Genomic DNA, 72,089 nt, shown 5'->3' on the forward strand with positions numbered 1-72,089 from the left:
ATATTAGGGATTAAAAAATAGGTTCACAAGAGTGATTAGCAAGAGGGGACATGAGATGAACTCAAAACTAGGCATACGTAATCATTATGAAAATGGTTCTTTTATAGGAGAGACCCCCCTTAACAAGGTGCATATATATATGCTCCCACCACACATGCCACATGTCAAGGCATGATGCCAAGTGTCCCTAAGAGGTGCCACCTTTACACATAATTTCTTACATAAGATCCTTCTTAGGGGTTGTTTCCAAACATTAATGAACCTACACACTAGTGGCCGTTCACACACACTAGATCTGCTTTATTTAAACCTAAGTTTACACACACTAAAGTGCTAGTTTACACAACCACCTATCGCTGGTTTGTTTCCACACTAATCATTATTAATATTTAACATTTCCCCCCATTGAAAAAATGTAACTAGAAAGCCCAATCATCATTGACTAGGTTTGTTTTTTCTTTAGCTGCTATTGCTGCTTTTTATCACATCGGAGGTGGAAGTGGTAGAGTTTGTAGAATCTTCATGAGCTTTCTACTTTACAAGTCTCTTCCGATACTCTTCAATGTAGTGCCCTTGCTTGAGGTAGTAATGACACTTTCCTTTCTTCTTCTTGGTGTCACCCTTTGTGAGTCTATTTGGATCAAGGTCTTGCCTATGTGTGTTTGTGTTTGTGTGAACATCCTCTTACAAAGGAATAAACACCCACTAACTACTTATAAAGGTGCATGTACTTCATTGAAAAAAACAATCAACTATTATATATATATATATATATATATATTTTCGTGAAGGTCTTTCTTTACATTTGTGCCCCTTGTCTTTATCTCTCTTCTCTCTCTCTCTCTCTCTCCCCTCCCTTCCTTTGCTTCAAATCCATAGACCTATGTACCTGTTTAGGCTCCCATAGCTCTCCCTCTTATCTCCCCCTTTTACCATTGATTGTTATCAGAGCCAAGAATTTGTTGCTATTGATGTGCTGTGTGGACTGCCGCCTATCAACTACAACTACCTAAACTACTTTACTTCCGGCATTGCTACACCTAAACTACTTAACTGCTACCCGCATTTCTACCTAAACTACTTTATTGCTGCCTGCATTGCTATGCCTATGCATTGTGTTGCTGCTCTCAACTACTGATGTTGCTGGCTGTGTCAATGCCATCTCATTGCTAAGCTTAGGTGAGCTAAGGCGTACCTAGCCTAAGCAACACATAGTGCATAGGCATAGCAATGCGGGCAACAGTAAAGTAGTTTAGGTAGAAATGCTCCACTAAGAAGCAGTGTGCCACATGAGCCACTAACAAGTCATAAACACATCAACACACAGAGAGTAGCGCAATAGAAGTGGAGTGTTCTTTCTCTCCATCTCTCTTGCAAGTCTAATCTAGCATGTGTGGTGTGCTTAGGGTTTGGGTTTGGGAGTGATTAGTGCTAGTCACTTGCTACCTCTCTCTCTCTTTTTGAGTGATTAGGCTAACCAATGAGATCCTCTTCCACGAAGATTCCACACACGATCTTCGTGAGAGAGCTTGCATCACTCGTAGGATTAGAGCAATCGCCTCGGTGTGACAACGAGTGCGGGAGGACGACGGTGACAAGCAGCTACATTGGAGCTCTTAAGCCATGCTCGAGCTCAACAAATAGGAAACTTCCCACAACACGTTAGGGTAGGGTTTCCTTAACATCTTTGGCGCCGTTGCCGAGGAGTGTCATCCACTACTTGTCTATGCTATCTTTGATTCGAATCCAACGGAGCTCTTTGGCATGCAGTTTTTTGATTTTTTGATGTATTTTGATGTTTGCATGGTTTTTGTTGAGATTCATGTATAGCTTTGTGTTTAGATAGGATTACTATTTGTGAAAAAACTTGAGATTGGGGTGATTAGAGAGCCTAATCAAGATGGTTTTGCTTAAACCTAGATTATTTTTCTTAATTTTTAGCTTAATCCTTTTTCTTTTACGTAATCCCTTTGCATAAGTAGATTAGCATTACTAGATAGAACACTAATCAAACAAAAAACCTTTAAAAATCATAAACTATCTATTAATTATCACTAATCTATCGGTTAGTATGATTAGTTGACTTAAAGAGAAAAAAACCAAGAAATTGAACCGAATTTCTTGTAATTAGACTAATTGGAGTGGCATTAGTGTTCTAAACACTTGCCTTGACCCAAATCTATGTTTAGTCCATTTCCATTAGGCCTTAATTAGCACTAATTTGGTCTCTTTTATCTAATTTTTTCTTTTTTTGAGTGGGTTAGTTAGAGACCTAATTAGGGAGATTAATTTGAGATAATTACATCTTTAGATTAGCCTAAACATTGCTAATCCACTATCAAATCTCCATGCTTAAAATCCTCACCAATTATAAGTAATTAGAGAGAAAAGAAGAGGGTTAAGGAGTGATTAATAGTGGAATTAAGGAGATTAATCTTTAGTTAAGTTAGAGTGCCTCTAAATTAGTAGAAATCCACTAATTTAGAGGTAGCCTCTAACTTTAGCCCTTTCCCACCTACTTGCATTCAAATTTCAAAAGTTACCATTCCAAAGTGCCGTGGCTGTTCCATTCTAAAGTTGCCACACGGCCGTTCCATTCAAACTGTCATAGCCGTTCCATTCCAAGTGCCATTCCAGTGGTCGTTCCATTCCCAAGTGCCTTGGCCGTTCCATTCCCAAAGTGTCGTGGCCATTCCATTCCAAAGTTGCCTCGTCCGTTCCATTCCAAAGTTGCCTCGTCCGTTCCATTCCAAGTGATGTGGTCGTTCCATTCCCAATGCCATGGTCGTTCCATTCCCAAGTGTCGTGGCCGTTCCATTCTAAGTTGCATGGCCGTTCCATTCCAAAGTGCCACGGACATACTATACCTAAGCCCCAGCCGTACTGTACTAGCCTAAGTGTACGGACCTACCATTCTCAAAAAAAAATCAAAATTTTTAAATTTTCCAAATCTTTAGAGGTGCTTTTGGTCTACCTCCCCGACTCACTAGGGTCATTTTTACACGCATAAAACGCCTCAAAAGACCACTTTAACCCTTATGGATGCGGTCACGCGTGCAAGGCAAAAGTGAGCTAAAACTCTTATTTCGGGCCCGCGCGCGCATCGTTGAAGCTTTTCTAAGCTTCCCCACACCCCATGGACACCTTTTGGGCATGGTTGCATGTGAAAAGCCGGCCACCATGGCAATCAATGGCCAAAAGGCCACAGTCCTCTTATGTCCCCAAGAGGAGATCATCCACACACCCTCACCCTCGACTACCCTTTCCCCTTAAATCCCATCCTCACTCACTGGCAGTCTCCCCTGTTCCCACACCCCTCCACCAACGATAATCAAGCTTCGTCCGTCGTGGTTGGACAATCCCCCTAAACTCTACATCCTCCACCACCCCCACAACAAGCATCCAGACCTCTTATCTTCATCTTACAATCAATGGTGGTGGGTGCCCAAGAACCTTCTTGCAGCTCGGGGATTCTACAATGGCTACACAGAACTCTAGATCCCCAAATGGCCATCTCTTAAACCCAAGTGCAAAAAACCAACTAAGCCAACAAAAACCAACAGTAAGCCAAAGATTCAACGTTGGCTTGTCCCCGCCTGTTGGAGCACAAGGCTACTATTGACGGCAACACTCACCTCTGACTACCCAAGCATGCCGCCTGTGCTCCTTCCCCACCACAACTCCCCAAGAATCCGCAACAAAAAGCCCCACGGCAATCAGCCAACCCTAAGCACAACGAAGCCAACAACGTTGGGTGCCTACCAACGTGCTTACCGCTCAAGGCTTCCATGAAGGCAACACACACTTGTAGCTCCCCAAGCCACCATCAAAAGCCTATCCTGAGCGTTGAAAACCACATCATAGCTCAAAGCCTCGTCGACAAAAATGCCAGAAGCCTCGCCAACCACGGACCTTTATCACTCAATAGCATTGGGTGCCCAAATGTCTCTTAGAAGCCCAAGGCTTCCATGATGGCAATTCCATCATTTGGCTCCCAAGGCATACCCCTCAGCAGCTCACCCAAACCACACCCACCACATCAGTACTTCTCCAATCAACAAAGATGCTTTGGTGACCAACGGGTAGGCAATTCCCCTCCTCCTCGACAAAATTCTTCGGACTTGCCCTCACTCAACCCATGGGCACTCCAAAGCTCAATTCTCCCAACCCTTTCAACCCACGAAGCCTCATCCACGATGAAGCTCCACCCCGCCCCTCAACTTCGTAAACCAAGGGCACCAAACCAAGGGGCAATGCTACACATGGCTGAGCTTATCCAACCACTAAAGATAAACTCAAAGGTAAGCTCACAGGTAAGCTCACAACTCTAGCCACATGGGCCACTCAATACAAAACCCTCTTTAGGGGTGCTGACCAATAAACACACGTCAAAACAAACAAAAAAATAAAAAAAAGAGTCTAGGTGATTAGGACCACAGGCACCCTTTTGCCCTCCTCTCCCATGCACAACACCTACAAATCTCATTGGGCTCTGTCTTATGCACACACACCGCATAAAGCTTTATCATCGACAGCCATCCAGGTACATCTCTGGATTAGGGGACCATGGTGGGTGCAAGCCTGGTCCATGGTATAACCCATCACTTGGATCTTCTTAATCACCCCCACTTCACCCGAATAATTGTGCTTCATGCCTATTCAATCCTACCCTTAGCTTCTTCTTCGGCTCAACACCTATGGATCCTCACCATCAACTACTACCACTCTTATCAAAACAGGATCCCATCTCCATGAGCTACCATGACAGAAGAAGGCAAAGTACCAAACGACAAAGACAAAACACCGCAACCCGATAACTCAACAACCACAGGACCCAAGATTGTTGGAATTAGGGTTGCAGGAATGCACACACAACTTCAAGAAGATGAGGAAGCTTGAGCACAACACAGTAGTGTATTATGAGTGCCAAAAAATGAAAGATAACAAGCCCTAGAAGATAATGGGCGTATATACAATGCACGGGGGAAAAAACCTCCTAGTGAGGGAAAAAGTGCCCCGGCGGTCCTAAGTGTGTTCACACACATCACTACTATAATATGGTAACAAATCCCCCCTGGAGTCATGCGGTGAACAAGAGCTAGCACTCATGTATAGGGAAGTGTCTAGCTATGTCGACGAATCCACAAAAGGGAGTAAGCCCAAAGCTTTGCGAAAAGCTTCGAACTTCTCACGAGGCAGAGCCTTTGTGAAAAGGTCTGCAAGGTTATCCTGTGTTGGCACATAAGCCAAACTGATCTCTCCTGCAGAGAGTCTCTCCCTGACATAATGGTAGTGCACCTCAATGTGCTTCGTACGAGCATGGAACACTGGGTTCCGCGCAACTGCCAATGCGCTCTGACTGTCAGTGAAGATGGTGGTGGCAGATGGCTGCCCAACACCCAAATCAGCCATAAGGCGTCTGAGCCACACACACTCAACCGTAGCTGTGAAAGCTGCCCTGTACTCAGCTTCACAACTAGAAGTGGCCACAGTAGGCTGCTTCTTGCTCAACCATGATATGCATGAGCTTCCAAGCATGAAGCAAAAACCACTCGTGGACACGCGTGTGTCATAACAACCAGCCCAGTCAGAATCTGAAAAAACATGTAAATCTGGCGGCAATGATCCCCCCTTGGGATAAAACAACCCAAGATGCCGAGTACCACTCAAATAGCGAAAGATACGCTTCACTGCCTGCCAATGCTTAATGCCTGGGCTATGCATAAATCTGCTCACCTGTGAGACTGCAAACTGAATGTCTGGCCTCGTAATGCATACATAAATGAGGCAACCAACAGCTGTCTGATAGAGTGTGACATCAAAGTGATCTCCAGCATCATGAAGACTCAACTTCAAACCTGTCTCCATTGGAGTAGCAATAGGCTTGCAGTCTTCAAGGCCAAATCTCCGCAGCAATGTTTCAATATACTTTGTCTGACACAAAGCAATACCTCCATCACACTGCTTAAATTGTATCCCCAAATAATGATGCAAATGCCCCAAATCTGACATCTCAAAAGAGGCATTCAAATCAGCCTTAAAATCAGCAATATGACTCTCATTTGGTCCTGTGAGCAGCATGTCATTGACATAGAGAGCAATGATTAGATGTACACCATCCACACGTTTAACATACAAAGTGCTTTCTGTTGGACTATTCTGAAACCCATGTGCAGTCAAATATGCATGTATTTTTTCATACCAAGCTCGTGGAGCTTGCTTTAAACCATATAAAGCCTTTTTTAACCTGCACACTTTGTTTTCCTGCCCTCTTTGAACAAAACCACGAGGCTGCGATACATACACCTCCTCATGCAAATCTCCATTTAAGAACGCAGTCTTTATGTCCAGCTGATGTACATTCCAACCATTATGAGCTGCTAATGCACAGATGCTACGAACAGTGGTCATACGACATGTGGGAGCAAAAGTCTCATCAAAATCAATGCCCTTCTCTTGAGCATAACCTTTTGCAACAAGCCTAGCCTTATGGCGATCCACTGTGCCATCAGGCTTACGCTTCAATTTGTATACCCACTTAGTGCCAATGGCCTTCTTGCCAGGGGGCAAGTCACATAAAGACCATGTACTATTCTTCATAATAGCATCGTATTCTGCTTGCATAGCAGCCATCCAATTTTTTGAACTTTGTGCCTCATCAAATGAAACAGGCTCACTTTCATCGCACATACTAGAAACAGCCAATGCATAACAATCTGACGCATAAGAGGCACCATGAGAGCCAGAACGAGTGCGACTAGACAAAGGGGCATCCAACTTGCTGTCACGCAAAGTCTGCACCAGCCATCTAGGCATGTTCCTAGAGCCCTCAATCTCTTGTCTCTCATCCTCAAGTGCATCATGCACATCTGCATCAGATATAGGCTGATCTGTGCCATCATTTAAAACCTGCATAGGCTGAAAAACTGCCTCATGAGGTATTGCACTTGACTGTGCACCACTGAAAAGAGGCAACAATGTATCATAGACATCACGTGAGCTGATATCTGTCTCCTTAGTACATGAAACCAAGGGCTGAACTGCATCTTCCACAAATACAACATCACGGCTAATCAAAATGCGCTTTGTCTATGGATGATACAAACGATAGCCTTTGCTCTCAGCACTATATCCAACAAAAATACATTTGACAGCTTTGTCATCCAATTTTCTGCGATGTTGCACAGGCACTAATGCATATGCCAGGCAACCAAAAACACGTAAATGGCCAACAGATGGCTTGCGGCTATGCCAAGCCTCATATGGAGTGACAACCTGTAATGCTTTGGTGGGACACCTGTTTAGTACATAAGTGGCACACATGACAGCCTCAAGCCAAAAACCATGTGGTAGACTTTGACTCTTAACCATACATCTTGCCATTTCCATGAGAGACCTGTTTTTTCTCTCAGCCACACCATTTTGCTGTGGTGTATACGGCACTGTACATTGGTGTTTTATCCCACGCTCAGCCAGAAATGCATTAAATTCTGAAGACATATACTCCCCCCCTCGATCTGAACGGAGGGTGCCCATCTTACTTTCTGACACATTTTCAGCCATAACCAAAAACTGTTTGAAGCACAAAAACACTTCGGACTTTGCCTTCAAAGGATATACCCATGCATGCCTGGTAAAATCATCAATGAAAGTCACGAAGTAAAGGTAGTTTCCAAATGATGGAGTTTGCATGGGACCACAAACATCACTGTGAACAAGCTGCAATCTGCGTTCAGCTCTCACTGATCCATCTTTGGGAAAGGAAGCACGCTGCATTTTACCCAATATGCAGCCCTCACAAACATGCTTGACAGGTGCCTCAAGCTTAGGCAAAGAAGACACCATTTCAGATTTCTGCAGAGCAGGCGCAGCAAACTTGCAAAATTCAGATGACCAAAACGTGCATGCCACAGTTTTGCATTTGAAATAGCCTGCGTATCCATAATAGCACATGCTGAATCCTCTACACATTTGCCATCCATATTGAGCTTATACAGCCCTCGACATAGTGAACCAGATGCTACAATGATGTCACCACAAGAGAGATCATGAACAGTACATCTGTCATCCACAAATTTTACAACCAAACCTGTTTTGGCAAATGCGGAGACTGACAGCAGATTCTTTTTGATCCCTGGCACATACAATGCATCAAAAAGTGTAAAGGTGTTGCAATTTGCAACATTCAGCACAATCTGTCCAACTCCTTTAACGGGATAAGAGGAGTTATTGGCACAAGTGACAGTATTCCCTGTGGGAGCAGACTCAAGGAAAGTGAATAAACTGCGCTGCGAGGTGATATGCTTAGTGGCACCACTGTCAAAGTACCATACATCTGAATCTACTGCAGACATACATGTGTCATGCAAAGATGGGTCATAACTGCACTGCGCATTGAATGCCCATTCTGTATCTTGAACAACATTAGCAGATTCATTGTTAGAAGGAGAGGCATCTGCAACAGCCATACCAGCCTCTTTCTTCTTAGCCTCTTTCGCAGCCAGCTTAGGACACGCTTTGATGACATGATCATTTCCCTTACAGTACTTGCAAAATGTCTTCTGTTTGTCACCCTTCTTCTCATCTTTGTCTTCCTTCTTTAGTTGCGCAGCATTTGCAGATTTCTGCTTACTAGAAGAAAAGCCAGCTTTACCTTTCCCGCTTCTCTGACTAGCAACGAAAGCTTGATCTGCGACACGCATAATATTCCTGTTTTGCCTTGACTGGTCTTCTTGCAGCAAAACAGAAACTAACTCCTCAAATGATAAGGCATTGGGATTGCCTTTCATCATCAAGCGAAGAGTGGAAGCAAAACCCTGATAAGAATCTGGTAGACCATTCAAAACAGTCTGCACAAGTGAACTGTCTGACAGGATTTCATCTGCAGAAATGAGCTGCTCTTTGAAATCCTTGATCTTTGTCAAAAAGCTATCCATAGAATCACCTTCGTTCATATGCTCACTCTCCAACTGTTTTCGGAGGTAAGCAACACGAGCCTCATTTCTTGCCTGATACAATGTGGCAAGTACATCCCAAGCATCCTTAGAAGTCCTGCAGGAGCGAATATGTGGGATAATGGTACGTTTGACAGACAGCGCAATCAAGGCATGAGCCTGCGCATCTCTACCATCCCAACGAATCTGCTCTGCTGAAAGTGGTGGTTCTCGAACAGCTGCTACAGCACTTGTGCCTGCACCATCATCAACTGTACCTGTTTCTGATGTGTTTGCAGCATTCCCAGCCACAATAGGACGTGCATCAATACCCTGCACAATGTTCCATAACCCCTTTGCTACCAATACATGTCGCATCATATATGCCCACAATGGATAGTTGGTGCCATCCAACTTATCCTCAGCAGCCAACATGCGGAATACATCATTGTTGTCAGCCATGGCCAATGACTGTACTACTAGATGTAAATGATGTCTGTAAGAGGTAAACCTGTATAAAATCGACCTGTGCTATATAGCACAGCCCAAAACAGACGAATGGGCACCTGTCCTGCAGATTTTAATCTTGACAGAAAATCTGCACAGTAGGACGATTTTGCCTGCGCAGTACTTGGAATGCAAAAACGGAGGGCGAAATGACTCCCACGGCATATACTAACCTGCAGACGCTCGTGAAACCTCGTCGCAATCGGAGGAGATGAAGCGGCAGGTGCCGGTGATGCTGCCCGGGAGGAGGAAGCCTGCTCTGATACCAATTGTTGGAATTAGGGTTGCAGGAATGCACACACAACTTCAAGAAGATGAGGAAGCTTGAGCACAACACAGTAGTGTATTATGAGTGCCAAAAAATGAAAGATAACAAGCCCTAGAAGATAATGGGCGTATATACTATGCACGGGGGAAAAAACCTCCTAGTGAGGGAAAAAGTGCCCCGGCGGTCCTAAGTGTGTTCACACACATCACTACTATAATATGGTAACAAAGATACCCATCACGGTGTCTCAACAAAGATGCTAGAGCTTCATGAACATCGCCATCTTCGACATATAGCATCTTGGAGCGCAAGCAGTCTCCATGTGTGTTGCCTCCTTTTCCCTCTGGAATTCCCCCCTTGTCACTTGCTTACTAACACCATTGTTTTCCTAAGCCCTCCTTAATAATACCACCTCCCACTTGGATACTGGTCATTCAGTATTCCATGCTAGTCTACTCATTCAAGTACTCAGACTTCTCTAATGAGGATATCCTGCCGCCAAGGAGACAAAAAAAAACACCAAAAACCAAATAAAGAGTACTACTGGGCACATACAAAAAAGCAAATTCATAAGAGCCCATCAAACTAGTAGGATACTTAATCGTTCAGTAGTCCAATAACTTCTTTCCATCATACTAACTCCCCCACCCCCCTCTCATTTTCGGAGAGACAAGAGAACCAACCAAGTGCAACACTTCCCCGCGTGTCTCGACAACTCGTCACCAATCACGAGGACGCGCTCGACTTTAGGAAGTATGTTAACCACATATTGGTTAACACATTCTTTACGACAACTATGGCTGCACACTTATGTAATGGGCCCTGGCACTATATATTGTAAATCCCATCATTTGATGAGGAAAACACCTTAAAGACGCTCCCAAGTATTGAGCTTTGAAGGAAAGACAAGAAGATCTTAATCAATTGGCCAAACCATAGAGAAAAGCCTTGTAACTATGTTTTGGGTGCCCTGAGTCACTTACTCTCAGACGGCCTATTGAAAAAAGGCTTGGAACTGTAAAAGCCAATTTCTCATGTTTGTAACGGATTCTCCCATTTGTGCAATAGAAGTGGAGTGTTCTCTCTCTCCCTCTCTCTTGCAACTCTAATCTAGCATGTGTGGTGTGCTTAGGGTTAGGGTTTGGGAGTGATTATTGCTAATCACTTGCTTCCCTCTTGCTTCTTCTCTCTCTCTCTTTCTTGAGTGATTAGGCTAACCAACGCGATCCTTTTCCATGGAGATCTTCGTGAGAGAGCTTGCATCACCCATAGAGGATTAGACAACCGCCTCGGTGTGACAACAAGTGCAGGAGGACGGTGGTGATGAGCGGCTACGGTGGAGCTCTTGAACTATACTCAAGCTCAGCGGATAGACAACTTCCCACGACACGTTAGGGTAGGGTTTCCTTAACACAAGGAGGCTTGGCCAACTCTAACATGCTGCATCGTAATTGCCTATTTTGATGTGTCGTGTTACATTCCATCACAAGCATAACCTCCTAAGTTCTTTAATGGGCATTTTTTAGTGGTAGTGGATTATTTCTAGTTGTTTGTGGTTGTGTTGTCTACGCACATTCACTTGATCTTCACAAGATGACTGCAAGTTTGGCAAATTTGATCGAACATCTATCAAATGGCATCTCTAGGCTCATCCAATTTGGACATCTATTTTTCTTGACCCTCTAAGGAGGTCTTCGCATTTCCACATGTGTTGTTGGTGGTATTAAACTCCCTCTCTATTTCTATTGCTAATCTAAGCACATATGCCACCCTGTAAGGGTAGAGATATCCAGCTAGTATTGTATTATAGTACAGGGGTACTCATGACAAGAACATAATGAGAATAGTGACCTCTCCCATGGATGAATCCCACTCCGGAGCTCCCTTGTCTAGCCCTACTCTCGAGTGGAATTCTAATGAAATTCCCACTCCAAATATTAATGGTACCATGAACCGAAACAATACTAGACCAATGTAAGTTGGGTTCTGCACAATTTCGAGAGTTTTCTGTCTCTATTGGCCCTGTGAATGTGCCTTTGTAGGGGATGAAAACGTGCATTCGCACGTGCAAACATGCGTGGGTGTGGGCATAGGAACGTGTGTATGTATGGAGCATGTGAATATAGGAACCTGTGTATGTATGGAGCATGTGAATATGAGTGGATGTATATGGGAACGTGCGTTCGCATACATCATCATAGATGTGAACGTGCATTTCCAGACATCATGATAGATGTGAACGTGGATGGGTATGTTGTGAACATGGGAGGCATGCACGTGCATTTGCAGGCCCAATTGAGTCCGTTCACAGAGAGCTTTTACAAGTTTTGCCCAAAAATCTAATAATTACTCCCACATGATGAGTATTTTTATAGGTTTTTCATTAAAAAAACTAATAATACACTCCCAAGCAACTATCCCTAATTTCTTTTTAGGTTTTGCCCAAAAATTGCCCCCTAATTACTCCCAAATCTAATAATTACTTCCTAATTTTAAAAGTTTTGCCCAAAAATCTAATAATTACTCCTAAATGGTGAATGTGATTTGATATTGTAGTTAATCTAATCCTAACCTATCTAACGGTATAAAGAATGTAATCTAATAATGTTTGTGCAACGACCAATGGTAAGAAACTATGTTTTTTGATGCCTAAAGCTTGAAAAAACATACCAAGAAGAAGTCATGTTGAAATCAATGAATCACTTAGTCTCTAGGTTGATGCTTGCCTTGGAATCCCAATATGAAGAAGAAGAAAGACAAGGTTTGTTTTTTGTCTTTGCATTGAAATATTTTAGGCATTACTTGCTTGGTCATTCTTTCGCAATGCTACTGAAAAATGGTGCCCTCCCTAAAAAGAAGAATAATGGGAGGAAGTCCTCAGGGAAGAAGCTTTGTGAGGTGGAATCAATTGTTTATGGAAATTAACTTTGATATCAAATTAGTAAAAGGTGGATCTTCCACTTTAAAGAATGCACTTTTTCATTTTGAGGAAGACTATTGTGATGCTTTGACTGGTCTAGGTATGGATGTAGAGGATGCCTTGTACACCTAGGTCAAAGAGTATCTCACCAAATTCTCTTATTTCTTGAGCATAAAAGCAAACAAAAAGACATAAATGGATTCTAGTTAGTTCCCGTTGATAGGGGAAGTGATGTATAGAGCATGCAAATAAGAGAGGGTCATCAAAAAAGCAATCATAGAAGCAAGGCAGAATAATTACACAAAAATTCTATGATGAAATTTGTGGAGGTCACTTTACTACGAATTGTTAGATATTATTGGGCAACTATGCATCATGGCATTCGATATTTCACGACTTATGAAGCATGCAAATTATTTGGCACAAAAGACCTAAAGGGAAATCTCTCCAGCCTACCTTCCCACTAATGGCTTTTCCAAGATGGAGTGTTGATTCTATAGGTCCGGTGGCAACCAATAACTTCACCAAATGGACGAAGGTGAATGGTAGTAGCTTTAGAATGCAATACAATTAGGGTTGTTGATCATCATTGGCAACATATGAGCAAGGTTTCAATAATAGTATCAAATCAAGGCACACATTTATAAGAGATATGGTAGAAGAGCTATTAAAGAAACTTCAAGTGAACTTTTAATAAAGGAGAATCGAAGAAGCAATCCATATTGACCTCAAGCTAATTTATAGATTAGAAAGACAATGGTATATTAACCTCAAGATAATGGACAACTTAGAAAGATAATGGTATATTATATAACATCATTATGTCCATTGGAAACAATAAAAATCAGAAGTGACTATGGACTTACAACACTAGGGTAACAACCAAGTAAATTTCATTTTAACTTGCATTTTGATGCAACCTAACATATAAGATTTAGAGAAGATGGGAATTAAGAATCCTTCAACTAGATAAGCTAGAGAAAATAAGGAGGTTTGCAAGGCAAAACACGGAAGCAACACAACTCAAGAGGAAGGTGGCTTTTGACACTGCCTAGAAGAAGGCCCAACTGAATGAAATCTAAAAGAACGCCCATACAATATTATAATAACGAAGATTTAGTCCTAGTGTTTGATTCTTGGCTAGATAAGGCTTTTAATAAAAAGTATCTACCTCATTTGAAGGGACCTTTCGAAGTGGTGGAAATGTTGGACCAAGGTATTGCGGTTCTTGGCTAGATAAGGCTTTGGACAAAAAGTATCTACCTCATTAGAAGGGAGCTTACAAAGTGGTTGCAATGTTGGACCAAGGTATTATGGTTCTCAAAAAGCTGCATGGTTGCTAATTGACAAAAGTGTTTAACTCATGCATTGAAGCCTTTTTTTTAAACCAACTCTACTTCAAGCTTTAGGGAAGTCAAACTCTTACAGACTAAAGGGCTGTGGTGTTCAACTTCAAGGAAGATGAACTCTTACACACTAAACGCCTAGGGTGTTCAACTTCAAGTTAATTACATTCACTTGAATTTGACATGGATTTTAAAATATATAGATATACATTAATAGGGGAGTTTCGTGTTTTATGTGTTAGTCCATGTGATATAGCCTTAAGGAAAAGATGATGTGATCTTCTTTATTAGGTGCTTTGAATTTGATGCACGTTCTAAAAAGAATGGGTCTCCACGCAACCCAAAAATGCAAGGGGTTGAAGCATTTAGTGTGGTGTGTGTGTGTACATATATTTATATATATGTATATACATATATTTATATATGTATATATATTTATATGTGCACGTATGTGTGTGTGCATGTGTGTGTGTGTGTGTGTGTGTGTGTGTGAGAGAGAGAGAGAGAGAGAGAGAGAGAGAGAGAGAATGGGCATTATTATAAATATAACTTATGTATATGTGAGAATAAACATACGTTTATACATTCGTAGATAAATTAATGATTTAGCTAATATATTGATGAAATGATCAATTAGGTAATAATCAATAAAACAATAAATTTGGCAATAATGATAAAATGACATGTTGATGAACGTATGCATTTTGTAAAGTACATGAAAAAAGGTAAACGAATGAATTACTATAGATAATTACATATAGATTTATACTTAGACAAATAGTGTAAATGAATTAAGTCAATGAATTTGAGTCTGCGCGCGTGCGGAGAGACCCGCCAAGGTTCGTTGAAGGTGATTGAGAAACAGTTGGGGAGAGAGAGAGAGAGAGAGAGAGAAAGAGAGAGAGGGGGGGGGTGGGGGGCTCTGATGCAAGAGATGACAAAAATAAAGAGCAACTTTCATATAATTTGAATGCATTGAAGCTGGAAATAAACATTTTTTATATTACGAGTTCTTTAAAAAGTAAAAAATAAAAATTAGGTGAAAGCATTCAAACATGGAGGAAATATTTCCTTTGACAAAAAAAGGAAAGCTCCAAGTTTTGAATACATTGCCAGGGCCTCCTTGGGATAGCAAGAAACCTAGCATAATGATAAATAACTTCATTATTGAAGGAAAAAAAGAAAAGCAATGAATTTCTCTCTCCACTTGTTAGAACAGATGTATAGTAGTATTCATTGCATACATACCACAATGGTATATACAACTCCACGTCGATAACATCATTGCGGAAAAAATGGCACTTAAAGGGGGATATAGTCCAATTTCTAATATTCAAGAGTCAACAACTTTTCTTGCACGGATACTTTCTGCTATGTCTGTGCAACCCAAGAGCAAGACCTTACTTCTCTCAAACTTGGACTTGATTTAACGCCTTTAGAGGATCATCTCAACCATTTTACCTCCTCTCCCCTCTCATAAGGAAGCTTGAGACCTGCCACCTTTTTATGGAAAGCAATATTCAAAAATATAGCAATATTGTAAATAATTGGTCCTATTTGTATGCAAGACGATTCGCTTCTCTGCTTTTCCATAAAAACATCCGCAAACTAGAGTCAAAACCATGCCAGGAATTTTTATGTCTATTACAAACTACACGATGCAGCCAAGGTATTTTTACTGTGCATAAAATACAAAGCATGTATGTAAGCAGCACCCCACGCCCTTCACCCTGCCTGTGGCAATGGATCTCACCCTGCATACCCTTGCCAAAGGCACTTTCATTACAAATGGTGTACTCTTTACATGAGCATTCTTTTACCAAGACCTGTATACGCAAACCCTGCATCTGGCACCTGCCAATGCAAATTACATATTTGGATTGGCATTGAACATAGAAGCAGGCTCGCATCCTAACCTCATAAACTCCTGTGTCAGATGCAAAACCAGTGTGATGTCTAGCCTCTTTTTTCCCATTCTCTAACCAAAATACCCAGGCTTTCAAAAACTAGACGTAAGCTCCCTCACAAGCATTTTACATTGTTCATCAAATCATATACCCATTACCTGTACATACAAATTACTGCAATACTTGTAAGCAGGTTTAGGCTGTTGTACATAATGTAAGGGATACAAAATTGGAGCACCAAGCTCAGAGTATTGTCTTCTCAATCTCTAAACGAAGGCATTCCCTTCAGGAGGAAGGTTGAAAAGTATATTATAAATCAGAAGCCTACACATACCGCAGAAAGCTTGCAGTGACCTTTTTACAGATGTCACTTGGTAGATGTGTTGCCCCTACACAATACCCTCCGATAAAATGGTGAGGCATAAAGATGCTGGCCCAGTTGACGAATTGTCTTTGTTGAAAAACCAAAGAGAAGATGAATCTCACCTTGCAGCAATACGTGATCACACAAGCACAAGCAGCCAAATGAAAGGGGAAGCATCAAAAAAAATCAGGAAAGCTACCTTGAGAGGTTTTCCAAAACCAAGACAAAGATAAGAGACAACTCTTGCAGAGCTATTCTCAAACAGCCCAGAAAGGCTTGCCATTAGCATATGGCTTTGCATCCTTCCCATCATGACCTGCACTAATTCCATCCTCTGCATCATCTTCATCTTCATCTTCATCTTCATCTTCACCATACTCTACGAGTTTGATACCTGTATTATAAGAGAACTCATTAACAGATCACTTGGCAAAGATCAAGCTTCACTGAACATAAAAAATAAGATCAAGCTTCACTGAACTCATTAACAGATCACTTGGCAAAGATCAAGCTTCATTGCACATCTTTGTTAACAATAAAAAAAAGTTTGGTATGATGACACAAACTCCTAATCTAACCCATATGCAGGGTCTTGAATGCATAACTAACCTGATGCCTCAACTTGAGGCATCTTCACATGCACAGGTGATGCTGGTGCTGGCATGCTCTTTGGTGCAATACTAGAAGTTACACTCGCTGCAGCTCCTATTGTTGAAGAGAATGCTGCCTTCGGCGGCGGAGGTCCCATTATAGCCTTGTTCCTTGGAGGCGGAGGCAGCATGTTGCCAAGAGGCAGTGGCGGCATTGCTCTAGGTGGTGGCATGAGTTGTTGCTTTGAAGCTGCTTCAAATAAACCATTCGGTTCTTTCTGTTTTGTCAAGGTTGCCTGAAACATTGCAATCTGTGTTTACTGGATACTTCAAGAATAGTAATGACCAAGTATAACAAGGTTAAATGCAAACATTAAAGCAATGGAATTTCGCTTTACTGAAATGAGTCTGTCGGGTTCACTGTTAGTATTAAATAACCATCAAAAGCACTATGAACGACGGAACATATGGTGTGCAACTAGCAAGACAAAAGCATCCTCCTAGCTCATCCTCCTGTCCATGATTGTATCCCTGTTAAAAATGGTGAGTACTGTCCAGAATGGATGCGGAAGGAGTTAGCTTGGAGGAGTCAAAGTAATTACCTGAAAAACATACAGAAGCATTAGTCTGGTTCTAGACATGGATTTGAACTTGTTTAGTTGTCGAATTTATCAAATCACCTCCCTTCACACCTCTAAACCAGCGTGTAACCAGGTGTACCTGATCGACCAAAGTCTCCTTTTTCAGAGCCGGTGCCTCTTGAAACTTCCGCCGCTGCCTTTCTTGCTTCTCCACTTGTCCCTGGCTCACACTATTCAAAGGTTTTGTATATGTTTCTGATTCTGCAGGCAAAGAGGAAGGTTGTCCAGAAACTTGACTTGGTGGTCGTTGCAGAGCAAGAGCAACCTGCTGCAGTGGAGAGGCGTGAGGATACAGTCCACTGTATGCACTGTAGCCTGAGTAGGGCTCACTTCCTTGTGAGGCTTGAGGATACATCCCATAGCTTTGCTGTGAGAAAAGTTGGTGGCCAGGTGCTGTTGTGTATGGCATCGACGATGTTGGATAACCTGGATATGCAGCAAGGGAACTCGAAGCAGGCAAAGGTGCACTTGCTAGAGCTGTTGTAGACAAAAAGGATGTTGCCTCAGAAGTACTGCCTGGCTTTGCTTCAGTTGAAAGCACGGCTTCCGATCTAACAATGCTTTTTCCTGACCCTGCATCAACCGTTAAGAGCTGCTTCGGTGGTGGCACAGCACTGTAGTTTTTCAGAGATCCTAACCTGTTCAAAAGAGCACATTGCAAATCAGATCTGCTTTCACGTCTAGATGGTTTTAGATGCCCTTCTAAAGATGGAATTTTTCAAACGAGTTCACCACCTATTGACATCGAAGTCCACAGCTGGCAGGCTTGTCAAGTTAGCGATAGCTGATTGCACAAGAGCGCCTGGTATCATAACAGATGATTGCTGTGGTAGGGAAACAGGATGCACACTCCCTGGCTCCATACTATGTGCAACTTGAAAAGGTGGTTGCTGCAAATTGTAAGACACAGGAGGGGGAAAGTAAGGAGGCCTGGAAAAAAGAAACAAGGCAAACAACCTTAGACCAGCCTCATAAACGGTATTTGACAAGCAAGTCGTAGAAAAAAAACACGCCTTCACATGTACACAAGCTAAGAAATACAACAAGTTTTCTCGCATGCAAAACCTGATACAAAACACTACACTCTAGCAGTATCTCACTCTGGCAAACCAGTCTTGCCCCCGTCATGAACTGTGACCCTAGGCCAGCATTCAATTTATGATGCAAAGACAAATGACAGCTTCATCAAATTCAGCAATCCCAATTTTAAATACCTGGAGCCAGTAAACTCAAAGCGGATGGTCTCCAGAAGATGCTCTGCGAGGCTCCTGGCATCATCCAGGCTTTTGGCATGGTCGGCCGATATGAGAAGGTGCAATGGCTGAGGAATCTCTGTATTAAAAGAACCCATTATGCCATCTCAACAAACCTCCTCTTTTTACTAAGGATGCAAATAAAACCAAGCTTTAGATATAAGATGTCCAGTGCCTGAAAGCATCAAGCAAGTCGACCTACCTTCACTGCAAGAACCTTCACAAGCACCTCCTTTCAAAAGCACAGTTGCTCCTGTTTCATTCATGATGTGATTTATATACTGGTCCTGCAGGTATTCAGAACCCATCCACCAACCCCAGGCCAACAACACACACAAAACAATTTCTCCCAAAACATGTGGAGATGTCAGGGAAGGTCATGAAGATCTTTCAAACAAAGAAAAACGTGATCACACAGCACCATGCTAGCACATGCTTCATCACAATAAACCACGATATAAGCACCATCATGCACTAAAATAAGAAAGAAGATGACTAGAGCATTACATGCAGAATCAGCTCATATGAGCTAAAAATAATTCATTCGAATAACTTATACAGAATCCTTAGGGCACTGCTATTTGCATGGCAACTTTAAAAAATACTCGGGGCTTACATTTGGCCCACGTATCCGATTGATGAGATCAAAAGGTGAATCAGCCTCAAAATCCACAAAGACAACCGTGCTTATGGGAGAAGAGGTCTGCTGCAAAAAACAAAGAAATTAGAAGCAAGAGCAAAAACATTTAAAACAGTTCTCAAGTCTCAGATATGATCACCCCCAGATGTCCCATAGAAGAGGAGCCCGACACTTGGGAACCCTGCTTTAACATCTCATCCACTAAAGTGGCCGCCTGATCAACTGCCCTGATCCGTTCGGCTGTATCTGTAAGCTGCAATTAAAAATAATTCCATTACTGACTGACAGCATGCATTGAACATGTCTTATAAAAAGCTTCCAAATTGACAAAATGTTACATGTGCGCCTGCTGAAATATGCAAGTACAAGGGCTTCTCGTGATCAGCAGGTCCATTAGGTGGCTTGTACTTCCCTCTGCAAAATCCCAGAAACCATAAGTGTGCCAACAAGACGAGAAATAACACAATGTTGGCAAAAACAACCTTTAGACCTGACTGAATCCAAAATATGGTAGATTACAGAGCCTTGCACACCCGTGGGAAGGGCGATTAGATCCTAGGTCCCTCCTGACAGGTGGGGACAAAGTTCTGTAACCAACATGAGCTCACCTTGTTATCACCACTGCACCAGTTTTTGACTGAATCTGTTAGCACAACAAACAACACTATCATCTAGCTGGCTAGACTGCCAACATCAGCACAAAGCATAATATATGGGCCAACAATGCATGTTTAGAGCCAAAGAAAATGCCCTACCTCTTCTTGTGTTTGGCGTTTAGTAAGTTTGTACCGCACATTAGATTCTGCATCGTTGATGACAATTTCCCTTGCAATGAGCTCATCCTGTATCTTAGTTTGGGGAATCAGACCTTTAGTTGCCAGATCCTAAAATAACAGAAAAGAAACGAAAATTCAGTTCTGTCAAACAGTCAAACAAAGGTATGTTGATAGCTCAAAGCTGACATCATTCCACAGATATCCCTTTTTTTTACATAACACAATCACACCATCGTCTTCTGGAAAAAACAAAACTAGCCTTCATGAGACCTGATTGATCTTTTGAACAATAGCTACAGCACTTTGTGGTACAGTTGCGAGGGTCGGAGAAATTTGCAGAGACGCTGTTGCAGTAGGGATTGTGGGGTATACACCCACTAATGAAGGAAAAATGCCTGGAAGCGCACTCCCTGCGAGAGCAACTGGGCCGCTCAAAGGCAATAGCCCTGATATTGATGCCGCTGCAGAAATAACCGATTCAGCAGGCTGATCCCACTTGCGCTTCTTCCTAAAATTTGTCATCATTATCAAATCAAAAACCAATTTTTGCGAAAATGATCTCCATCTAATCAAAATTGCAATTTGTCATCAAAACCGAATCAACAACCAATTTTTACTCATGTTAATCTTTGACTCTACCACAACATAATGGAACTAATTTCACACCCTACCAATTTTTACTCATATTAATCTTTGACTCTACCACAACATAATGGAACTAATTTCACACCCTTGCAGATCTGGAAAATGTACATCTGCATTTATTTATTTCTTCAATATTGGCTTTTCCTCTTGAATATTGATATCATAAAATCAGTCAACATACGAGTCCATATTGTGCAGAAGGATCAAGCCATGGATGAGAGCTACAAGTTATGGTGGATCCACACCATGGATTAGAACAATGTTGGTGAAGACTGACTTCTATATGTTCTGAAATTGGACACCTATAGCCATAACTCAAGCATATCGAGTTCTCGTACAAACACAAAAGGATCAACACCTTGGAGTGTGGCTACATCTGCAGAACAACAGCAATCGTCACACTCAGCAGCCCAGCTAACACTTGGCATTTCACACCACACTTACGTCTCACACAGGTCATTTCTGTTGGCTGTTTGGCCTCCGGGAAGTCCTGGTGTGAACACATCTACCCACGGGCACTTTTTACTCTGGCTGGACAGAGGTTTTTTTCCCCCGTGGGAACACACCCTTGTGTGTTGGGCCTTGAGCCTTAGAGTACTTAGTACTTCGTACTTTCATTCCACATAATTATCAAGTACATTTTCCAGCACGACTCACATTTTTCTCTCGACTGTGTGTGTATCTATGCGTGTTCTCTTGCAAAGCTCCCCCACCATAGCCAACATTGGTATCAAATCATAATTTATCTGGTTGCCTTTCAGCCCTGCTGCCCACTGATCGCACCTGTGATCTGGTTGCCATTCACTACAGCCGCCATTCAGATCTGCAGCAGCCTGCCCATCATTCAGAGCTGCCCGCCTGCCCTTTAGACGCCACTGCACAGATCTGCAGCAGCCGCCTGCAGCCACCACGAAGAACACCAGCGCCGTTTGCTCCTAAGCGCCACCTGCTCCAAGGGCTTCGCCCGCTTCCGCCAGCTGAGCTGCCTGTTCCACCCGCCGCCACCACCGTTGCATAGTCAAATTTCAAGACCAAAAAATCAAATTTTTTTGTACATCTGTATTCCTCGTCCTTTGCCAAGTCTGCCCATTTAGGCCATCAAAACCTCTGCAAATTTTCAGCTTCTCCAAAAAAAGAGCTGAATCGAGCCCTGAGTTGAATCCGGCATTCCTCATGCTCTCTCTCAGTGCACTCGGCATCGAAATACAACTTAGTGACACCCATCTTTGGGGTCTGTTAGCAATCATCTCCTGTCTGTACACGCTCAGGGCCTCTGTTGTGGGTGTGCCCGCCGTTTTAGTGTTTTCCCATTTTTTCTCTCTCTCCATGTATTTTCCCTATTTTCCGGAGGTGTGGTTGGGCTGTCGGCTGCCCCCAGAGGCTGGCCGACTGTGATTTGCTGCCCGACTCTTGTTCTGCAGTCCTGGCTGACTGCATGCACCTGGCTGACCAAGTTTCTGCTGGTCGTGAGCAGCCCAGGTGCTGGTCGTGAGCATGGGCTGCTGTCGGCCTGCTTTAGGCTGGCCGACCAGCAGCCTGGGGCCATATAAAATGGCCCCCTTGCCCCCACACTTCCCATTGTAGTCTCCGGGATTTTCTTTGGTGTATATAGCAGAGTTACACAGCTTCTCTTCTCTCTGTCTTTCATATGTGTCTTGCTCTCTACAGCAGTTGTCTTCATTTCCACTGTGCATTCTGACATCGTATCAGAGCCCCATGTGGCTTGAAGCTTGGAGACACTAGGACATCGAGGGTTGAGGTGCTGATTGGAGACTGTTTGGGCTGTACGGGACTTGGAGATCGGGTAGAAGGCGGCCATCACCGTTGGACAGCCACCTTGCATATTATTTGCAGCCTCTTCTTCTTTTTTCCCACCCACCCTCCCTTCACAAGACCTTGTGAACCCTTGAGATGGCAGACTTGCTTGAGATGGCTAAGAAGCACGTGAAGATCCCAACACTCCCCACGTTCCCGGTGGACCGACACTTGGACAAGAACAACTACGGCATACAGAAGGTAATGATGGAGTCCGTTTTGGAGTCTTATGACCTGGCTAATTTCATTGTTGTTGGGGTTCCACGGCCGGAGTTGGAAGACGGGGAGTTACCCTCTATACGGAAGGAATGGGAGGCACAGGCACAGTTATGGGATCGTGTTAATGCCCACGTCCGTTCTTTCATCTTCCTAAATTGCACACCACAGGTGATCAATCACATAAAGCATGTGATGCTGGCCAAAGGGATTTGGCAGCCTTTGGCTTCTCTGTACAACAGGGTATCACCCATGAAGAGGATCTCCTTGGAAGTTCAGATGCGAGTGATGAATCCTGCAAAGTCGTCGACGCTGCGAGAGCACATCAACAAGTTGCAGGCTCTTTAGCAAGAGGTTCTCCAGGCAGGGAAAGAAATATCGTCAGGATATGGCCATCACGTTGTTGTCCCATTTACCCGCTCAGTACTCAGCATTTCACTCCTCTTTGATCACCAGTGGCAGGCTCAACACCATCACGTGGGAGGAGTTTGTGCCAATGGTCTTGGACCAGGAAGAGCGATCCACGAACCCTCCATAGGGCGGAGGTTCTGAGGCCTTGACTAGCCAGCGGTCAAAAGGCCATAACAACAACAACAAGGGCAAAGGGAGGTCTTCATCGGAGAAGTCTTCTGAGAAGAAGCCCGATTCAGACCATAAGAAACTGAAGGCCGACCGGACCTGTAACGATTGTGGCAAGAAAGGCCACTATTGGACGAAGTGTCCCAAGAGGAATAACGGAAAGAGTGATGATTCTTTAGCAAAGACTCCAGCCTTTGTGCACTTGGAGATTTTGGACACAAGTGCTTCATCTTCTTCGAGCGAGGAGGCAGTTGGCTTCACCACCAGGGATACTCAGGAATGGATTCTTGATAGTGGTGCTTCCAGGCACATGGCTCCTTCCTGTGATTTTTTACAGGATCTTAAACGGCAATCAGCCCGCATTTTCATTGGCGACAATTGTTGGGGTAAAGGCATTATGCCCACCCTTATAGTGTGTACAAGCCCATAAGTTATAGTACATAGTACACTTAGTACTTTTAATGTACTAAGTGCACTATGTGTACTAGTGCAATATACATGTGTGATAGGGGAGTCACACACTCAACTTGATGAGTTGACTTATCCCCACAACTCTCTCTCTCTCTCCCTTGTTTTCTCTGTGTAAGTCTCCCACATGAAACCCTAATTAACTCTCCCATTCAATTGGTATCAGAGCCAGAACTTCCAACAATGGTGGTGTCGAATTTGCTGTAGAGGAGAAGAAGGTGCAGGCGCTGATTTTTCTCCCCTGGCTTAGGTAGCAAAGCAAGGCGTGTGCTGTCTGTGTGAGCGTTGAACGTTGGGCTGTCTATGTGAGCGTAAGGCTGTGTGAACGTGGGGAAGCGTGTAGAAGCGCTGGCCACTTAGGCGAAGGGCAGGCGTGTCAGCGCTGAGCAGCCAGGCGTCCAATGAAGGCGGACATGCAAGACAGCAACACGTCGACTGTAGAAGGTCGCAGGCAGGTGGAGGCGGCGAAGGCGAGCTCGAGCGACTGGTGGCGTTGAGGCGTTTGGTCGCTAGTCGGCTGGCTACTAGGCGAAGGCAGGCGGGCATCCATCGAATACGCCTACGAGCAAACCCGTAGTGCGAAAGGGAGGCAGGCGAGCGTGGAGCTTTTCGTGCATCCATTCGTGCTTCCCCGTGGCACGCCTCACCAACTGGCGTCCTTGCGTAGAGATCGAAGTGCGGGCGCCTCTGCAGTCGGAAGCTCTGCCCGTTGTTTTTTCGTGCGCCTGCATCTTAGGCACCTACAGCAGCAGCCACGCTGCCCAACCAGGCAGCGCAGAGGGCTGCCCAGCCATCCGTACATCTGCAGCTACAACAGCATCATCACGACCTCCTTCTTTCCTGCAATCAGAAATCGCCTGAGGAATCCTTCACCAGAACAGCTGCAACAAAAAGAAAAATCAAAAATTACAAGGTATTTGCCTCAATTTTTTGGGATTTGCAATTGAGCAGGTACAATCATTAATTGAGCAGGTACAGGTGCCAAATTGCTCAATTTTTGAGCAAAATTGGCACAAGTGGGTGACATTGGTCACAATCAGGATCAATTTGCAGGAAATTGGATGTCAAAATTTGGGGCTTTTGATGTAATTGTGCAATTAAGCATTCATACATGCTGTATGATGTGAGAAATCGCACATTCGGGCAAAATTGCAGCAAATTGCAGTGCAAATCAAGGGGCTTTTGTGCCGATTGGATTGATTTGCATGCAGGCACTCGTATTGGATGCTTTGGGCAATGTGTTGATGCCTGTCAAGCACTCAATGTGCCTGTAAATCAAGGGGCTTTCATGTATTGGATGTATATGTGGCCAGGGGGAAGCACTGTGAAGACTCTGGATGCCTTCATGTGCGTCAATGTAACATGTATGATCAGCAATTGATCTTAGATCAAGGGGCTTTTCAAGATTTTATGCTTGTTAAGCTTGGCAAAGCAGCAGGCAAGACATTTATGCCTTGAATCCTCAGAAATCAGCTTGCAATCAAGGGGCTTTTGCCCAATTTCTGTTCGGGACTGTTGTATGCAGTGTTCGGGACTGTAAAAGTCTGATTTTCACTCATTTGGACAGCCAGGAGGGCATTTATTGCTACTGTACCTGTTGGTACAGATTTGGTACAGCTTTGTACAAGTTTTGGCATGGCTGCACATTGATTTGAGTGAGGAAAAGGTTCATTTTCAGCTGCTGTACTTGCCGGTACAGATTTGGTACATCATTGGTGAGCACTTAGTACTGCTGTACAGTACTTTGGAAGGGCAACAGAGCACATTTAAGGTGCTGTCCTAAATCTGCAGCAACCAGATTTTGGTGATTTCATCACATAAAGTGGGAGTAGAGTTGCATTTGTGCTTCTGCAGTGGGAGATATACTTTGGGAGAACAACTGTGAGCACTTTGTGTGCTTTTGGTGCAGTGTTTGCACATTTTGCAGGGAGTCAGGCATTGACAAATTGCATATTGCTATGGCAACCACAGGTGAGAGCTCTTCATTGCTTCACATCAAGAAGCTTGAAGGCTCACATAACTATGATATTTGGCAAACCCAATGCTATAATGTGTTGCTCCAGAAGAAGCAGCACAAGCCCATCAAAGAAAGGGGTGTAAAGCCCGCTTCTCTTACTGCTGAAGAGTGGGAAGATATGGATGAGCTGGCAAGATCCACCATCATGTTGTCTGTGTCAGACACTTTACTTTTCAGCATTCGTGAAGAGAAGACAGCTTGGGGAATGTCGCAAAGATTGCAGGACTTGTATGCCCAGCAAAGTGCCTCAAGCAAAGTGTATTGGTTGAAGAAACTCATAGGTCTTCAAATGAAGGAAGGGGCGTCTATGGCAGCCCATCTAAATGAGTTTAATGGTATTGTCAGCCAAGTTATAAATCAAAAGTTGGCAATGGACGATGAGTTCAAAGCCACCTTTCTCTTATGCACTTTGCCAGAGAGTTGGGACACACTCAGGACAGCCACTAGCAATTCAAATGCTATGCTGTCATATGCAGATGTTGAGGGTGCTCTTCTTCAAGAGGAGATGAACAGGAAAAACAACTCTGTTGGAAAGTCCAATGCAATGAATGCACGTGGGAGATCCCAGCAAAGGGGTAAAAGCCAAGAACGGGGAAGGAGCAAGTCTCGCTCCAAAAAGGACTTGGAATGCCATTATTGTGGCAAGAAGGGACACATCAAAAAGCAATGCTACAAATGGAAAAATGATCAAAAGGAAAAGGGAAAAGGCAAAGACAAAGACAAAGATGAAGCCAAAGGGCAAAAGTGGAGTCAAGATTGAAGAAATCAATGTGTCACATGCAGGTGACAGTGAGGATGAGGTCCTATTCACGTCTTCACTTGATGCCCATTCACTTCTTACAGGAGATGGTCATGGTATGCACTCATGGATCATTGATTCAGGTGCCTCCTTTCATGTCACAGGTTGCAGAGACTTGTTTGTCAGGTATACTGCTGGCAATGGAGGAGTAGTTTATTTGGGTGATAACCATGCATGCAAGATTCTTGGCAGAGGTGATGTGAGGCTTGTGTTTTCAGATGGCTCACAGCTTATGCTCCATGATGTCAGGCATGTGCCTGAGATCAAGAAAAACCTGCTTTCTACTGGACAGCTTGATGATGCTGATTATGTTACCACATTTGGTCGTGGAAAGTGGAAGATTAGTAAGGGCTCACTGGTTGTTGCCAGAGGCTCTAAGGTGGACACTCTTTATTTCATGCATGTAGGTGTTTGTCACCATGCTAATGTAAATGCAACTGAGCTGCCGGAAATCTCTATGTGGCATAGCCGGTTGGGACACATGAGTGTCAAGGGAATGGAGGAATTGTCTCGTTTGGGTTACTTGCCTTCTCTAAAGTTTTCAAGTTTTCAGTTTTGTGAGCATTGTATATATGGCAGGCAACTCCAGTGCCCCCACAAGAAAGCTCTTGGACAGAAAGATGCTCAGTTAGAGCTTGTACATACAGATGTATGTGAGATGCCTCAGCTTTCTTTGGGCCAGAGGAAGTATGGACAGGGAAGCCTCCGTCATACAAGCACTTGAGAGTGTTTGGTTGCGTTGCATACGTGCACATACGCAGGGAAATGCGCACCAAACTTGATCCTAAGTCTCACAAATGCATATTCCTAGGATATGGTGACAGAGGTGAAATGGGGTATAGACTTTGGGATCCCGTGAATAGAAAGATTATACGTAGCAATGATGTCATTTTTGATGAAACATGCATGTATAAGGAGCCTGCAAGGCAACAGGAGCCTGGCAGAGTCATCTTTGATGATGATGGACATCATGGACAACAACAAAGGGCTGTAAATCAGCCATTACAGCAGCAAAACCAGCCCTTAAATGGTGCTGAAAATGGTCCAAATGGACAGCCAGAGATGGCAGAAGATATCCCTATGGATATACCACAGTTAGAGGAGATACCGGGCATGATATTTCAACCTTATGGCATGGAACAGGAGCCACCAATAGGTGATATGCAGGCTGGACAGCAACCTGCAAATGATGGTCATTGGATACGGAGGTCCACAAGACCCTCCAGAGCCCCTGACAGGTTTGTTCCAGGGGTTGACTACTTGATGCTTACTGACTGTGGGGAGCCCTCATGTTATAAGGAGGCTTTACAGAGGGCAGACAAGGCTCTTTGGGAGCGTGCCATGAAGTCAGAGATGGATTCTCTGCACAAAAATGGAACATGGAAGTTGGTGCATTTGCCTGCAGGCAAGAAGGTTTTGCGATGCAAATGGGTTTACACGCTCAAAGTTGCACCAGATGCAAAGCCAAGATACAAAGCCAGGTTAGTGGCTAAGGGCTTCAAGCAAGAATATGGTGTGGACTTTGATGAGATCTTCTCTCCAGTGGTCAAAATGACCACACTTAGAGCTGTATTAGCTTTGGTTGCACATGATGATCTAGATTTGCTTCAGATGGATGTGAAGATGGATGTGAAGACTACATTTCTTCACGGTGATCTCCATGAGGAGATATATATGCAACAGCCAGAGGGTTATGCAGTGAGTGGAAAGGAGAAGCTTGTATGCAAGCTGAAAAAGAGTCTTTATGGGCTCAAACAGGCACCAAGGGAATGGTATCATAAATTTGATACATTCATGAAATCTCAGGATTTCAGGAGAAGTGACATAGATCACTGCTTATACACCAAGAAAGCTTTGGATGGCAGTCTATTGATCCTCATCTTGTATGTTGATGATATGTTGATTGCCGGGAAATCTCGTAAGGAGATGGATGCCTTGAAGAAGAGGCTGCATCAAACCTTTGATATGAAGGATTTGGGTGATGCAAATCACATCTTGGGTATGCGGATACTTCGGGACAGAAATCAGCATGTGTTGTATTTGTCTCAGAAGGAATACATTGGCAAAGTTTTGCAGAGGTTCAATATGGATGGGGGGAAGAAGACTAGTACTCCTTTGCCTCCATATGTGAAACTCAGTGCTATGGACAGCCCACAGTCAGATAGTGGCAGGGCTGATATGGCCAAGATTCCGTATGCTTCAGCTTGTGGCAGTCTCATGTATGCCATGGTTGCTACTAGGCCGGACATTGCATTTGCAGTGGGAGTGGTTTCTAGATACATGGCCAACCCTGGCAAGAAGCATTGGGAAGCAGTGAAAGGTGTCATGATATACCTGAAGGGCACACAGGATATGTGCATTTGTTTTGGCAAACAGGATGCATTAGTGCATGGTTACACGGATTCGGATTATGCCGGTCATCCAGATAACCGGAAGTCTACTACCGGTTATGTGTTTACATTCACAGGAGGTGCTGTGTCATGGATATCCAGGATGCAGAAGTGCACAGCCTTATCTACTACAGAGGCCGAGTATATTGCAGCCACAGAGGCTTGCAAGGAGGCATTATGGCTATCTCGGTTAGTGGTTGATTTGGGTTATACAGGGGATATTCCATTGTTGCATTGTGACAGTCAGAGTGCCATCCAGTTGGCAAAGAACCCTGTCTTTCATGCAAAGACGAAGCATGTGGATGTGAAGTATCACTTCATCAGAGAGGTGATAGAGAACAAGCAAATTCAGCTTGTTAAGATTCACACGGATGACAACCCGGTTGATCTGTTGACAAAGAGTTTGCCTCTGGAGCAGTTTGCTCATTGCAGACACTTGATGGGCATTGGATGAGGCCAGTTTCAGCCTTGATATGGCCTTGTATATTATCATGTACATGCTGATTTTTCTTTTCCTTCATTTAAGGGCACTTTGCCTTTAAGTGGGAGGTTGTTGGGGTAAAGGCATTATGCCCACCCTTATAGTGTGTACAAGCCCATAAGTTATAGTACATAGTACACTTAGTACTTTTAATGTACTAAGTGCACTATGTGTACTAGTGCAATATACATGTGTGATAGGGGAGTCACACACTCATCTTGATGAGTTGACTTATCCCCACAACTCTCTCTCTCTCTCCCTTGTTTTCTCTGTGTATGTCTCCCACATGAAACCCTAATTAACTCTCCCATTCAGACAATTCCACCATACCAATTCACAGTGAGGGCTGGATGGAGATCATGTTAGCAATCATCTCCTCTCTGTACACTATGTCAGGGCCTCTGTTGTGGGTGTGCCCGCCCAGTTTTGCTGTGTCCCCATTTTTTCCTCACTTCCGGGTGTTATGCCCTAGCCGACTGAAGATATGCTAGCCGACTGCCCATTTACTGGCCGACTGGGCTGGAGCAGGTCATGGGCTGCTGTCAGCCTGTTTTGTGCTGGCCGACCAGCAGCCTGGGGCCATATAAAATGCCCCCCTCCCCCACACTGTTCATTGTATATTCCGGGATTTCATTGGTGTATAGGTGGCTGAAGCTTGGAGACAGTGGGATGTCGAGAGTTTGCCGATTTAGGTGCTGATTGGAGACTATTTTGGACTATACGGGACTTGGAGATTGGGTAGAAGGCGGCCATCATCGTTGGACAGCCACCTTGCATTCTATTTGCAACCTCTTCTTCTTCTTTTTTCCCACCCACCCTCCCTTCACAAGACCTTGTGAACCCTTGAGATGGCTGAGAAGCACATGAAGATCCCAACACTCCCCACGTTCCCGATGGACCGCCAGTTGGACGAGAACAACTACGGCATATGGAAGGTAATGATGGAATCTGTTTTGGAGTCCTATGACTTGGCTGATTTCATTGTTGTTGGGGTTCCACGGCCGGAGTTAGAGTACGGGGAGTTACCCTCTATTCGGAAGGAACAAGAGGCACAGGCACAGTTATGGGATCGTGTCAATGCTAGAGTCCGTTCTTTCACCTTCATCAATTGCACACCACAAGTGATCAATCATATAAAGCATATGACGCTAGCCAGAGGTATTTGGCAGCATTTGGCTTCTCTCTACAACAGCGTATCACCCCTTGGAAGTTCAGACGCGGGTAATGAATCCTGCAAAGTCGTCAACAATGCGGGAGCACATCAACAAGTTGCAGGCTCTTCAGCACGAAGTTCTCCAGGCAGGGAAAGAGATATCATCAAAGGATGTGGCCATAACGTTGCTGCCACATTTGCCCTCTCAGTACTCAGCCTTTTACTCTTCGTTGATCACTACTGGCAGGCTCAGCACCATCACATGGAAGGAGCTTGTGCCCATGGTCTTAGACCAGGAAGAGCGATTCTCGAACTCTCCACAGGGCGGAGGTTCTGAGGCCTTCACTGGCCAACGGTCGAAAGGCCGTAATAACAACAACAAGGGCAAAGGGAAGGCTTCATCGGAGATGTCTTTTGAGAAGAAGCCTGATTCAGACCGAGAAAAACTGAAGGCCGAGAGGACCTGTAATGATTGTGGCGAGAAAGGCCACTATTGGAGGAAGTGTCCCAAGCGGACTGGGAAGAGTGCTAATTCTTTAGCTTCAGCTGCAAAGACTCCAGTCTTTGTGCACTTGGAGATGTTGGACACAGATGCTTCTTCTTCTTCGAGCGAGGAGGTAGTTGGCTTCACCGCAAAGGATACTCGGGAATGGATTCTTGATAGTGGTGCTTCTAGGCACATGACTCCTTCCCGTGACTTCTTTCTGGATCTGAAACGGCAGTCAGGTCGCATTTTCATTGGCGACAATTCCACCATACCAATACACAGTGAGGGCCGGATGGAGATCATTCCCGATGGCAAAGGGGGGAAGCATTCCTCTCGTGTTCTTTACGTCCCAGCACTTGGTTTTCATCTGTTGTCAGTGCATAAGGTGTGTAAGATTGGCTTCCGGGTGGAGTTTGAGGAGCATTCTGTTGCTCTACGGGACCGCGAGACTGGCCAAGTTGTTTGGGAAGGCGGAATGGAGAACGGTATATACAAACTCTCCGCACTCTCCTCTTTGACAGGTTCTCAAATTGGTGATTTGTGGCACTTTCAATTTGGCCACTTGAATGTGGATGCGCTGCGGCGAGCTTTCCGGGACCAGATGGTGGTTGGCTTGCCAGATGTTGGCAACAGGCAAGGACGCTGTAGTTCTTGCATTCATGGTAAGCAACATAGGGAATCTTTTCCGAAGCGGGCTTCCAGGCGGGCTTCGAAACCTTTGGAGTTGGTACACACTGACTTGTGTGGACCTATGCAGATGCATCCTTGGGAGGTTCTTTGTACTTTATGCTGCTTGTTGATGATTGTTCCAGATTCACATGGGTTTATTTCCTTTCAAAGAAGGACCAAGCTTTTGCTTGGTTCAAGGAGTGGCATGTGATGGTGGAGAAAGAGTCTAGCTTGCAGGTGAAGACTCTTCAGGCTGACAAAGGAGGAGAATTTTCTTCCAATGCTTTCGTGAGATTTTGTGCGGAACATGGCATGAAGCGGGAGCTGGCCAATACAGGTTCACCATCAGAGAATGGAATAGTTAAACGTAAGAACAGGACTTTGGTGGAGATGGCAAGGACGATGCTGGAGCATCGTGATCTTCCTCGTCCACTTTGGGGAGAGGTTGAACGTAAGAACAGGACTTTGGTGGAGATGGCAAGGACGATGCTGGAGCATCGTGATCTTCCTCGTCCACTTTGGGGAGAGGTTGTGGCTACGGCTGTCCATATCCTCAACCGTTCTCCGACGACTTCAGTACCGAGCATGACTCCCTTTGAGGCATATTTTGGCAGGAAACTTGATGTCTCCCATTTCCGTGTGTTTGGGAGCAATGCATATGTTCACATTCCGAAGCAGCAGAGGGGGAAGCTCGACTCAAAGTCCCAAAAGCTTGTCTTTGTGGGTTATAACTCTCTTTCCAAGGGATACAGGATGTATGATCCAGAGAGGAACAAGGTTGTTGTCAGCAGGGATGTGGTCTTTGATGAGCATGTTCCGGTTTCCACTGTTGATGAGCCGCCACTTCTTGGAGACCCAGAAGATTCTGATGATGATTCCCAGTCCATTGTTCCAGCTGGACAGCCTCAGTCGGTTGAGGAGGTTGAGCCCGCAACTAGAGATGAGCCCCCGCAACAGTAGAAGGCTCCGCGTTCTGTTCAAGTACCCAGGTGGTTGGTGGACACCCTTCGGGAGTCAAGTGTCACGGAGCTTCCCTCCGAATGGACCACAGAGGACGGACCTCAAAGATCGCACAAAGTTCGTGATAAAAGTCTTTCAACGGAGCTTTTACAGGTAAACTATGCTTTGATGTCTCGTATTATGCGGGACAAAGAGCCCACTTCCGTCAAGGAAGCCCTTGCACAGGATACTTGGAGGAAAACCATGCATGTGGAACTGGATGCCATTGAGAAGAATAACACTTGGGAGTTGGTACCGTGGCCGTCGGTCTGTCATTGGTGTCAAGTGGGTCTTTAAGACCAAGTATACGTCAGATGGGTCGGTGGACAAACACAAAGCCAGACTTGTGGCTAAGGGTTATGCTCAACGGCCTGGCATCGACTACGAGGATACCTTTGCACCAACAGCGAGGATGACCACGATTCGGACCGTTCTTGCCCTTGCTTCTTCACAGCCCAATGAGACTTCAACGGCGTCTGCATGGGCCTCAAGCAAGTCATGAACATTCCGCTGCAGAGAGACAAAGAACCCCCTCTGGGTCTGCCAGATCTCCAATCCCAAGAAGAAGTGGAGTAAGCCTAAATCGGTCATCTCAAACTCCTTTGACAAGGCAGCCTTCGTCATTATTGCAATGTGCTCCATATGACCGCCGATGAGAATGAGGTCATCCACATAAAGGGTGATCAACGTGACCATGCCGCGTCCCCGAAAGAGATACAGGTTGGGATCTGCAACCGATCTCTGAAATCCAGTCCGTAGAAGGAAGGAATCAGTCTTCTGATTCCAAGCCCTGGGAGCTTGCTTAAGACCATACAAGGCCTTCCGCAACCTGTAAACCATCCCCTTTGATCTTGGAACCTCAAAGCCTGGAGGTTGCTCAACAGACACCTCCTCCTGCAAGTCTCCATTAAGGAACGCAGATTTAACATCCATCTGATATACGGGCCACTGACGCAAGATTGCGGATCTTGCGATAAGGTACGAAGGATCTTGGACTCTTCTACACCACTAGAGGTGACACGAAGGAACGAGTTCGACTCCAAGGTTGGAGTGACTCAGATTGGGGAGGAGATCCACATCAGGCTACAGTTTTTCCCTCGGCTCAGGAGTGGTTTCATGGAGCAGCAAGAGGTAGTCGACTATTGCCTTGTCACCAACAGAGGCAGAGTACTGGGCTGCTTGTGGTGCTGCTTGCGAGGTTGTGGGGCTACGGAGGTTGCTTGGCGAGATTGGGTTTCCACAGAAAGATCCCACGGTCATCCGGTGCGATAACCAGAGCTGTATCGCTATTGCTTGGAACCCGGTCTTCCATGCCCGGACCAAACACATAGAGATACAATATCACTTTGTTTGTGAGAAGACCTTGGTTGGTGACATCTTGCTTCTTTATTGTTTGACGGAGGACAATGTGGCGGACCTCTTCACGAAGTCTCTACGTCAAGCTATGCTCCAACGGCACTCCACCTCACTGGGGTTGGTTCCACATCCAGGAGCTCAGAGGGGGTGTTAGCAGTCATCTCCTGTCTGTACACTATGCCAAGGCCTCTATTGTGGGTGTGCCGGCCCAGTTTTGCTCTGTCCCCATTTTTTCCTCACTTCCATGTATTTTTTCCATTTTTTTGCTTGGTGTGGGAGGTTGTTTTGTGCCTGTCGACTGTATTAGATGCTGGCCGACTGGACTCTGCTCCCCGACTTCATGTTCTGCCCTGGCCGACTGAAGATATGCTGGCCGACTGGGCTGGAGCAGGTCGTGGGCTATTGTCGGCCTGTTTTGTGCTGGCCGACCAGCAGCCTGGGGACATATAAAATGGCCCCTTGCCCCCCCACACTGTTCATTGTATATTCCGGGATTTCATTAGTGTATATAGCAAAGTTACACCAGTTTCTCTCTCTCTTACATTTGTGTATTGCTCTCTACAACAGTTGTCTTTGTTTCCGCTGTGCATTCTGACAGATCATTCCCGATGGCAGAGGGGGGGAGCATTCCTCTCGTGTTCTTTACGTCCCCGCACTCGGTTTTCATCTGTTGTCAGTGCATGAGGTTTGCAAGACTGGCTTCCGAGTGGTGTTTGAGGAGCATTCTATTGCTCTACGGGACAGAGAGACAGGCCAGGTTGTTTGGGAAGGCGGAGTGGAGAACGGTATATACAAACTCTCAGCACTTTCCTCTCTTACATGCTCTCAAATTGGTGACTTGTGGCACTTTCGGTTTGGCCACTTGAATGTGGATGCGCTGCGGCGAGCTTTCCGGGACAAGATAGTGGTTGGCTTGCCAGATGTTGGCAACAGGCAAGGACACTATAGTTCTTGCATTCATGGTAAGCAGCACATGGAATCTTATATACCTAGATGAATCCAGAAACATGCCCAAATTCACCTTTTAGGAACGTGCATGCTATATACTCATGGTAGTCAAGCCACAAGACTTTATAACTATCAACTCCATTATGCATAGTATGGACTAGATACTACGACATCCCCACTAACGTTATCAGTGCCCAATAGTGGGTGTAGAACTCTGTATCAAGATATGCTCTCACACACGCACTCCACACACACACACACACATGAGCATATATTCACACAAAGCCCTTCGTACTGAGTTTCTGTCAAACCTCCGGAGATGCAGGGCAGACTCGGCCATAACGAAGCCTAGCACTAAGGGAAGTAGCAAATAGGAAGAATTAGTACAGTAAATAAGTAGTTGATAGGGCAAATGCACCGCTAAAGATAGAAACAATAAGCACAAGGAATCTTTTCCAAAGCAAGCTTCCAGGCGGGCTTCGAAACCTTTGGAGTTGGTACACACTAACTTGTGTGGACCTATGCATACGCCATCCTTGGGAGGTTCTTTGTATTTTATGCTGCTTGTTGATGATTGTAGCAGATTCACTTGGGTTTATTTCCTTTCCCAGAAGGACCAAGCTTTTGCTCGGTTCAAGGAGTGGCATATGATGGTGGAGAAAGAGTCTGGCTTGCAGATAAAGACTCTTCGGGCTGACATAGGAGGAGAGTTTTCTTCCAATGCATTTGTGTGGTTTTGTGCAACACATGGCATCAAGCGAGAGCTCGCCAATACAAGTTTGCCTTTAGAGAATGGAGTAGTTGAGCGTAAGAACAGGATTGTGGTGGAGATGGCGAGGACGATGTTGGAGCATCATGATCTTCCTCGTCCACTTTGGGGAGAGACTGTGGCTACGGCTGTCCATATCCTCAACCGTTCTCCGACGACTTCAGTACCGAACATGACTCCCTTTGAGGCGTATTTTGGCAAGAAACCAAATGTCTCCCATTCCGTGTGTTTGGGAATGATACATATGTTCACATTCCAAAGAAGTAGAGGGGGAAGCTGGACTCAAAGTCCCAAAAGCTTGTTTTTGTGGAATATAACTCTCTTTCCAAGGGATACAGGTTGTATGATCCGGAGAGGAACGAGCTCGTCGCCAACAGAGATGTGGTTTTTGATGAGCATGTTCTAGTTTCCATTGTTGATGAGCTGCCACTTCTTGGAGACCCAGATGATTTTGATGATGATTCCCAATCGATAGTTCTAGCTGGACAGCCTCAGTCAGTTGAGGAGGTTGAGCCTACAGCTGGAGATGAGCCCCCGCAGCAACAGGAGGCTCCGCGTTCTGTTTGAGTACCCAGGTGGTTGTTAGACACCCTTCGGGAGTCAGGTGTTACGGAGCTTCCCTCCGAATGGACCACAGAGGACGGACCTCGCAGATTGCATACAGTTCGTGACAAAGGTCATTCAGCAGAGCTCTTACAGGTAAACTATGCTTTGATGTCTTGTATCATGCGGGACAAAGAGCCCACTTCCATCAAGGAAGCCCTTGCACAAGATACTTGGAGGAAAGCCATGCAGGTGGAACTGGATGCCATAGAGAATAATAAAACTTGGGAGTTGGTTCCCAGGCCGTCGAAACGGTCTGTCATTGGTGTCAAGTGGGTCTTTAAGACCAAGTATACGTTAGATGGGTCGGTGGACAAACACAAAGCCAAACTTGTGGCTAAGGGTTATGCTCAGCGGCCTGGCATCGACTAGGAGGATACCTTTGCACCGACAACGAGGATGACCACAATTCGGACCGTTCTTGTCCTTGCGTGGCCTGTATTTCAGATGGATGTGAAATCTGCGTTCCTTAATGGTGACCTGCAAGAGAAGGTGTATGTTGAGCAGCCTCCAAGCTTTGAGATTCTAGGATCAAAGGGAATGGTTTATAGGTTGCAGAAGGCCTTGTATGGTCTTAAGCAGGCTCCCAAGGCTTGGAATCAGAAGATTGATTCCTTCTTTCTACGGACTGGATTTCAGAGATCAATTGCAGATCCTAACTTGTATCTCTTTCGGAAACGCGGCATGGTCATTGATCATCCTTTATGTGGATGACCTCATTCTCACTGGCGATCATGTGGAGCACATTGCAGTGATGAAGGTTGCCTTGTCAAAGGAGTTTGAGATGAACGATTTAGGCTTACTCCATTTCTTGGGATTGGATATCTGGCAGACCCAGAGGGGGTTCTTTATCTCTTAGCAGCAGTATGTCCATGAGTTGCTTGAGGCCTTTGGGATGGAGAACTGCAAACCTATGACATCACCGATGGACCCGAACACGAAGCTTACAGTGAATGTTCCTTGTGAGCCAATTGATGCCTCTTTGTGCTGGAAGCCAGTTGGTTCATTGATCTGGTTGCTAAACACCAGATTAGACTTGAGCTTTCATGTGGGACTGTTGAGCTCGTTTATGCCGACGCCGTTGAAGTCTCATTGGGACGCAGGATTGCAGATCTTGCGGTATCTGCGGGGTACAAAGGATCTTGGACTCTTCTACGACACTGGAGGAGAAACAAAGGACCGAGTTCAACTCCAAGGTTGGAGTGACTCAGATTGGGGAGGAGATCCAGACACGAGGAAATCTACATCAAGCTACAGTTTTACCCTCGGCTCAGGAGCTGTTTCATGGAGCAGCAAGAGGCAACCAACTTGCCTACTGTCCAATGGAGTGACAAGAGAGGCATGTGGAGTTAGATCTTCCAACTTTTGGAGCCATACACACTCCACAATAGTTGTGAATGTTGCGCTGTACTCAACCTCACTAGAAGTGGCCATTGTCGCTGCTTCTTGCTGAGCCATGAAATGCATGAACTTCCAAGAAGGAAACAATTGCCACTAGTTGACACCCACCCTAGTGTCATAACATCTTGCCCAGTCACTATCAGTGTCGACGGTCAAGCATAAAGAAGACGCATTGCCATAAAACAATGCAAAGTCCTGACTGCCTTTAAGGTAACGAAAGGCACGCTTCACAGCTTGCCATTGCCTAGTGCCAGGGCAATCCATAAATCTGCTCAACTGTGACACAAGTAGTGCATAGGTAAATAAGGCATCCCACAGCCTGTTGATAAGTGGCAACATTAATTGGCTCGGAAGAGTCCTCAAGTGATAGTCGTAAGCCTAGTTCCATAGGAGTAGAAATAGGTTTGCAATCTGTCATTTGGAACCTTTCTAAGAGCTGCTCAATGTATCTCCTCTGAGATAGCATGATGCCCCCCTCAACTGGTATAAATTGAATACCCAAATAGTAATGCAAAAGCCCCATGTTTGTAACATCAAATGCATGCTGTAATTCAGCTGTGAAAGCTGAAATTTGTCCCTCGTTAGGGCCTGTCACTAGTAAATTATCCACATAAAGGTTCAGGATTATGAAATCATCTCCTTGTTTGCGAACATTTTGAAAAATATGAGAGATTAAAGTACGCATGAATCTTTTGATACCAAGCATGAGGGGTGTGTTTAAGGCCATAAAGTGCTTTACACAATCTGCATACTTTATGTTGTGCACCTTGCTGAACAAAGCCAGGAGGCTATGTTACATAAACCTCCTCCTGCAAATCACCATTCAGAAAAGCAGTTTTGACATCCAATTGATGCACATTCCAACCTTTATGCGTATCCAATGCGACAATAGTGCGTATGGTAGTAGGCACAAAAGTTTTCTCATAGTCTATGCCCTCTCGCTGGGCATACCCTTTGGTGACTTAACAAGCCTTATAGCGATCAATCGAGCCATCCAGCTTGAGTTTCAATTTATACACCCACTTTGTGCCTGTGTCACGCTTGCCTTCAGGCAACCTTCAAGCAAGCCACATAACTCCCATGTAGCATTCTTTTCAATGGAGGCCAACTCCGAATGCATGGCTGTAACAACCCAATTATCATTCTCCAATGCATCAAAATGAGAAAGTGGCTCCCCATTACATGCGGTAGCAACAAGGGCTGTGTCAACAAAATGAGATGCATGTCGAGAGGCAGCGCATGTATGACCCGGCGTAAGTGTAGGGACCTTGCTGCCATGCAAGGTGTCAATGAGCCAACGGGGAACCCTCTTTGAGTCATGAATTGTTGCATCCTCTTCAACCAATGCATCACCCATGGCATCCTGATCAAAGTGTGGCAGATCTGGAGCAATATGGGGAATGTGGCTGCTGATTTTGCTAATTTTCAGCAGCAACAATGGGCTGATTTGGAGTCAAAGCAAGCTCAACAGGTTCAACCCCTGTACCAAATAATGGCCCCAATGTATCAAAAACATTTGCGGCATCAATTGATGGTTGTAGCCTACATGAAAGCATATATTGTATCTCTATGTGCTTGGTTCGGGCATGGAAGATCGGGTTCCGAGCAATAGCGATATAGCTCTGGTTATCGCACTGGATGAGCGTGGGCTCCTTCTGTGGAAACCCAATCTCGCCAAGCAACCTCCGCAGCCACACAACCTCACAAGCAGCACCACAAGCAACCCGCTACTCTGCCTCTATAGACGACAAGGCAATTGGTTTGCAACCATTTAAGTGCCTAATGATGAAACCGCGACCGGCCTCCACCAATCTCCCTCAAGAGAAGGCTAGGACTTCCTACACAATCCCATAGGCCCATATCTAACTCCAACGTCCCATACCGCCAAAGCCTGCCCATAGGCCTTCGACACACCAACCTACGTATTCGCATGAGCATGTCTACTCTCCTGGTCCAAGCAATACCTCAATGGTGCATCCGCACAACCAAGCTGAGGGAGACCTCTTGGCCATACTCGTCAGCCCCGTGCTTGACATTTTGGAGAGAGGTATACCATCTACTCGGAGCTGATGTTGCTCCCATGTTTTTATGTTCTTAGTATTCCATAACGAGTTTCCATGGACAGTTTTGTATCACCCCAGTGAGATAGCTATATTTATGTTTTCTTTCTGTTTTATTTTCCATTCCATGATGAGATATGCCATGGACATTATTGTATCACTTTGGTCTCATAGGCCCATTGGGTCTTTAGTAGACGCTTAATCTCTCTCTCTCTCTCTCTCTCTCTCTCTCTCTCTCTCTCTCTCTCTCTCTCTCGTCACACCGACCCTCCTGTACGCGCTTCACACCGACCCTCCTGTACGGAGCTCCAATTTGGGGACCCAGTATACATCACAGATCTCAGAGAGGGACAAATGAGGGATGGAGACAAATGGAGAGACCACTTATTATGATGATTGCCCGCATGATTCGGAGCAAATCATCAGTACCACGTGAGATTGTTCGGGCTGAGCTTGGTGCCCCACCAGTAGTAACCGAGGCCCTATTCCAAGCAGTTACGTTTTTACAGCGGCTATGGGAGCTCCCTCAGCAGAGGTACTCCCGATCGGCATTGACCTCATCCATACAGCTGGCAGAGGATGGAGACACTCATTGTTGGTACGCTCAGATGAGATCATGGTTTGACCTACATGGTTTGCGGATAGAGGCACTACCACCCTTCCAGTACAGTCTGGATTGTCCATTTTTGGATCTCACCCGCTCGGAGCAAAACCGCGTGATCAGGATAGATATCATCAGAGTGGACACAAAGAGGACATGGACTAGCCCCCTTGAGCCCTTGGGCACGAAAATGGCTCATTACAAGAGCCATTTTCTACACCTCTCACCGGATGATTTTATCACCCGCCCGGCGTACATGGATGTACACCTATCACATGGGATACGTTGTGCCATTGGACAAATCTGGACCTCATCACACCAACTGCGGATTGAGACAAGGCGATATGTGCATCAGATCGCGGATGTCCGCATTTATCAGCTATGCTACCAGGAGGTAGAGACAGAGGAACACTACATGTGCCGATGAGGAGATCCGAGGGAGATATCACTGCCTCTTCCGAGAGGGTTTTGGGCCGTTACGCAGGGTCATGGAGTTTGAGGATCAGAGATGCCTGGGATTGTTTCTACTTGAGCTCAGGAGACACAAAGAGACCCTCTTGGCAGACAGGAGGCCGAGCCATGATGTACCTAGACAGAGGACCCTGACAGATTTCTTCGACACCAGCACCAGCAACCCAGCCCCCACACCTCCTAATACCTCCTCCATTGGGCCATCAAGGCACCGACCACACTCCCAAGGAGTCACCACTGATAGAGCAGTTATCTTATGTCGTGCCCGTCGGCCACGCCCACCAGGATCCCGACCACGGCATCCTCACCATCGCCAGATCAGAGCCATTATTGCTCGGCATCAGAGGCGCCTACCTCGCTTCTACGACCTCTCCATTCTAGACAGCCCCATGGCGGAGATACTTGATCTAAGGAGAGGGCAACACTTCAACTGATCAGCATACATGGATCTACCTTATATACATTTTTCAATATTTTCTACTCAATATCATCTCGGAGTCTTACAGTTCTGTTCTTATAACTGTAGGACAATCAGTTTATTGTACTTTTTAGTCTCATTTAGTTGTTCTCTTTGATGAGACACCAACTTCAGATGTACTCTCAGTTTTGGTCTCATAGGCCACTATGGCCTCTTAGAGACATTAATATATCATTTCATTTCTCTCGGTGCTATTGCTGCTTGCTTGACTAAAATAGCATGCTCTTCAAGAGAGTTGGATTTGAGGTTGAGTTTGAGCTGCAACAGTATGTTTGTAGAGCCCAATAGAGTGTTTGATACTCTAAGAAGAAGAGCTCTATCCAAAAATTTAAGGACAGAATAATCTAGTCTTAATTTATTACATGCACTCTGCATTGTAGTGCATGCTGACAAGATGGCTCATCATCAGTGTGCAACAGTGTACAACAATAGAACCCTTTAGGATTTGATATTTGTCGTACGTCATGAGTCGGACTCGTGACCCCATTGTAATCCTCAATCCAGGATATGTCAGGCACAAGCTACGTAGGTCGTTCCTCAACCTTAGTTAGTGAGTGAGTCAGTCAGTTAGTCAGTCGAAATCCCTTAACCCACTTGGAGAGACTCATTCATGCATATAGATGTCATAGAAGCCTTAGGGTTTGCATCAGGACATGTTTGCATTTTGCATAGCATTCATCCCATATGCATTTAGACCACCTAGACCATTGCAAAAGCCTCATAATCTTATCTGGTATTTTTTCCATATTTTATAGTATTTATCTAGCATTTTTTCCACATTATTATCACCATTATTCATTTATTTGCAAGACATGAAGTAGTCGGCCAGTTACAACCAGCCGACTTGCTCACGTAGTGCATATAAATAGCATCACGTGCTCATCCCATCAAAGCCGTTAAGCATTTGATCCTTCAGCACAAGGAGCATAAACGATGGACCATTCAGCATAGCATCAACAAAACGCAGCACTCAGTCCCATCAGCATTCAGCGTTTTCAACATACAACCAGTTTCTAGCATTCATATCATCATTGTTTTGCTACAGCCCTTCTGATGAAGGTAAAATGCACGCATTCATTCATTTTCAGCATTCATTCATAGCCTAGAACCATATCTCAGCCTCAAATTTGCAACCTTCCTACATTCCATTGGAAGAGTGCATAAGCTTGAGATCGATCATCACTGGTGCTTCTACAGCCGTGTAGAATTCAGACCGACTCTTGGTCTTTCAAAGATCTTGTTTTTGGCTTATATACAGTCCAAAGTCATTCTCTTCAAAGTTAATAAATCAAATACTCCTAGCAATAGGAGGGGAACCTTCAATGGGTAATTTGGGACCCAATCTGGTGTACAATTCTCTCTCTCTCTCTCTCTCTCTCTCTCTCGCCTATGTATCACATATTACACCCCCATTATGGTACTGGTTGGAGCTAGACAGATCTGCATTGCATTCTTGTATACCCTACACATATAGGTTGCATACTGAGCCTCTAGCAGTAGTGCTCCATCCATCACACCCCCCCACTAGCTCAGTACTTTCATAGTTTATTTCATGTTCATTTTGTCCTTTTTTTTCTGGACATCCAGAAGACATTGACAGTTGTACATTGATTTGTCTCATAGGTCGAGTTCAGCCTCTAGTAGACGTTAATACAACTTTCTTTCTTTCTTTCTCTCTCTCTAAATCTCTTAAAATTTGAAGTGCTATAAGTGGATTGCTAAAGACTCGCGAAACTCAGGATAAAGAAGGCGGTGTGAGACTTGTGTGACAGGATCCCTTATTACGCATAATTCTGCTGCATGTTACATAATCACTATTTAAGCTGATCATTCCTCCTCTACTGAGCTTCCAATCACTCTGAACATAAGCTAAATTAAACTAGATCCACCACATCTCCACAGATGTCTGGTGCCTGGGAATCTCGCACACCAAACACTTGTCCTCATTGCTCCTCTACCATGAATGACCCTCTACTTGCCATTATAAAGTGGCTAGGCTAGAGGGCTGGTCAGCAAACTGTGCACAATGAGATAAAATGTATCAAAAGCTGTATGTGTCTGGCTGCCCACTCTTCAGCTGCTTAAAATCCTTCTGAGCCCAAACACAGCTTCTGAACCTGCCCCACAGGTGGCTGAGTATAAGACCATGTCCATGTGCATCCTAATTAAGGTACGCACGTGACAGATTTAGCACCTTGCTGTCCTCACTTGACTGTTGGATTCCACAAAGGCTTGCCTCTGAACAGAAGATAGTGTACCCTCTCGACCTTGTTATCGTGTCAATTCCTGCCAACAGCCATGAGAATGAACAACAAATATCAGTCTGGCCACAAAAAAGGTATCTTTGTCGCACTTTCTGTAAGTCATGCTGACAATTGGACCGACACTGCTGTCTCAGCTGATGTGGCTGATGGCTCCGCCCTCAATGGAAGACAAAAGCATTAACATATCCCATTGAGACTGTTGTTGCTTCTGAATTGATATGGATATCTATGGCATCTGCTCTTCACATGTAAAATTGTGCTCCCAGCTCCCACAAAAATAAAGTTCTGAGAAGGGCACCTTCCAGTGTTCTTGAGCAGTTTCCATGATCGTCATGTTATCCTAACGGCCTAAAGCACATCTCAGCCCTTAATTCACAACAACGTATTTCCTCATCTCAGCACTTAAGTAGGGCACCTTATTCCCTGAAGATCTTACAGACTCCACTCCTTGCCGTATGATAACACTTGCAGTGAGGACCAAAACGGGATGGGGGCGATGGGGATGGGGATGGGACCATCGGCATCAGGATGGAAGGTCAAAATTCCCACCCATCACCTGCGGGCAACTTTCTGTATATGATCTCAAAATTGAAACTGACTGACCATCGATATAAGGTGCAGTTAAACCTAAAAACAACCCCGCTGTATGAAAAAAATTTGCTTCATCTTGAGATAACTAATAACTGTTGACACAGAAAAACGAGCTTTCAACAACCGCTGACCATAGAGAACAAGAGATAGAAAGGAAAAAAAAGACCCTAACCTTTGCCTTGTGGTTGAAGCATTCGAATTTGCGTTGGCCTGAAGGGTCGCCTCCTCCGCCATAGCTGCACCCTGTCCAGATTCCTGCAAACGGGTGAGGCTAGGGTTTCCCGACTATGGCTTCTGAGGTAGGGAGTCAAAAGAACACAGAGAGAGAGAGAGAGAGAGAGAGAGAGAGCGCGCGAGGAGGGCACCGTAGAAACCCCAGGCGGCGGATGTGGAGTAAAAGATGAGGGATCGAGAACACATTAGCGGACGCCTGCACAATCTGAAACCCAGGCTTCACATCTATACAGCGTTCTTTTTCTTTTCTTTTTCTTTTTTGGGAAATAGTTATATATATTATATTATATAAATAAACCAATATCACCATCTCAACAACACAATGGCCTGCCAAATTCTGTGTGTGTGTGCACGCGCACGAGCGTATGAGCCAAAGATTGTCAAATCCATGAGGGGTTCTCAAAATTTTAAAATTAAATCCAACTAGATTTAGAGAGAGAAAGAGAGAGTGTGTGGTGTCAAATCCATAAGGGGGCTTTAAAAAGTGAAAATTTTGAATCAATCATACTAAAGCAAATTGAAAGAGCCTTAAAAAATAAAATAAAATAAAATTCATAATATAAGGAAGACTCACGAGAGTGGTATGGAGAGAAAAGTCTCATCGTCTTGGTATTTTACATCTCTTACATAAATGTGTGACATACCACATATCATGAGAATGCAAACCCAAGAGAAATGAACACAGAATCCAACCACAAATCCCAATTATCATCACTCTTCCTAGAAGAACCCCAAGGCTTTAAATATTCAATCATAGTTTTTTCTCGAGAGTTCCCTTAGGGAAATTGTAAAATCAACCACTAAGGCCTTTGCCTTTGGCAGGCCAAAAACCTAATACATTTCCTCCTCCTACTCTTCGAAGTAGTTATATACAAAATTTGATTCCAGTTTAGCTTGCACTCAGTGAGGAAAACATCCTCTCATAATCCTTTCTTCATCAAACAGCACCCATTTGGGTCCCTCTCTATCTACCAACCTAGCTTGAATCCTCCACTTTTGATGAATGTGGCCATAGGCCCATCTTGAGGAATACACTTCTTCCTCTACCTTCTTGGCATCCTCCTCCCTCTCTGTTAAAACCCTAAGATCTCTCTAGATAATTGTTATACATAAACATGCATAAATCAGGCATAAAACCCTAAGATCTCTCTAGATAATTGTTATACATAAACATGCATAAATCAAGCATAAACTCAACCACCCAACCACCCCCGAGCCCAAGGGATGCACACATGAATAATAATGAAATACATCATACCTCTACCTTGATGTCCCATACCATCAAGAGGTATAACTCCAATCCAATAGCATGTAGCTAAAGTGTGAAATGGTAGAAAAGTAGATATGAACCTCTACACAAGAGAGCATAACATAGCCTTGGCCTCATGGAGCCCAAAACCCCCAAGCCCCCTTGAGTGTGCCCCATACCCCTATTATATAAGAGGGCCCTCAAGTGACTCTTGACTCTCCATTTCCCATGTGTGACCCTTGGATGCCTGACCCTAACCTTAACCCTTAAGGTTAGTCCTAACCCATGCTCCACTAGAGCTTGTTCCCATGCTCCCATGCTCACAAGCCTAATGTGGGTTAGCCTCCTAGTATATGCACACATAATGTGTATATAACATAGCACACATAATGTACATATAACATACATCCTCTCTCTCAAAACATTGCACTTTTGCAATGAAAAGAAGGAGAACTACGCTGAACAATCTCAACTGACTCCCAAATCGAATTCTCAATTTTCCTATCTTTCCACCTAATTTTAACCTCAGGGATTAGTCAACTACAAAGTTTCCTTTCCTTGAATTCAAGTACCTTATCAGGTTCATGTAGAACATAGGATAATTCATCGACTTCAACGAGTTCTTAAGGAGTAATGTTATCCTCACCTCCTTGTTTCCCTTTCAATCTATCGATATGAAAGACTGGATGAACTCTAACAATTGGAGGTAGATTCAGTTCATACGCAATCGTGCCAATCCGACGTATAACTCGAAATGGACCACAATATCTAGGAGATAAATTCGAGCATTTTCCTATTGACCAAGTCTGAGAATCTTTAGGAACATTAAAATAAACCAACGCTCCTGGTTCAAAAGACCAAGATGAGCGTCCCCTCAGCATGAAACCGTGCCCTATCATGAGCACTCCTGATAGGATCCCGAGCTTCGGTCAGCATTTCCTACATATCTTGCAAGAAATCCCTCGATGCATCAAGCTCGATGTCCTTAAGATCGGTGCCCTGGGTTGATACCCATACATAAGTATGCACGGACTAAAAACCAATAGCCGTATATTTAAAACTGTTATAGGCAAATTCCATCATTAGAAGATATTTTTTCCAATATGATGATTTTCTAAAGATATATGCGCGAAGCATATACACTATAATCTGATTCATACACTCTGTTTGCCCATTAGACTACTGCGGCGGATGATCAGAGCAATTCACATTCAAAGTAACTTCCTCGTTGTAAACCTTTCGGAATAAAGTAGGAAAGCATGGCATTATAACAGCAGAAACCAGGGATTCATCGGCGCCCCGACATACCCACGTTTGCATATGGAATAATCGACGTCTCGAGTTACCCATATCAACATAGAGAGTCATCAACGTCTCGATGAGACACATATGTCCATCCGTAAACCTATCAGGTTGATTGTGTAAATCACCTAAAGTACGGAACTAGAGAAAGAAATGCCAACAAAGGAAGAATCCAAATTTCCTTATCCAAATACAACAAGATAAACTTGTTTAAACTCTAAAGAAAGAGATTTCAATAAGTGAAAATGTCGATGAGATTACCCTCATCAAAACATGTAGGCTATAGATAAAAGATGTTTATCTAGAGAATGCCCACACTATAACTTCAGTGAATTTAGAAAATAAGATTATCTTTGAATGTTGAAGTCAACATACTAAGTGAGGTAAGCAAAGCAACAATCTTGAGCCTAAATTATCCCATAAGATAATATATGTGAGGCATCACTAGCGTCCCATACCACCATGATACCACCCATACATACCTTAACAATTTGAAACTCCCTAGTATGCCGTCTATGAATAAAATCCTGTATAAAAGGAATAAGATGGCCTTATCTAGACTTTCACATACTAAAACTGTCTCTATATACTCGAGACTACATCAAGGAATAACTCCTTCTGAGTACATCATTAGAAAAGAAATTGAATTATTGGCGTCTTTCTAATGATAACTACCCAAAACACAATAAAGTTAGGATAGAAAAATAACTCACCCTAGATCTAAGTAACTAGGTATCCGAGTTGGAATATGTAGAAGAGTACAAAAAATATACTCTAAAATTACGTGCAAAAAACGAAGGCAAATGCTACCTTCAAAGCACATGTAATTATTCAAAAGATCCTTATAAAACCATGGATAAAAGCATAGAAGCTCCTTAAATCCATAAAAACCATAGTTGATCATAAAAATCAATGCATACCATCTAATGGACATAAATCATGCCAAAAGAAGCATTTAAATTAGTGGCCAACTTATCAATCTGGAGTATATGAACATTGTGTTGTTCAAATAAAACTCCAAAGTAAGAAAGTGAAACACATGTGTGTAGCACTCAATAAAAAACCCTAGACATAAGTGATCTAGGGAGCACCTGATGAGTCCATATAAAACTTGGAAAACATCCAATAAAATCCACCAAAACAAACCGATCAACTAACCCATGATAGAGGCTTAAGAAATTAAGCACAAACCACACTTAAATAAGTGCAAAAATAAATTATCATGGAAAAGTGTTAAAGATGAAACACACTTTGAACGTAAATTATAGCCATCAAAAGAAATTAAGGAACGTGTCCAAAAAGATTGGCTAAACAATGGTAAAAAATCATGAATACATCGTTTAGAATTAATCCAAACATAAATATCCATTAATACGAGGTATATTAATAATATGCGAATAACCCACATCTATCTAATGTCAGCACGAGAAAACGTACTTCAACATTAAATAACCCTCGAAAATATTAAATTCTCGAGAAAAATAATTATCATGATTTTTTTCTATTTTTTCCTAATTTTATAGGGCCTCAAAATATAATAATTTTGAATTCCACCAAACCTATCTTATGGCATTCCAAACCTATATTTTTCCAAAAAAAATTTAGCAATTTAATTTATCAAAATACCATTGATATTTTAAAATACCAATTTTTAGGATTTCTAAAAATAATTTCAGAATATTTCTAATTTTCTCTGAGAATCCCATCGTTCACGAAATTTCCAATTCCGCCCGACAATTCTCAAATCCAATGAAATTTTTTAATTTTAATGGATTTTTCTAATTTTTTGGGTACAAAAATATAATTTTAAAGGAATTTGAATGGTTACGGCGGGCGCCCGAATGGACACACCACATGCCAAACACCAACCCCACATTTTTTTGAAATTTAAAATAACCTTTGTCTAATTTTTCCCTACTTTTCAGGAATTTTTTGAAAAATTTTAAATTACCCGAACGCATTTAGAATATGAACGGTCAAAAAATTTCGGAATTCCAACGGTTTTCCCGGAATACCGAAAGCCAAAAGTTTTGGGAAAATGAAAAGACAAAAAAAATCGGAATGTGAAAGGTCAAAGGTTTCCGGAATACGGAAGGTCAAAAGTTTTTCCGGAATTCGGAAAGCCAAAAGGTTTTGGGAAAACGGAAAGCCAAAGGTTTTCCGGAAAATGAAAAGCCAAAATTTTTCAATAAGAAATTTCCATGAATTTTTCAGAGATTTTTTAACCTCAAATTCCAATTTTCTGAATTTTTTAAGGCTTTTTTCCCAAGCTTTTTTCTTGAAAAAAATCTCTAAAAGCTTTTTTTTTAATAAAAAACTCATTTTTTAAAAAAAAAATAAGCTTTAGCTTATATTGCATTTTGATTTTTTAAAGGGGGGCGATTTTTTCATTTTTTTCACACATGGGAAATGGAGAGTCAAGAGTCACTTGAGGGCCCTTCTATATAATAGGGGTATGGGGCACACTCAAGGGGGCTTGGGGGTTTTGGGCTCCATGAGGCCAAGGCTATGTTATGCTCTCTTGTGTAGAGGTTCATATCTACTCTTCTACCATTTCACACTTTAGCCACATGCTATTAGATTGGAGTTATACCTCTTGATGGTATGGGACATCAAGGTAGAGGTATGATGTATTTCATTATTATTCATGTGTGCATCCCTTGGGCTCGGGGGTGGTTGGGTGGTTGAGTTTATGCCTGACCCTAACCTTAACCCTTAAGGTTAGTCCTAACCCATGCTCCACTAGAGCTTGTTCCCATGCTCCCATGCTCACAAGCCTAATGTGGGTTAGCCTCCTAGTATATGCATACATAATGTGTATATAACATAGCACACATAATGTACATATAACACTCTCATTGCTCTCCCAATGTAATCTCCTTGGTGTTGTCTTCCTTCTCGAAAGTGTTATCGCCCCCATCCACTTCTTTTTTATCTTCCTCCTTTGTCTCTTTATCCTTCCTTGATTAGCCCCATAACTTGTACTCGATGTCATCCTCATTCAACCCCATTCTTATATTCCTCCTTTGTCTCCTTACCCTCTTGATTAGCCCTAGAACATGTGTTCAACTTAGTCCTCATTCAACCCCTTTCCTGAGTCTCTCTTATCCTCTTTCATTCGATAAATCACCCCTTTGTTCCTTGAGGGGAATGGGGTGTTGCCTTGAGAAGCTATGTTGCCAACTCTTCTCCATGACTTCTTTTTTACTTGACTCCACTCATCCCCTTTAGCCTCCTTACCCTTACATGTGCTTGTACCACCCTCCATTTGTCTGGCCTTCAAGACTCCTTTTAACTCCTCCTCTCTAACCATGCCTTCCCTTACGTAATGTCCCACTTTTCTACATTTATAACACTAGCTTTCAGTTTCTAAGAATGTGATTGATGATGAAGAGGTGTGGTTGATGATGAGCTACAAAATTTAGGATGTGTAAGTAGCAAAGAGAGACTTGTGGGGGTTTGCACAAAACTTGCATCATGTGACATTTCAATTTTCATGGTGAATTGTTTCTGAAAGAAAATGCTAATAGCTCCCATCATCACACCACTGGAAAACCAATGGAAACTCTAGCTCCCACCATCAAACAATGGAAAACCAATGGAAACTCTAGCATGGAACCCTTTTTAGGGAAGCTTGTTGAAAAAGTAATTATTTTTTCATAATGTTACAAGGATGCATACAGAGTTGACAATAGCACACGATACATGTATTTTCATAAGGTGACAAGGATGCATGTAGAGTCTACACAATAGCACATGATATATGTATTTTCTAAAAGTTTGGGTTAGCAAATAAAGAGAGTGTCATGGGCAGCTCTCCCTAATGAAACGTGTGTTGAGATTTTAAGCTCAACATGAGCTAACACTCATGATGCACCTAGGTGACCAGTGGCATGTTTGGTAGCTGACACGACGGATCTTCGCGCCAGTGATCCTATAGCTAGACTACACCCACCTAGTCCAACCAAGTTATGGGGCATACATATCTTTCTAGCTCACTTATTTAACAGGTTCATATGTTGTGAGATACAGGTTCTATAGAAGTATCACTACATAAGCTACAACAGATATTGTTGTGTTATAAGTTGCATACATAAATTATCTGTTTACAGTTTTTTGGTTGTTGTAAGCAATCAACTAGATTGCCAATGAGGATATTGACAAGAACAACTTTCATGTGTGAAAGTTCATAATAACTAATTTCCTGATGCGAAAAGGATTTTAGGACTATGTTGAAGAAGACAATAAGGAGCCTCCAAAATTGCTTGAAAAGAACACAACTTCACCAGCACAAATAGAGACGTTCAAAGACTACTGGAACCAGGGTGTAAGGAAAGTCATGTATCGGCTTTCAGTAAAATAAGTATGGCAAACATTATGATAGGGCATATACAGGATGCCAACACTCCCGCATTTGAATGGGAAAACTTGGTAAAGATGTTCTAGACAAACACAAAGGCAAAGAAGTTATAGTTAAAATAGGAGCTACATATAGTGGAGAAGAAGAACATGTCTATCAGCCGAGTATGTGTTGAATCCCTTTGATATATTAATGTCTCAGTGGAAGATGATGACTTGGTGAGCATCTGTTTGAATGGGCTTGGCAAATAATACAAGCCATTCAAGACCTCTATTGTTGTAAGAGAGAATGTTCCCAACTTTCAGGATTTGGTGTCTATGTCAATCATAGAAGAGAAGCCTTTGGGTGAAGACTCTTCCTCCCAAAACAAGAACACCTCAGAACAAGCCTTCTACTGAAACTCAAAGGTAGAGATTGTAGTCGAGGCGGCCAAGGGGTGGTGGCTGTTTTGGAAATCAGAATTATGGATATTAATGATTGGCACAGCAACAAACACGCAGAGGTGGTCTCATGGTGAGGGGAGCCAGAGAGACCGAGGCGATTGGCAAAGACAACAATTGGGATCGGGTTTAAAGGATTTCTTTTATTGTGGCAAACCAAGTCACTTTGCAAACAGAATGTCATAAGAAGCAAAGTGACATTAAAAGTGGCAGGTTGCAGCAAAACAATTATGCATTTTCAAGCAAGCAGGCTGAAGATAGAAGTGAGCAGTTATTTATTATGCAGCATTCAATGACTATAAATGTACCCACAAACGGTGACATTGTATGGTATGTGGATTCGGGAGCCTTTAACGACATGACTTGTCATGGTGAGTGGTTTAGAGATGTCAAAATTTTGGAAAAACCAGGTTATATAGAGACGAGGGATGACACGGCTCATCCTATTGCTCGCATTAGAAACGTGTCATTGGCTATAGCAAGATGAGGTACTTGACTAATGTACTTCATGTGCCTAACATAACAAAGAATTTGGTTTTTGTTCGGCAAATGGTTAAGCAGGGTTTGCAAGCATGCTTTAATCCTGTGGGCTACTATATTGAAGACTTCAAAAACAATTATCATTTGGGTGCAAAGGACAAAAGAGTGGACAGAATGTTTACTTTGGATGTAAGCATGCCTGGGGTGAAAGCTGTTATGTTTGCATAAGGTGTAGGTGTTGTGGCCGATATAGATATATGGCATAAATGTATTGGTCATGTGAATGTGTAGCAATTGAAGTCTACACAAAATTCTAAAATTATTATAGGTTTGCCAAAGTTTTAAGGGTGGATGGAATGCATAAATTATGTGAAGCATGTCAGTTTGGAAAGCAAACAAAGAATGTATTTCCACATGACAAGAATGTAATTAAGAGAGCACTTGATTAGATGTATAGGACCCGACAAAGGCAACATTAATGAGAAGATGTCGTTATTATGTATTTTTCATTTATGACTACACGAGGAAGGTGTGGGTCTATGGAAAGTCACTTTCAGACTTTCAGAATGTTGGCTGAAAAGCAAACAAGATTGCTGGTTAAGTGCCCAAGGTTAGATGAACGGGGAGACTACTTCTCCAATGAGTTCAATGAGTACTTAAGAAAGCATGAAATTCATAAGCAATTCACACGCAGGTACACTCCGTAGCAAAATGATGTTGCTAAGAGGAAGAATAGACACATTGCAGTGGTGGCTTGTGCATTGATGGCTGAGAAGAGCATGCCTCACCATTATTGGGCTAAAGCAATTACGGCTGTAGTTATATTATGAGAATAAGATCCCCATAGCACGCGACAATGCATGGTGTTACTCCAGAGGAGAAGTATACTGGTAGAAAACTAGATTTGTCACACTTGAAGGTATTTGGATGCATTGCATATGTACTCAAAAACCATGTTCAAAGATTGATGTATGATGGTTATGTAGCTCACCATTATGCATACATGGCAAAGGTTGTGTAGGAGGTTGGTGAACCCACATGTTTTGAGGATGTTGTTGGGCATTTTCATTGGGAGAAAGCCATGAATGAAGAAAATGGCTACATTGGATGCAAATAAGACATGGGAATTGGTGCATTTACTGGAGGGTAAAAAGGCTATTAGATGTAAGCAGGTCTACAAAGTGAAGCACAACTCATATCGAAACATTAACAGGTACAAGGCGAGATTGGTTGCTAAAGGTTATTCTAATACCTATAGCATTGATTATGAGGAGAGGCCTGTTACAAAGACGAAAACTGTGATAGCTGTTATTGTAGTGGTTGCATCAGAAGGTTGGGTTTTACATCAAATGGATATAAAGAATGTGTTCTTGCATGGTGAGTTGCAAGAAGAATTATACTTGGAATAGCCACTTGGTTATGAGAATTTGAGTCCCCTAGATTATGTGTGCAGGCTACATAAACCCTTGTATGGCTTGAAGCGGGTGCATTTTTTTGGTGAGCAATTACATGCAAGCAGTTTTGTGGTGAGCAATTACATGCAAGCAGTTTTGTGGAATTGGCAAGCATTTTTTTGGTGAGCAATGCAAGCAGTTTTGTGGAATTGGCAAGCGATTGAAATCGAACCACATAGGTAGCTCTAATATTATTCTCTCTCTCTCTCTCTCTCTCTCTCTCTCTCTCTCAAGTTATTATGCACACACCAACACATTGCAAATGCACACGAGATATTGAATAAAGCAAGCAAGGACTAGTTCCCTCTCCATTGTGAAAGTACTAAGGAGCCACCTGCCAAAATGAAGAAGAACTTACGATCAATGTCCATGATTGTATTGAATCATTACCAACAAAAAGCTAGTAGTGTTCATTCTTAACCTTGCAATAACAATGGGTCGCTCAGTTGCACCTCATAGGGGATGATTATATGTCCCCCTAATATGAGTGGCACCCTTTCCTTTTAGGTGGAGTATCTCACTCAAAAGGTTAGTGAAGTGTGTGAACCCAGAGTTTGTAGATGATGCATCATTGCCATTTACTCTCATATATATTGGAGGTCGAATGCTTGTGGGTTCCGAGCAAACACCCTAATAATCAACATTATTACTTGCATACTTATGACATGTTTGTTTATTTAAAAAAGCCATTTGGAATTTTATTTTAAAACCCCAATATTTAAACAAAAGAAAGTGAGGATTCATACCTGTTCAGAATCAATCTCGTTAAGCGATGGTAACTCTCCCTATAACTCAAGAAATAAAGTGCATTGTAGAGCTAGATCATCTGCTCTTGCTGTCTCCATACGTCACTAAAATGATCATCGATGCAAGTCGTAACAAAGGTCCCATCCTCTCTTAAAACTCATTGTTGGCAAGCACACATACAACCTCAACAAGATCTTTCGTCCAAATGTTCCAGCGAGAAACTAGAGGATTGTCCTTCTCCATAGGCAACTCTGTTGGAAAAAATACCCGCACCATTGTGCATCCTCCCAAATAAATAAATGTGAATTTAACTTACTTTGTTATATGCATTGTAGCCATGACATAGGTCTATGTTTTCCATCCCAAACAACTAAATTCTTCCTTTTGCAAGGTCTGCCCACTTATGTGTTTCTTTGAGGTTTTCATTAAACATGTTCGCCAAAACCCATTTTTCCATCTTGGGTCTTTAGGGTTATTATCTTGGGGGGGGGGGGGCTTCCCCTAGGAAAACTCTTGGGGGGGGGGGCTTCCCCTAGGAAAACTCTTTTAGACAATGAAATCTCCCATTGATGTCACATAACTGTACCTGTTGAAGCTCTCTTTGAGTTCCAAAAGATGGTTGTATGTAGTTCGAATGGCACATAACTGTACCTATTGAAGCTCACTTTGAGTTCCAAAAGATGGTTGTAGTTCGAATGGCTGGATTCACAAAAGATGGTTGTAGTTCGAATGGCTGGATTCACAAAAAGATTATTCAATGGTATTGGTGGAACTCTCACATCATCCACAAAGTGTGAAGACAGCCAATCCTACAACATCTTAGTTTGCACCAGCCTCCCAAAATATTCAAGTAGCATGGGCAAGTTATCATCCCCTTCTCCCATCGATTGGCTGATAATCCTTTTTTGAGAGCTCCATGGGGTAGAGGAGCCTTCTACAATAGTTTCTTGGACCACATTTGACGCAATCTCACTTGGCCCTACATTTTCAGTGCTCTTGGACATTGTTGGTTGAGAAATTTTAATGACCTCCGATTTGACGAGCTTTTTGAGATCGGGTTGATGAAGCCATTCCACAACATACAACATTGCAAATGAGTTAGTGTGTTTTATATGTGTGTGTGTGCAAGCAAGTGTGTGTATAAGTAAGTATATGTGTGTATGGGTCTAGGATGCACAGAGAGAGAGAGAGAGAGAGAGAGAGAGAGAGAGAGAGAGAGAGAGAGAGAGAGAGAGAGAATCACCTTTACAATTTGTGTGAAAGAAAGAGAGAGAGAGTGATTATATGTATTTGTGTTTTTCTTTGTGTGTGTACTTGTGGGGGTGAGAGATGCATGCAAAGACTTCAAAAATGAGAGAGAGAGAGAGAGAGAGAGAGAGAGAGAATGTCAGCTCCTTGCTCCTGATAGCCAATACAAAAAAAGGCATCAAGTTGGTCTTTTATACACACAAAACTACCCATGGTTAAACCCGAATACTAAGCTAACCATGCACTTGTGTTACACAACTAGATCAATGGAGGGCATTAAGTACTCTTTTCTGCTGATACACGTGTGTAGAATGTAGGCAAATAGTGGGTATAGAGTTAAAATATAAAAACCAAGACTTAACATGGCGGGGAGTGTAAATGAACAAAAAATAGAGAAATGATGTACGAAAATAGAAACAACATAAAATCGAATATATATCAATCCATATCAATAAGTACCCAAGAGCTCTTTTTTTAATGATTTATTATAGGGCTCCTTTTTTAGTTCAATTTTTACTCGATGTTTAAAAAATGGATGATGGGTGAGTAACTCGTCTTTTACACATTTCAAGAGGTAGAGAGAAGAGAGCACTTTTTTACTTTAATAGCCAAAATGTTAGGATGTTATCTACTTTTGTAGGCTCATTAAGGGAGGGCATATTTCCTAGCATTGCTATTAGTGGTCACTTTTTAAATGGGTAAGGGCTCCAACATCGAGAAGGGAGATCAAATCATTGGGATTCCTAGCTACTTTCACTCTTGTGACTTATCCTTTGACTCTTATGGCTTATTGCATGCTTTCACACAAAAGATCCATACTCTTGCCTGCATGCTTTCACACAAAAGATCCATACTCTTGCCTACACTTAATTGACCTAATCAATTCTTTCCTAAAAAAGAAAAAAATCGGGGTTCTAAATTCTCCACTTTCTTAAGAGGGGATCATTTTATACATGAGAAGTAAGTCCTAGTGCTATAGCAACAATGACCTGATCCTCTCATAGTCAGCCACACTCACACTTATACTACACCACAATTTACCACATAGAGAGAAGAGACAAGCACAAACCAAGACAAATTTTCCATTACTCTACGAGCTTATAAAATCCATAAACCATCTCACTCACAGTTAAAGAGGAGATGGATTGTATTGAGTTGGTTGGAGGAGATAAATGTAGATTCGTAGCAGAGAGAGGATCAAGACTTGGCACCAAAAAAAGGAGGAGGAGATAATTACTGCATGAGAAAGAACAATTTTACCGGTTTTTGCCATGAGGAAGTTGACGTGGTAGTTAACTACACGTCATACTGTCGAGCTTCGGTAATATGATGTGGTAATTAACTACGATGTCAACCATGTCCAAATGGAATTGCCACGTCGAAATGCATGGGTCGTGAGGTGGAGATAGATACGTGGGAGGTGAAGGCCGTGTAGGTGGGAGGTGACGACCCTGATGGTGTTATGGAAATGTGAATTTTGGAATTATTTGATATTTTATGTGATATTTATGGTACGCTCATTTGCCGCACGGTTGTGATTGGCTACGCACAAGAGCGTGGAGCAGTGGTTGCATCATGATGGGAGGATAAGCGAGATTTAATGTGTCTTGTGTTTTTGGTGAGCAGATCAGTGCATGGAGTAATGTGGGTGCAATGGAATTTGGCCGATGCGTGGCCGTCGGGTTTTGGTGTGCGCTGATGGTTGCCCGCCTTTCATTTAATTAAATTGCTACAATTTGAATGTAAACAGACAAGCTTGGAGACCAAGCTACTTTTTGATATTAATAGCCCAAAGTGGAATGTATCAAGCTATTCTTGAGCACTTGCTTTTTGCTATTAAATAAATACATGCATTAGGAAGTCGCGTGCGCCTCTTGCATGGGCTTTTGCTTACAACCTTGCTCCTTATCTACTGCACCATACAGTGATTTGACCATACGGATGAATTCGGCTCGTCCAAGATATAGAATGTATACCCATCTTGAAGGGTTTCATATGCAATCCAACGTTTCTATAATGGTCGGTTGGGATTCAATCCAAAGAACTAAGGACTCTTCTCCATAGTCACAAGAGGTTCTTCCCCCCATCTCTCCTTTTCCAAAGAAGGTTTGTCAAGGCTCAAGCGTGACACCCAAGCTTTGCATCCTTCTCCGTCTCTAGGCAACATCATCTTCTAAAGCCTTCCATTAAAAGCTTTTTGCTTTCAATTTTCTTTATCATGCTGTCATCAAGCGACAACTCGTTGCAAAACAACTCCGACATGGGTACCCCTTTACCTGATGCTACTCTGGAACAACAAATTTATTTGTTGCAACAACAACTTCATGATGTTGAACGCCAATTACAAGACCGCACGACAAGCTGCGGACGACAAATTTGCTAAAATTTTACGAGCCGCGTTCGACGCTCAACAAACCCGCAAAGAACAAAAGATAAGTCGTTGCTTCTTTACTTTTTCTCGCTTTGATGGTCAAGTTAAATCTTCTTTTCAAGGAACTAGGTACAATAGCATACATGAAATAAAAGATCTTGAAATTTCTATATTGGTCCTTATAAGGAAAAATGAAAATTTCTTATTGCATCTCTACACTTCACATATTTCATTCTTGGTATGCATTTAGACACCAACATAATCCAGAGATTCATTATCATACACACTATGTCTTTCAATTTCAATAATCAATCTCTCTCTTTATCTAGTCACTATTCTCTTGAAATGTTTACACTCATCTCTCACACACAAGCACGTCGTGCATTAAGGAAACGTGAGAAGGCGTACATGATTTATGTTAATGAAGTGGAAGAGAAAGAATCTTCTCTCTCACCACACACGTGAAACAAAAGATCTCAAATCTACTGGTCCTTATAAGGAAAAATGAAAATTTCTTATTACACCTCTGCACTCCACAGATGTCATTCTTGGTATGCATTTAGACACAAACATAATCCACAGATTGATTATCATACACACACACTGTCTTTCAATTTCAATATTCAATCTCTCTCTTTATCTAGTCACTCTTCTCTTTTAATGTTTCCACTCATCTCTCACACACAAGCACGTTGTGCATTAAGGAAACGTGAGAAGGCCTACATGATTTATCTTAATGAAGTGGAAAAGAAGGAATCTTCTCTCTCACCACAACAACAAAAATTTATTGCTTCATTTAATGATTGTTTTGTAGATGACTATCCTCCCCATCTACCCCCTTCTTGTGGTGACTTAGACCATAAGGTAGAACTTCTTCCAGGCATTTAACCGCCTCACAAAGCACCATATAGACATGGTCCTTTACACCAACAAGAAGTGCAACGTCAAGTAGTTGAATTTCTTGACAAAGGTCTCATTCGCCCTAGTAGCTCCCCATTTGGTGCGCCTGTATTGCTTATGCAAAAAACGAATAAAACCTTTAGGATGTGCATAGACTATAGAGCACTAAATAAAATGACTGTTAGTCCCTAGAATTGATGACCTATTAGATAAATCAAAAGGTGCAAGTGTATTTAGTAAAATTGACTTGAAGTCTGGGTATTATCAAATCCGTATGGATCCTGTTGATATTTTCAAGATTGCTTTTTGTACACAATCAGGACATTATGAGTTCATTGTCATACCCTTTGGTCTCACTAATGCTCTTGCTACATTTGCACGCATGATGAACAAAATTTTTATAGATTATCAAAACTTTGTGATTGTTTTCTTTGATGATATTTTCGTTTACAGTCACTCTGAAGAAGAACACAAGGATCACATAAGTATTGTCTTTAATTTGTTACGAGAAAATCAATTATATGCTAACCCTGACAAATAATCTTTCTTTTCAAACTGAGATGGAATATCTAGGCCATATTGTATCAGCCGATGGTAATCGACTAGGCCCTAAGAAAGTCCAAACCATTCAAGACTGGCCTACTCCTAAAAACTCCCATGAAGTTAGATCTTTTCTAGGTCTAGTAGGTTTTTACCACAAGTTCGTAAAGAATTTCTCGCTCATTGCTCTCCCATTTACTATCTTGCTTTGCAAGAAGACAATTTTTCAATGGGGTGACAATCAAAGGAAGTCCTTCAAAACTTTGAAGCACTTATTGACCCATGCACTTGTCCTACATCTCCCATACTTTGACCGTTCTTTCTTTTTAGTTGTCACATATGCTAGTGGATGTTACATGTATATGTTTATTCCTATTTTTGATGAATTAACAATCTTACAAAAATATGTTTAATTTAATTTGTGCAAGATTCAGTTTAATAGAATATGCAAATGGGTACGAGATTAATGTATAGGTGTAAATGTGCACATAATTTTATGTAACAAGGCCCACTAGCTTTTGTTTGATTAAAACCTTATCTTCTATTATTCCTTGGCTAGTGCACAGCAGCAAGGCACCTTAATTAATTAAGCATTAATTAGTGCTTAATGTTTGATTATCTATGTATATATAATTAAAGCTTTTCAAAAGCTTATTGCTTTAAGTTTTCAAGACTTATGTCTTCCAATGCTTTGTAGGCTTTTATTAATAAAGCTTATTTGATTAAAAGCTTTATTAAGCTTTTAATAATAAAGCTTAATTTGATTAAACCTACACTGGAATTAATAATAAAGCTTAATTTGATTAAACCTACACTGGAATTAATACCATCTTTCAGACGGTGACTCAAACACCTTCCAAGTAAGCTTTTCATCTCTAACCCTACAATAGTGATCATGCTTAAGGATTTTATTTCTTATAGTCATAATCAAAAGTTATGTATGAAATTATATTCCGTTCACGTTCTTTCTCAGTTTTCTCAATGTAAAGTATCATTTCAATTGAATAAATATATATAAAGGTACAATTCTCTACTCTTGAATTTCGTGTCTATTATTTAAATTTATGTCAACTTCAAAAGTAAATTAACTTTTAATCATTCAGACTTATTTCATCTACTTTTGGTTTATAATTACCAGTATCCTTGAATGCCAAAATTCTTTTGACAGATAATTTTAATGACACTAACAATGGAGGTATATATACATATTCACCTTCTTTTATACAACTTTTTCATAAGTTTTTTTATAATCTCTTTTCAATCTAATAATCTAATTCATAAACCTTACCTTAAGTTTAGTTTGACTTCAATAAAATAAATGAAATTTCCAGACAGAGAAAAATTGTGTCGGAATTTAAGTTTCAGAGGGAGCTGGCCACTCTGCCTCAAACTTTTATTTTGAAGGAAGTGATGTATGAGATTAATCTAGTGGTATGGGACATCAGATTGGTTTCATATACTTACTCCAGACACATTTATGTCTTCTATCTTTCTACCAACCTATGTGTGTATGTACAACGCGCCTATGTGGTATGGGACATGTAGACTCGTCTTACATACATTCATTTGATTGGTTCACTACATATGCATTTTTCATGTAAATTTAGTCTTCTATACCAATCATGAAGCCATCTTCTCATGCGTTTATGCAACTGTATATCGAGGATGCCTGTATATGTATAATGTGTGTCTTCACTGTTAGAATTAGGTTTAGGGTTTCAATAATGCACACACACAAGATAGAGAAGCTTGAGAGCACACAAACTCATTAGAATAGAATGAACAAATGTGTGCCAGATACAAAAGATAAGTACACACCCCAAAATGAATAGATAAGAGGGTGTACATACGCACGGGGAAAAAAACCTCCTAGTGAGGGAAAAAATGCCTTGGCGGTCCTAAGTGTGTTCACACACATCACTACCATATAATGCTACAAATCCCCCCTAGAGTGATGATGTGAACATGTACATGGTATGGCTTATCAATCCTAAACAGGCAATAAGCCCAAAGCTTTACGAAAAGCTTCAAACTTTTCACGAGGAAGAGCCTTCGTGAATAAATCTCCCATGTTGTCATGTGTAGGCACATAGATCAAGCTGATCTCTGCTGTAGAAAGTCTTTCCCTGACATAGTAGTAATGCACCTCAATGTGCTTAGTGTGCGAGCATGAAACATTGAGTTTCTCGTAATTGCTAATGCGCTCTGGCTATCAATGAAAATGGTAGTGCTAGACGACTGTCCAACACCCAAATCAGCCATAAGATGTCTGAGCCACACACACTCAACTGTAGCTGTAAAAGCTGCCCTATACTCAGCTTCATAGCTGGAAGTGGCCACTATAGGCTCCTTCTTGCTGAGCCATGATATACATGAATCACCAAGGCGAAAGCAAAACCCACTAGTGGACACTCGTGTGTCATAACATCCAGCCCAATCTGAATCACTAAAAGATGCAGCTGTGACTTACCCCTGTTTGGATAAAATAATCCAAAATACTGAGTTCCTTCCAAATAGCGAAAAACCTGCTTGACAGCCTGCCAATGCTTCGTACCTGGGCTATGCATAAATCTGCTCAATTGTGAGACCACATACTGTATGTCTGGCCTCGTGTCACATACATAAAGAAGGGATCCAGCAACCTACTCTCAAACTAGCATCAAAAGAGTCTCTTGCATCTTGAAGACTAAGTCGAGTATCTGTCTCCATAGGTGTAGCCATAGGTTTACAGTCTTCAAGATTAAGCCTCTTCAACAGCTTCTGCATATATTTAGACTGCAGCATAGCAATGCCATCATTGCGCTGCATAAACTGAATCCCCATAAACCTCTTCACAACAGCGTAACAATGCCATAAATCCCCAAATAATAATGCAAGGGCCCCAAATCTGACATCTCAAACGATGACTGCAAATCAGCCTTAAAGGTTGAAATGTGATCTATATTGGGTCTCGTGTGAGCAGCATGTCATCAATGTATAGAACGATGACCAAAAATGTGTCCTTACTCCTCTTTACATAGAGGGTACTCTCTGTTGGACTATTGCAAAAATCATTTGCAACCAAGTATGCATGAATCTTCTCATACCATGCTCTAGGAGTCTACTTAAGGCCATAAAGAGCCTTTTTCAACCTGCATACTTTAGACTCTTCCCCTTTCACATCAAGACCAAGAGGCTGCGATACATACACCTCCTCATGTAAATCACCATTCAAGAATGCAGTCTTAATGTCCAATTGATGTACATTCCACCCATGATGTGCTACCAAAGCAATGAGACACCTAATGGTAGTCATACGAGATGTGGGTGCAAAGGTCATAAATCAATGCCCTTTTGCTGGGCATACCCCTTTGTAACAAGTCTGGCCTTGTAGCATCAATGCTACCATCTTCTTTGCGTTTTAAGTTGTAAACCCACTTAGTACCAATGGCCTTCTTGCCCACCATGAGGTAGATCTGTCAAATACTAGGTGTCATTCTTAAGTATAGAGTTATACTCATCCTGCATAGCATGCATCCAATGATTATCATTCTGTATTCCACAAATATGCATTTAAATGCCTTATCATCAAGCTTACTCCGTTGTTGTTCACGCACAACAGCATAAGCCAGACAACCAAAAACACGCAAATGAGCCATAGAAGGCTTCCTTCCATGCCAAGCTTCATAAGGAGTTTTAGACTGTAAGGCCTTGGTAGGGCATTTGTTCAACACATAGTTTGCGCACATAGTTGCCTCTAACCAAAAACCATGAGGTAAATCTTGGGCTTTCACCATACATCATGTTATCTCCATGAGAGACATGTTCTTTCTCTCAGCCACACCATTTTGCTAAGGTGTGTATTGTTGGAATTAGGGTTGCAGGAAAGCACACAAAGCTTGGAGAAGAAGAAGCAAGAATGCACACAACACAGTGTATTAGATTGTGTGAATGTACAAAAGATAAGTTAGCCCTAGAAGGATGGGCGTATATACAAGCCGGGGGAAAAAACCTCCTAAAGAGGGAAAAAGTGCCCCGGCGATTACTAGCTAACTGAATATTGCTCATGTTGTTACAGTGTTGTATGATAACATCTCCATCATGATGTTGTCCCAAATCACTAGATAACTTTTTCAACCATATCAAATCACATGAAACCATAGCTACTCCTCTATACTCTGCCTCTATGCTAGATAAAGCAATTGTGGGTTACTTCTTGTTGCTCCAACTCATTGCAGCACTTCCCATGCTAAATGCATACCCACTAGTAGATCTCTTATCACAATAAGCACTACCTACCCAATTTGCATCTGTGTAGCCATACACCATCACATCCTTTCCACGCTCATAGAATAAACCATAATGGGAAGTGGTCTTCACATATCTCATGATCCTCCTCTTGACAACATCCAAATGTGACTTCCTACCTTCTTTTTACCTTTTTCCAATGCACTAATCTCACTTCAGTGTTGTGCTCACCTCATGTCTTAATCTTCCTGACCATGGACTCACATTGTCACTACTAGATGTCTCATGTGGGGGCCAGACATACTAGTAGACTCCTCCAATGGTAAGTGTACATCCTCATTGGCATTAATGTCATCAATCATGACATTAACCAATCAATCATGACACTCTCACTTTTCTTATACCAACTAGCCATCTCATCAAATATCACATCTCTACTAATGAGAACCTGCTTTGTCATTGGGTTGTAACATTTGTATGCTTTCCTATCTTGTGTATACCCAATGAACACACACATTTCAGCTTTTAGATCCAACTTGCTCCTCTTCTCATCTGGAACTTCAAGAAGTAAATCCATGTCATCTTGCTATAATAAATGTAATGTACTACTTGTTTCCATTTATTGATTACGTTTGAGTAGGACCCCAAATATAACTATGCACAATCTCAAGTGGTCTCCTACTCATTTGACCATCTTTGGGAAATGACAACCTTGCTTGTTTCCCAAACTGACATGCATCATATACATGTGTGCTCCCATCATACTTGAATCTTGGTAGACCACCAACAATGCCCTTTGTCTACATAGATTTTAGCTTTGTATGTTCACACATCCAATCCTCTTGTTGCCAAATATCAATGTCTGGCACTATCCCATGACTGATTTCATCTCTCGTATGCTTGCATCTAGCTTAAACAATCTCCCTTGCTTTTTACCTTTAGTAATCAATTTACAACCATGCTTAAAGTCCTCAACAAAGAATCCATGCTCATTGAATCTCACGTGTAATCTTTGTTCTACCATTTGTCCAATAGATGCCAAACTCTTTGTAATAGATGGCACATACAACACTTCAGACATGGTTTTCACTTTGCCATTATGCATCCTTAACAGTATACTACCAACATGTGTGATAGGATGTTGTGTATCATCACCACCAGTAGCAACATATCCTTGAGTTTGTGTAGGCATCATGTTATCAAACCTCTCTCCATGGCATGTCATGTGGTCTGATGCACTTGAATCCATATACCATGTTTCATCACTCTCTTTATGTGACATCTTAGATCCCATCACATGCTTCATAGAAAACAAATGATTTGTATGTCCCTCATTGCTAGATGATGCATAGTTACCATGCTATACTCTACCACCATGAACATCATTCTACTTTTATTAATAATCTCTAGCCAGATGTCCAAGTTTACCATAATAGTGACACTCAATGCCATGCATATTCTACTGTTATGGTTGCCAATGATCTCTACCACGAGATCTAGATCTCTCTCTAGCATGAGGGTAAAAATCTCTACCACCATGTGCACCAAATGATGATTGTGAATCTTATTATTGTTGTAGTGGCATATCATGTTTACCACGCCCACCTATACATCCTCTCAACCTAGATCTCCCCCTACCTCTCAACCTAGATCTCCCCCTACCTCTAGCACCTCTTTGAGTATAAAATGCCTAGTCCCCTTGCATGCCCACTAGGTGATGTACCTAATCCAAGCTTCATTTCCTCCATGATAAGCAGAGACAAACTCATTAAAATCCGGGGGATACCACCTCTAACCCTGATAGAGGTTTCAAATTCCTTGTAATCTTTGCCCAGACCATTCAATGTAATAGTAACCAAATCGTCATCTTCCATAGGTGCACCAATAGATGCAAGTGCATCTACACATCCTTTAATCTCCTCCACATAATCATTTATGTTCTTGTTTTTTTGTGTCACACTATTTATCTTTTGTTTTAACTCCATATTCTTTGGTTGAGTAGTTGTGTCATACAACTTCACCAATGTTTTCTACACATTCCATAGTATGGTGGCAAAATCTAAGACTCAAAACCACTCTTTGTTTGAGCTGAAATACACTTAGTGCTGGTCACAAATTCTAAAAAAAACATCCAAAACAATCCTTCATGCTCACCATGATCTTATTCACATGTAGATACATGCATACATCACTCGTGCATATCATATTCTTCATTTGAAGTTGCTTCACATATATGCCATTGCTCAAATTTGTCTCAAATTTGTCCAAAAAAGCACTCTGTTTCCTATTGAGATGGCCTGCAACACCTATATTCAGCCTGGTTTAAATTGATGTCCGCTCCTCAAGCTTTCCATAACACTTGTGTAAGGCTTCAATCAAGTTGTTTAGATCAAATTCAAGTGGTTTCCTAGTTACATTAAGTGCTACACAAAGAGCTCAATAGACATCTACGTTAATCTGAATTAGCTCATTTTCCACTTGTTTTTTTTATGGCTGTAACTTCCACAAGTTTAATACAGCTCAATTCTCACCGTAGAAATGATATTTAGCACCTAATGATGATGTTTAGTGAGTATAACCAGCTCAAATATGGTCTACTGCTACAACTCTAACAACAGTTTGTGTTGGAAAATGGGCTGCAACCTAACTGCTATAGATGTTACTATAAGCTTTGGTTGAGTGTTCAAGTGTGAGAGCCAAGATTCTTCTACAAGATTTAACCACTCCATACATACCATCAAAGATGATAATGTTCATCAAATACTTGCTTCTTCCATGCATGTTGGCTTCAATGCACTATCAAGTGAACCTACAAATCTGTTTCTTCTTGTTCCAATGCTTCAATGTCTTGCCAATACAATCATTCTCTTGTCTAATCAAATGCTTCTTCCTTTGAAGATATGTAACCTTACCTACACACGGCTCAAGACAGTAGGGAGATTGAGAAGCAACCATGGCCAAAGGAGACTACGATATAGGGGGAAGAGTCAGGGAATGGGAACTTTTCTCCATGCCTATGACTAGACTTCAAGGGAGACACAAGGGGTGAAGGGCTACTAGAAGATCTAGTCTTTAGGGACATGCACTACACAAACTCAAACATATGAAATAGAAGCAAACAAAAATTTTCATGACATTTATGAGCACCCCACTATGATTTCCATATTTTCTCTTAGCTGGGATGATTCCGCTGTGTATCTCTACAATGACGTTATGGGTATGTTAAACTCATGGGAAGAATACTTGGCTAAGGAGTCACTCTTCCCTTGGTCTGCTAGGCCAAAACCTCTTGAGCCTTATGCTCTCTAGCAGGGCTTTCCCACCATGATGAGACTACAAGGTAGGGGCCTCTCTCACTATAGTGCTTCTCTCACTCCCTCAAAAACACAAGAACTATAAATGCAAGATGGAAAGTCACCACAATATCCAAATAGACATGATATAAATTCTATTCTAAGAACTACCATAACCACCATACCATATAGCTCACATACACATACACTGCCTAAGCTCTACCTTCTCTTCTCTTGCCTAATTTCTTTCATCATTGCATAATCCTTACACTAGAGCAATAAACAAGACCTAAAGGTGTTCCCACAATTCTAATCCAGGATCGCCTCTACCAAGTTACAAATCTCAAGTCATGATGTACTTGGCTCTGATGGTAGATGAAAATGTTTGTAGTTCCCTTTTTTGAAAATCATTTAATACTAAGTGCTTTGTTTCAAAATAAAAATAAAAATAAAAATAAAAAAAATCCTTACACCGAGTTTACAAGACCAAAGGTAAAAAGAGTCTTTGGTGACAACAACCATGAACTTAGCTCACCTTGGGAAAGAGAGAGAGACATGACGGCCATGAATGTGCATATAGGAGGTCAGTGTGATCACCATGGAGAGGTTGAAGGTGATAGTGGTGACAGAGAGGTTGGAGGTGATCGACGGTGATGCAAAGGTTGGAGGTGATGATGGCAGCACGATGGCAAAGATATCGGAGGTGATTGGTTGGTGTGATGGGAGCTGAACTACTCAAAAGTGATCAAGCATGGAGTGTGGAGGACAAGTGATCAAGCATGGAGTGTGGAGGACCCATCCAAGTATCTACATAGTAGTCCAAGAAAAATTGATCCATCTTGAAAAGTTTCTCAAGGTAGTCCCGCAAAATGGATCTATCTTGATAAGTTGCCCCAAGGTAGTCCAAGCAACATGAATCCATCTTGATAAGTTTCCCAATTGTGACTATCAACATCAGGTAGTCCAAGCAACATGGATCCATCTTGATAAGTTTCCCAATTGTGACGGATAACTTGAGGTTCTTGAATTACTCCCAATTGTGACGGATAACTTGAGGTTCTTGATTACTCCCAGGCAACTTTGGTCTTTTTTTTGTTAGATCTTGGTCTTTCCTCTCTGGGTTTATACTTTGTTTATCATGATTTTCGTCTCATGAGCTCTTTTGAGGTGGAGACTTCTTTTATTATTCCATCCTCTTCTCTTCCTCATCAAACAGGCTATCTATTCTTGGGATAAATGGCTGGTCTTCCCCACAAGTAATGCCTTGGCCATTGCCTCTTCCTATAGGTTTATTGTTTACAATTACAGTAGCCTTTCCTCTCTAGCTTATCTTCTTGGGTTTTCTTCTTTTTCTTTATGCCTTCTCCCTTGCTTCCGACCTTTCTTCTTCTTTTCTTCGACCAAGCTGCTCTTGGAGCTTGATTCCTCCGTCTCTCAGTACTTGTTCTTCTTTTCCATTTTTGTCTTGCTTGTTTCAACCTTCAATGCCTATTCTAATAGGTCATCCAAATTTCTAGTTGGATGGAAGCACTCTAATCTTCTTTCTTTTAGGGCGGTTTAAGAACTAGGCCCAGGCAGTGGATTTGTGAGTTGCTTCCTTGACAACACCTTAATCTTTTCCATAAACTACTTAACTAATAAGGGTCCTTGTTTTATTATATCCAACTCACACATGCCAACTAACACATTATTTTTCCTAAATCACATTTCACTAATGCAAGTTACAAGACTTTTCTTACATTACTAATAAGCACATTGTTTTCATTGATGCAAGTTACAACACAATTCAATTATTTATTCTTGTGAATAGGTTCCTTTATCCCTTAATGAATACATACTTTTCCAATCAAATCATTCCACAGAAAAGAATTCATAATCATAAGAACAACCATAATTTCAAACCCTCGGTGTCTTGAGTTACATCCATCTCCAATCCCTTTGATAACCAAGTCACAAAAACAATCTAGAGATTACAACCATCATGCCAAAAAATCATTCACATAGTAGAATGAGAAGTGTCTCCTTCACCCTCTTCTTGCTATGGAAGACCTTTCCAACTCAGACTTGTAACTACATAAAGAACCCTCACCTTGTCTTGTGGTTGTTACCAAATACAAAAGATAAGTACACACCCCAAAATGAGTAGATAAGAGGGTGTACATACGCATAGGGGAAAAAACCTCCTAGTGCGGGAAAGGTGCCCTGACGGTCCTAAGTGTGTTCACACACATCACTACCATATAATGCTACAAATCCCCCCTGGGGTGATAATGTGAACATGTACAGGGTATGGCCAATCAATCCTGAAAAGGCAGTAAGCCCAAAGCTTTACGAAAAGCTTTGAACTTTTCATGAGGAAGAGCCTTCGTGAATAAATCTGCCATGTTGTCATGTGTAGGCACATAGACCAAGCTGATCTCTGTTGGCAGAGAGTCTCTCCCTGACAAAGTGGTAATGCACCTCAATGTGCTTAGTGAGAGCATGAAACACACTGGGTTCCTCGCAACTGCTAATGCGCTCTAGCTGCTTCTGTCAGTAAAAATCGTAGTGCTAGATGACTGTCCAACACCCAAATTAGCCATAAGACGTCTGAGCCACAAACACTCAATTGTAGCTGTAAAAGCTGCCGTGTACTCAGCTTCACAGCTGGAAGTGGCCACAGTAGGCTGCTTCTTGCTGAGCCATGATATATATGAATCACCAAGGCAAAAGCAAAACCCACTAGTGGACACTCGTGTGTCATAACATCCAGCCCAATCTGAATCACTAAAAGCATGCAGCTGAGACTCACCCCCCTTTTTTGGATAAAACAATCTAAAATATTGAGTGCTCTCCAAATAATGAAAAACCCGCTTAACAGCGTGCCAATGCTTCGTACCTGGGCTATGCATAAATTTGCTCAACTGTGAGACCACATACTGTATATCTGGCCTCTACTAACTACCCATTGTGGTCCTATATGGTGAGACATGTATTGGTTGCTAAAGGCCTTTGGAATGTGATCAGTGGTAGTGAAACTCGTCCTGTTTCACAACTACCAGTGCAACCAGATGCTGCAGGTACATCTAAAGTAGAATCTGATATAGATGTGGCTCCTCCACTTGCACCACTAGTACCTCCCACCACTGCTGCTCAAACGAGATGGGATGGAAGAGGTGCACAGGCACATGCATTGCTTGCACTTTCTGTGAAGCAAAGCATTATTCCTCATATTTGGTTATGTAAGACTTCAAAACAGGCATGGGATGCACTTGCTGCATTATACCAAGTGCACAATGAAGCATGTGTTGCATATGTGCGCAAACAGTTGGAGTCTGAGCACGTGAATGAGGAAAACACATTACTTCACAAAAAGGTTTGTTCTCATCTCTAGAATCTGTCCCAAGTGGAGGAACCGTCACATGTGCAAATGGTTCCTCATATCATGTCAAAGGAGTTGGTAGAGTTATGCTCACTGCTGCAAAGGGGGGCGCATTTACTCCTTCAAAAGTTTTATATGTGCGAGGCATTAAGAAGAACTTGCTGTCAGCTTCAGCGTTAGCCTTGTCAGGCTTGACGATGAAATTTGTGGATGACAGATGTACAGTTTAGGATAGAAATGATGGTTATTCTATCATTGCCTCAGGTACCTTGTTTTATAGCCTATAAAAGATAGATGTAATTTAGAAGTTGCAACATGATGCTTACTCAGTCTCTATGACTCATGCATTGAGTGATGCAGAATTATGGCATGCACGATTTTGCCATCTAAATTATGGCAGTTTGTTATGCCTTCAAAGGCATGATATGGTGTCTGAGTTGCCAACTCTTGAGACCCCTACTAGACATGTATGTGAGGGGTGTATTCTTGGTAAAATGCATCGCATCATTTTCAAAGGAGAGATTTGTAAGAGCTATTAAGAAATTACAGCTTATACATAGTGATGTATGTGGTCCTATGAGGACACCATCTATTGGAGGATATTTCTACTTCGTCACTTTTATTGATGATTACTCCAAATATAGTTGGGTGTATCCATTAAAGCAGAAGTCAAAGGTTTTTATGTGCTTTAGGCACTTTGTATCCATGGCTGAAAATTCATGTGAATGTAAAGTTGGCACCCTTCATTCAGATCGAGGGGGGGAGTATATGTCCAAGGAATTTCATGCATATATGGCTGAAAAAGGCATAAGGCATCAATGTACAATGCCATACATACCTTAACAAAATGGTGTGGCTGAGAGGAAGAACATGTCTCTCATGGAGATGGCACGATGTATGGTGAAATCCCAAGATTTACCTCATGGTTTTTGGTTAGAGGCAACTATGTGTTGAACAAATGCCCTACCAAGATTTATGGCACGATGTATGGTGAAATCCCAAGATTTACCTCATGGTTTTTGGTTAGAGACAACTATGTGCGCAAACTATGTGTTGAACAAATGCCCTACCAAGGCCTTGGAGTCTAAAACTCCTTATGAAGCTTAGCATGGCAGGAAGCCTTCTGTGGCTCATTTGTGTGTTTTTGGTTGTCTTGCTTATACTCTTGTGCTTGCTTGAGCAACAACGCAGTAAGCTTGATGATAAGGCAGTTAAATGCATATTTGTGGGATACAATTTAGAAAGCAAGGGATATAGACTCTACCATCCGGCCTCAAAGCGGATTTTGGTAAGTAAAAATGTTGTTTTTGTCGAAAACACAGTTTAGAGTCCATGCTTGCAAAATCAGCCTGCAAATTAGCCTTTTGATGAGGTAATTATTGAGGATGTAGTGGATGAGGAGAGAGAAGCCATAGAAGAATCTAGGCGTATGCCAAAATGGCTTGTGCAAACATTGAGGGATAGCAAGTTGGTATCTC

The 72,089-nt window shown here is 42.5% G+C and overlaps 1 protein-coding gene across 4 annotated transcripts; it reads right to left on the reverse strand.

Moving 5' to 3' along the window:
- Nucleotides 1-16,012: 16,012 nt before the first annotated feature.
- Nucleotides 16,013-44,888, reverse strand: LOC147603723 (protein RIK-like). Of its 4 annotated transcripts, none has more exons than XR_015265582.1 (13): nt 44,578-44,875; nt 20,416-20,653; nt 20,125-20,253; nt 19,978-20,012; nt 19,708-19,783; nt 19,509-19,622; nt 19,346-19,432; nt 18,932-19,016; nt 18,691-18,808; nt 18,212-18,406; nt 17,556-18,114; nt 16,855-17,437; nt 16,013-16,639 (listed from the first exon to the last, which is right to left on the reverse strand). XR_015265582.1 is itself a non-coding variant. In XM_086796402.1 (13 exons), exons 2-13 carry the CDS (start codon nt 20,408-20,410, stop codon nt 16,503-16,505), a joined length of 1,818 nt encoding a protein of 605 aa, XP_086652528.1. In that variant the 5' UTR covers nt 20,411-20,653; nt 44,578-44,888; the 3' UTR covers nt 16,013-16,502. The 4 variants fall into 4 exon arrangements, 2 of the variants coding, with proteins under 2 accessions (XP_086652528.1, XP_086652527.1); XR_015265581.1 differs by having other exon boundaries at nt 16,855-17,131; nt 17,438-18,114; XM_086796402.1 differs by having other exon boundaries at nt 16,855-17,131; nt 20,405-20,653; nt 44,578-44,888.
- Between the last annotated feature and the right edge of the window lie 27,201 nt (nt 44,889-72,089).

Source organism: Cibotium barometz, chromosome 63, assembly GCF_041138505.1.
Source record: "Cibotium barometz isolate CiBa-2024 chromosome 63, ASM4113850v1, whole genome shotgun sequence".
Lineage (NCBI taxonomy): Eukaryota > Viridiplantae > Streptophyta > Polypodiopsida > Cyatheales > Cibotiaceae > Cibotium > Cibotium barometz.

What these genes read in the sequence shown, in the direction of transcription:
- LOC147603723 (XM_086796401.1), bottom strand. Translation starts at nt 44,639, where the DNA reads ATGGCGGAGGAGGCGACCCTTCAGGCCAACGCAAATTCGAATGCTTCA. An exon ending in TTGTTCAAAAGATCAATCAG is followed by an intron (nt 20,254 to 20,415) that starts GTCTCATGAAGG and finishes CTGTTATTTTAG; the next exon opens with GATCTGGCAACTAAAGGTCT. An exon ending in ATATTTCAGCAGGCGCACAT is followed by an intron (nt 19,623 to 19,707) that starts GTAACATTTTGT and finishes TTTTAATTGCAG; the next exon opens with CTTACAGATACAGCCGAACG.